The 70,797-nt window shown below is 46.5% G+C and overlaps 3 protein-coding genes and 1 long non-coding RNA gene across 7 annotated transcripts in view; 1 reads left to right on the top strand and 3 right to left on the bottom strand.

Annotated features, from left to right (window-relative positions):
* Positions 1-1,729, bottom strand: part of LOC125170870 (uncharacterized) — an 8,409-nt gene extending 6,680 nt beyond the window's left edge. For 2 of the 3 annotated variants that reach the window (XM_047867758.1, XM_047867760.1), the window contains exon 1: positions 1,506-1,729. The gene's annotated coding sequence lies outside the window, so the exon portion shown is untranslated. Of the gene's footprint in view, positions 1-1,460 lie in introns of all 3 variants that reach the window. The other variant, XM_047867759.1, reaches the window with a different exon arrangement.
* Positions 1,730-25,412: 23,683 nt separating this feature from the next.
* Positions 25,413-49,074, top strand: IL17RA (interleukin 17 receptor A). Of its 2 annotated transcripts, XM_047866100.1 has the most exons (13): positions 25,413-25,684; positions 35,860-35,884; positions 36,613-36,759; positions 37,725-37,837; positions 39,209-39,335; positions 40,919-40,966; positions 41,071-41,234; positions 41,941-42,024; positions 42,387-42,471; positions 43,288-43,299; positions 43,567-43,668; positions 45,625-45,663; positions 46,252-49,074. In XM_047866100.1, exons 1-13 carry the CDS (start codon positions 25,541-25,543, stop codon positions 47,748-47,750), a joined length of 2,589 nt encoding a protein of 862 aa, XP_047722056.1. In that variant the 5' UTR covers positions 25,413-25,540; the 3' UTR covers positions 47,751-49,074. The 2 variants fall into 2 exon arrangements, with proteins under 2 accessions (XP_047722056.1, XP_047722057.1); XM_047866101.1 differs by lacking the exons at positions 25,413-25,684; positions 35,860-35,884 and adding an exon at positions 35,929-36,084.
* A 179-nt stretch (positions 49,075-49,253) lies between these two features.
* On the bottom strand, positions 49,254-51,105 carry LOC125170027 (uncharacterized). The gene is made up of 3 exons (XR_007153870.1): positions 50,874-51,105; positions 50,470-50,587; positions 49,254-49,453 (listed from the first exon to the last, which is right to left on the bottom strand). It is a non-coding gene; the product is annotated as an uncharacterized LOC125170027 (long non-coding RNA).
* A 2,845-nt stretch (positions 51,106-53,950) lies between these two features.
* On the bottom strand, positions 53,951-60,869 carry TMEM121B (transmembrane protein 121B). The gene has a single exon (XM_047866102.1). It carries the CDS (start codon positions 58,692-58,694, stop codon positions 56,919-56,921), a length of 1,776 nt encoding a protein of 591 aa, XP_047722058.1. The 5' UTR covers positions 58,695-60,869; the 3' UTR covers positions 53,951-56,918.
* Between the last annotated feature and the right edge of the window lie 9,928 nt (positions 60,870-70,797).

The raw sequence follows: 70,797 nt of genomic DNA, 5'->3' as shown, positions 1-70,797 counted from the left end.
GCACTTGTACCCCAATGTTTATAGCAGCACTTTCAACAATAACCAAACTATGGAAAGAGCCTAAATGTCCACCAACTGATGAACGGATAAAGAAATTGTGGTTTATATATACAATGGAATACTACTTAGCAATGAGAAAGAATGAAATATGGCCTTTTGTAGCAACGTGGATGTAGGACTCATGTAGGAGCTCATGGATGTAGGACTACCCAGTAAGCCTGCCAAGAGCAGTGGTTGATCAAGGAGAAGAGCCAAAGGGGGTAGATGGGACAGTGGGAAAACAATGCACATACTGGGCATTTACTATGTGCTAGGAACTGGAGAGTGTTGTGTTAAGTGAAATAAGTCATACAGAGAAAGACAGACACCATATGTTTTCACTCTTATATGGATCCTGAGAAACTTAACAGAAGATCATGGGGGAGGGGAAGAGGAAAAAAAGTTACAGAGAGGGAAGGAGACTCTTAAATACTGACTCTTAAATACATAAAAGACTCTTAAATGCTGAGAACAAACTGAGGGTTGATGGGGAGTGGAAGGGAGGGGAAATTGGGTGATGGGCATTGAGGAGGGCACCTGTTGGGATGGGCACTGGGTGTTGTATGGAAACCAATTTGACAATAAATTTCATATTAAATAAATAAATAAATAAATAAATAAATAAAACGACTATTAACATGGATGTACAGATATGTTTGACTTTCCAATCACTTCTTGTGAGTATATAACAAGAAGCAGAATTGCTGGATAACATGGTAAATCTATGTTTAATTTTTTTGAGGGATCACCACAATGTTTTTCATAGCAGCTGTGCCATCTGCATTCCCACCGGCAATACATAAGTGTTCTAATTTCCCCATGTCCTTGCCAACACTTGTTGTTTTCTGGGGTTCTTTTTAAATGCTTTGCAATTTACTGAAAAATTGTCACAGCTAGTGCTTAAAAGTCTTCTTCAAAGGTGTCTGAGACTCAGCAATATTTCTAAATTACCCCCAAGAATCAGTTCACATCACTCAAATAGTCATACATAGGAATGAGAGGCAGGCTCCAGAGTGAGCTCATGGATGTAGGACTACCCAGTAAGCCTGCCAAGAGCAGTGGTTGATCAAGGAGAAGAGCCAAAGGGGGTAGATGGGACAGTGGGAAAACAATGCACATACTGGGCATTTACTATGTGCTAGGCACTCTGCCATAAATGGACATTGATGTATCATTTATTCTTTAGAACAACCTTATGAGATAAATATTCTCAATTTCTAGACAAGAAAACTGAGATTTAGAATGGCTAAGTAACTCCCCCATGATCATTATATAGCCAAGTACATGGAGGAGTCAGGATTAGAAACCAGAGTGTCTAACTTGGCAGCCTAAACTTTGGATTTCATCTGCTTTGCAAGCGCATGGTCCAAAGATAACAAGGAGGAAAGGAGGAAGGCCATGGTGGGTCTCCGAACCCTCACCTGCGAACTCTCATGGGAAATAAAACAGTTGGTGGTCAGACTCACAGATCTTTGCTTTCCTTCCTTCAGAGACAGTTTTGTGGCCAAATCCCAGTCACTCAAATTGAAGCATCAAATCTCTGGTAACATGTGTTGAGTGGTGACTAAAAGGGCAGGTTTTTACTGCAGTGGCTGGAGTGGATCCAGTCTGGACCATTTGTGTCCCTGCTTCTGCTGCCACAGCTCTGAAGCCCTGCTTTTTCTCTCCTCTCCTATGTAAAACCTGGTGGTCAACGGGAAACCTCTCCTTCCTCACCAACTGTTCCTCTCCTTAGAATCTCTCAGCTAGCTGCCCCATTGGCTATGCCACCTGCCTGTCTTCACAGCCTCTACAAATCATCACTCTCAGAAAAGCAGGTGTAGGAGAACCTTCAGATCAAGTATTCTATAGTGTAGAATGGAGGGTTTGTACAGGGTCAGGAGCCTGCTTGGAAGATTGAGCCAGGGCCCTGGTGATATCCAGGTCATGGTCTGTGCTTTTCCTTATCTACTCCTGGATTCAGATGCCTCAATAGTATGACTCTGAAACAGACTATCAGCAGATTCAACAAGGAGTAGCTAGTACCTTTCCCATTCTTCTCAAACCTCCAACCCCTTTCTGCTACACTCTCATCTCATTTAAACTGAAAAAACAGTGATTGCCAGCCAGGAAACTCCCTCATTTTCCAAATGAGTCCCAGATCCCATACCTGGACCTTCCCAAGGACCCCATCTCCTCAGTCAAAACTCTCTCCTGAATCCTCGATTTCTGCCTCGCTACAGAATTTTCCCACCAGCACTCTTGCCCTTGCCTAGCTTCCCTACACCCTACTCTTCCTCCTAGCCAAGTTCCTGGATAAAGCTGACCCTCTCCTATGTATACTGCCTCCACCTCCTCACCTCTAGTCCATCACCAGTTCCTCCTGTGTAGGGAAGTCAAGATCTCCATCCCCATCAGAAGTGTGATGGGCTTGCTTTAAGTCAAGCAATGAGAATGACTGTTTCACTGTTTTCTTTTTGCCTTGCCTGAAATCTCAGAGCTATATGTTCAATTATAGTAATTCTATTAGACTAGGTTCATGGTATATTTATTTTCCTTTCCTGATAATTTTAATTGTATGGTTTGATACTATAGGTCATATTATAGGTTACCACACATTCTTCAGAGCTAAAATTTATAAATAGACAAGAAAAGAAACACCTGGATTAATTTGCATTCAATTCAAAGAGCAATTTCATAGGAATTATGTGAATGATTAAAAATATGGAAAAAATAGTATGCAGTCATTTAGCTCCAAATCCTCTGTGCCTAACATGAAGTAGGTCTCAGTAAATGCTTGTTCAATGGGTGAATGAAAAATACAATGTGAAGAGAGAGAAAAACAGCACAATGTCACGTGCTCAATAAATACAACATTGTTTCACTAAGTATGCCTATCATACACTAACAGAAAAACGTATGGATAAGTGAAAACAGAGAAAGCATTGGAACGGTGGTGTTGTATATGGATTTCTTTCTGTTATATCTATGTTGATGTATGTTGTACAATGAATACAAACTGGAGTGGAGGTACTAGAATGCTGTACTACAATTATACATTCTAGTGTTTAATTTGGTAGAAGATGGGGCTTGGGTTATCTATTGCTTCAAATCAAGCCATTTCAAAACTTAGTGACTTAGAGCAGCAATGGCTTATTTACTTCTAATGATTCTGTGGGTTAAAAGTCTGGGCAATGCCTGGTTGGCTAGTTCTTCTGTTCCAGCTTGGATTAACGGGGGTGTCCATGAAGTTGCAGTCGAATGGCAGCTGGGCTGAGCTGGAAGGCCTAAGAAGTTTCACTCACATACCATATAGTCAGCTACCCAGCATGGCCTCTCTCATTGCACATGCTAGCTGCCTCATCACTCAGTATTTTATCTGCAGCTTCTTTACTACATGGCAGCTGGCTCTCACAGAGAGCAAAAGAGCAGAAACTACACTGCCTCTTGGAGGCCAGCCTCAAAAGCCACACAATGTCACTTCTGCATCTAGGCTCAAGGAGAGGGAAATAGACCTCTCTTCCTAATGGTCTCATTGCAGAAATCATGCAAGATGGGAGATAAAGTTATGATCATCTTTGAAGAACAGTCGGCCACTGGGTGCTTAAATAATGTTTCACTTCCAAAGTTGCAAAGAAACCTCTTTTAAGTACTCTGCCAAGTGGAATAGACCTTAAGGATAGTGATATATAAAACCCTGAGTGTTCATTTTATTTTGGGAAAGAGGAGGGAAGAGAGAATGAGTGGGGGAAGGGCAGAGAGAGAGGGAGAGAGACTCCCAAGCAGGCTTCATGCTGTCAGCACAGAGCCAACACAGGGCTCGACCTCACAACAGTGAGATCATGACCTGAGCCAAAATCAAGAGTCAGACATTTAACCAACTGAGCCAGCCAGGCACCCCAAGTGTTTATTTTAATCATCTCCATTGAAATGAACAAAAAAATGAGCAGCAGCAGTCTTGAGAGGGTGAGAGGATAACTTGAAGCACATCCAGAGACAATGAGCCTGACTACATAGGGACCCTTTATGAGGGCTACTAACCTAGTCTGCCCACTGGCTCCTGAATCTCAACCACAGATCCCTGCAGGGGTCCCTCCTGATTCATTCTCTCTCTCTCTCTCTCTCTCTCTCTCTCTCTCTATCTCTTTCTTTCTATCCAGCATTACCTAGAGGTTTTATTTTGTTCTTGTTGTTTGAAATTTTATAAAAACGATTTTAGTGTTTATTTTTTATTGCAGCAAAATACACAAACATGAAATTTATCATTTTAACCATTTTTAAGTGTACAGTTTAGTGACATTAAATATATTCCCCATGCTGTGCAACTATTACTACCATCCATCTCCAGAACTTTTCTTTCCTCCCAGACTAAAGCTCTGTACCCATTCAACACTAACTCCTCATTTCCCTCTCCCCTGAGTCCTCGGCAACTACCATTCTACTTTCTGTCTCTATGACTTTGACTACTCTAGGAACCTCAAATAAGAGGAGTCATACCATCCTTTTGTGTCATCCTTTTGTGACAGGCTTATTTTACTTAGTATAGTGTCCTCAAGTTTCCTCCATGTTGTAGTATGTGTCAGAATTTCTTTCTTTTTTAAAGCTAAATAATAGTCCATTGTATGGATATACCACATTTTGTTTATCCATTCATCCATCAATTAACTGGGGACGAATCAGTTAACTGTTTTCACCTTTTGGCTTTTGTGAATAATGCTGCTATGAACATGGGTATACAACTATCCAAAACAGTTTTTAAAAACATAATTGGTTAGGGGCGCCTGGGTGGCTCAGTCGGTTAAGCATCTGACTTCGGCTCAGGTCACGATCTCACAGTCCGTGAGTTCGAGCCCCATGTCGGGCTCTGGGCTGATGGCTCAGAGCCTGGAGCCTGCTTCCGATTCTGTGTCTCCTTCTCTCTCTGCCCCTCCCTCATTCATGCTCTGTCTCTCTCTGTCTCAAAAATAAATAAAAACGTTAAAAAAAAACATAATTGGTTAATTTGACTAGTATTTATTGAGTACCTACTATGTGCCAGTTGCTGTGCTAGATGCTGGGAACACAACAATAAATAAGACCCTCCCCAGAACTTACAGTTTGAAGGGGGAGATAGAGACAACCACAGATTTCAATATGGGGAGATAGCTGTTAGGACAAAAAGAATGTGAGCACATGGGCTAGGTACGCAGCCTAATCTCCCAACAAAGGCTTTCTGGGTTGTGTCACTTGGAACCTGAGATCTAAAAAATGAGTCTGGTATAAGGGTGTGGGGAACAGATGAGTGTGGGCAGGCAGAGCAGCTTGAGCAGTAACCCAGAGGCATCTAGGTCAGAGAATGAGAAAGTGGGGTTGAGAGACAATGAAGCTGGAGAGATGGGTAAGAGCCAGAAGATATAAGGAGGGCCCTTGAAAGCTTGGTATAAAGTTTGAGTTTATCCTAAAAATAATAGGAATCATCAAAACATTTCGAGTGGAGAGGTGATATGATCTAGTTTATACTTTAAGCTACCAGCCTGTCTAGGGTGTGAGAGTGGGTGGGACTGAATGGTGGCAAAAGAACAGAGGAAGCCACAGTGAGTATCTAATTCATCAGGAGTGGAGACCTGGACTAATAGGAGAGTGGGGAATGTAGATCAAGGACAGCTAGTGGCTGACCGAATGTAGGAAGTAAGGGAGAAGGTGTCATCATGAAAAAAAAAACACAGATAGTTATTAAATGAACCTTTAAAGCATAAAAAGAAGTGTAGCAAAGTATTGGTAATCTACTGTAGGGGTGTGGTCTTTACTTTTATTTCTTCTTCACCAAGGACCTGGGGGTATCTTTGGCTTAGTCTGCTCAGACCTTCTTGATTCAGCAGGCAGATTCACTGAACCTGCTTGACCTCTTCCATGACCCACATCAAAAGAACTGCCATTTTCAGAGCATAATCTATGTCTTGATACTCTGAAAACAGTCTGTTCTAGACTGAGTTGTGCCCCCTCCCTAATGTGTATGTTGACACTCTAATCCCCAATGTGACTGTTTTTGGAGATAGGGCCCATAAGAAGGTAATAAAAGTTAAATGAGGTCATAAGGATGAGATCTTAATCTGTTAGGACTGGTATCCTTATAAGAAGAGGAAGAGATATCAGATCTCTCTCTCTCTCTCTCTCTCTGCACCCTCACAGAAATGAAGCCATGTTATGACAGCAAGAAGACAGCCATGTACAAGCCCAGAAGAGAGGCCTCATCAGAAACGGACCCATCCAACACCTTGATCTTGGACTTGTGGCCCCAAAAACTGTGAGAAAATACATTTCTGTTGTTCAGGCCACCCAGTGGTATTAGATATGGCAACTCTGGTGGACAATATAGTCGTAAGAGGTAGGACTTACCATCCCATTCTATAGCGGAAGAAACTGAGGTTCAGAGAGGTTTTATTTTTTTTTTAACATTTATTCATTTTTGAGAGACACAGAGTGTGAGTGGGGTGGAGGGGCAGAGAGAGAGGGAGACACAGAATCTGAAGCAGGCTCCAGGCTCTGAGCTGGCAGCACAGCTAGGCGTCCTGAGGCTCAGAGAGTTCTACTTAGCTAAGACTCCACAGATAGTAAGCAGCTCATCTCAGCATCTGTGCAGGCTTCCTTATAGCAAGACTTTGTCTTTGCAGAGAGTTGTCTGAGCTACCCTGGAAGTACCAGGTCTTTACCAACTCTTTCTAAAATCCTAGCTGATGCTCTTCCTCACAGCATAGAATGATAGTACTCCAGGGCCTGCTCTGAAAAAGTACCCCAGACAGGCATGCCAGGCTCGGAGACACAGAGATCTGCTGCACTGCTCCACCCTCCTCGACAGTGAGGGGGATTTTAAGTCGGCTATAAACTTTTCAGCAGCTATAAACAGAACTACTTCTTGGCTATACATGATTTCACATGAAACTCCAGCACTTCACTACCTTCTGGAACTGCAGAGTTGCTAGCTGTAAAGAGCAGTTTTTTCCAATTTAATTATTTCTTTTTACCTTTGTGTAAGCTACTTAAGCTTTTTTTAAGTTTATTTATTTATTTTAAGAGAGACAATGAGCATGAGTGGGGGAGGGACAGAGAGAGTGGGAGAGAGAGAGAATCCCAAGCAGTCTCCGCACTGCCAGCTGTGGAGCCCATATGGGGCTCAAGCCCACAAGCAGTGAGATCATGACCTGATCTGAAACCAAGAGTCAGTTGCTTAACCAACTGAGCCACCTAGGTGCCCTACTACCTTCTTATAGTCTCCTTTATAGTATAGGTGGGGTGCCTGGGTGGTTCAGTTTGTTGAGCATCTCTCTTGATTTTGGCTCAGGTTATGATCACACATTTCTTGAGTTCGAGCCCCACATCAGGCTCTGCACTGACAGCATAGAGCCTGCTTGGGATTCCCTCTCTCCCTCTCTCTCCTTCTCCCTGGTTCGTGCATGCTCTCTCTCAATCTCTCTCTCTCTCTAAAATAAATAAATAAATAAACATTTAAAAAAAAAATAAAGTATAGGTAGACATAGGCCCTGCTGAAGCAATTTCTGAAGTCGTAGTTTGAACCAAATGAAATTGTTGATTTTATAGATCAAAAATGATGAAATATCAGCAATTTCATACATGCAGTTGGCCCTCATCTCTCCCCACTCTATCTGCTAACTTCTGGGTGCCCAGGATTCATGCTACTCTCTGACGCCTGGGTCCCTAACTTCTTCCTACCATCTACCCCAGTGGTAGCCCAGCTCTGGACAGAGACAGAACCTAGGAGAGAAGTCCACAAAGGAAAACAAATGGAATAGTCAGGGAGATAGAAGGAGAGACACAGAAACCAAGGGTGTAGAGAATTTAAGAGGCTCTGACCTGGCAGGTTCTTCTCTCCCTGAGGCTCTGACCATAGCATTTCTAGAATGTCTTTGTGAGGTTCAAGGAAGGCATGGGAGCCAGAACAACCTCAGCACCACTACCGCTGCCCTCATGAATGGCCTTTGCACAGCCTAGGTGCTGGTTTCATAATAAAAATGAAGCAAAAACAACCCTGTCACATCAAAGCCAGCCAGACTTGGCAGCTGGCAAATCTCATTTGGCAAATGTTGGCAGGATTTTGTCTGAAAGACCTTGTGGTTCAAGACAGGAATAAGAGAAGTTCAAGGTGAGCAAAAGGCTCTCGCATCCTGTTACCTTTTCAGGCCTTCCGCTGTGGGCTCTGTAGGGATGTCCCACTGTGGGCTGGATTAGACCCAGAGGTTTAGATGAGCTGAATTTTCAGGGGCAGGGAGAAGCTGTGGTTGAAGTCAGCCTTTCCCAGAGTGCTGCTTGCTGATTTGGAGCAGGAACTAATTGGAGGACTCTCAACATGGGTTCTGTCCACATTCTGAGTGGAGTTTTCCATGAATTGGCCAATGGTTAGCATCCCTGGCCTGAGTGAACTAAATGCAAGTAGCACTCTCTGGGCATTGAGACAACGTCCAAGCCCAGGGCTGGGAGCTGGAGCAGCTTACAGTGCTGATGATCTCCAAATTTAAAAAGGGTTTTCCCATTACTGAAAGCTTTCCCCCAAAGGTCAGGAGCAAGACAGGGATGTCCACTCTCACTACTGTTATTCAACATAGTATTGGAAGTCCTAGCCTCAGCAATCAGGCAACACAAAGGAATAGAAGGCATCCAGATCAGCAAAGAGGAAGTCAAACTTTCACTCTTCACAGACAACATGATACTGTATATGGAAAACCCAAAAGATTCCACCAAAAAACTGCTAGAATTGATTCATGAATTCAGCAAAGTTGCAGGATATAAAATCAACACACAGAAATCGGTTGCATTCCTATACACCAACAATGAAGCGACAGAAAGAGAAATCAAGATCCCATTTACAGTTGCACAAAAAACCATAAAATACCTAGGAATAAATCTAACCAAAGAGGTGAAAGAATCTATACAGTGAAAACTATAGAAAGCTTATGAAAGAAATTGAAGAAGACACACACACACACACACACACACACACACACACACAAACACACACAAAGAGGAAAAAGATTCCATGCTCCTGGATAGGAAGAACAAATATTGGTAAATGTCGATACTACCCAAAGCAATCTACATATTCAATGCAATCCCTATCAAAATAACACCAGCATTCTTCACAGAGCTAGAACAAATGATCCTAAAATTTGTATGGAACCAGAAAAGACCCCGAAAAGCCAAAGCAATCTTGAAAAAGAAAACCAACGCAGGAGGCATCACAATCCCAGACTTCGAGCTATACTACAAAGCTGTAACCGTCAAGACAGTATGGTACTGGCACAAGAGCAGACATTCAGATTAATGGAACAGAATAGAGAACCCAGAAATGGACCCACAAACGTATGGCCAACTAATCTTTGACAAAGCAGGAAAGAATATCCAATGGAATAAAGACAGTCTCTTCAGCAAGTGGTGCTGGGAAAACTGGACAGCGACATGCAGAAGAATGAACCTGGACCACTTTCTTACACCCTACACAAAAATAAACTCAAAATGGATGAAAGACCTCAATGTAAGTCAGGAAGCCATCAAAATCGTCGAGGAGAAAGCAGGCAAAAACCTCTTTGATCTTGGTCGCAGCAACTTCTTACTCAACACATCTCTGGAGGCAAAGGAAACAAAAGCCAAAATGAACTATTGGGACCTCATCAAAATAAAAAGCTTCTGTACAGTGAAGGAAACCATTAGCAAAACTAAAAGGCAACTGACAGAATGAGAGAAGATATTGGCAAATGACATATCAGATAGAGTTAGTATCCAAAATTTATAAAGAACTTATCAAACTCAACACCCAAAAAACAAATAATCCAGTGAAGAAATGGGCAAAAGACATGAATAGACACTTCTCCAAAGAAGACATCTAGATGGCCAACCGACACATGAAAAAATGCTCAACTGCACTCATCATCAGGGAAATACAAATCAAAACCACCATGAGATACCACCTTACACCTGTCAGAATGGCTAACATTAACAACTCACAACAACAGATGTTGGCGAGGATGCGGAGAAGGAGGATCTCTTTTGCATTGTTGGTGGGAATGCAAGCTGGTGCAGCCCCTCTGGAAAACAGTATGGAGGTTCCTCAAAAAACTAAAAATAGAACTACCCTATGACCCAGCAATTGCACTACTAGGCATTTATCCACGGGATACAGGTGTGCTGTTTCAAAGGGACACATGCACCCCCATGTTTATAGCAGCACTATCAACAATAGCCAAAGTATAGAAAGAGCCCAAATGTCCATCGATGGATGAATGGATAAAGAAGATGTGGTATATATATACAATGGAGTATCACTCAGCAATCAAAAAGAATGAAATCTTGCCATTTGCAATGACGTGGATGGAACTGGAGGGTATTATGCTAAGTGAAATTAGTCAGAGAAAGACAAAAATCATATGACTTTACTCATATGAGGACTTTAAGAAACAAAACAGATGAACGTAAGGGAAGGGAAACAAAAATAATATAAAAACAGGGAGGGGGGACAGAACAGAAGAGACTCATAAATATGGAGAACAAACTGAGGGTTGCTGGAGGGGTTGTAGGAGGGGAGATGGGTTAAATGGGTAAGGGGCACTAAGGAATCTACTCCTGAAATCATTGTTGCACTATATGCTAAGTAATTTGGATGTAAATTTTAAAAAAATAAAAAATAAAATTTTAAAAAAGGGGGTTTTCCCATAGAGCTGCCCAGCCCTCTCTCAACCCAGTCTTTAGCTGGACTTCACCTTCCTAGCTCTGACTGACCTGGTGCTGACAACTAGGGAAGGAGGGACAGGTGAGCTCGGAGGGGAGTTTGAAGGGAAATGCAAGGAATGGGGAGTCTTCACCCCAGCTCTAGGAAGGGGGACTGCACAGTAGTAAAACTGATGACAAGTAAGAGGAAACGGAGACAGTGGTTCAAACCCAGCACCTGCAGCCAAGGCAACAACTTTTTTTTTTTAATGAAAAAGAGAAAAGTGGGAAGAGGTCTGCATCTCCAGGACCCCCAGCACAGATTTGCAAAAGCACAAGGACTTGTCCTGCCAGGGGTAAGGGCCTAGCCCCAGGATGGCCAGGAGATGGGAAATACTAATAAAGTGGACTGAGAGTAAGGAAGCAATGGCCCATGGGCTCCAGGCACGGGTACTCAGGTATTCCAGGTGACCTCCATCATCTCAGAGACAGGTCTTTGATCAGAGTAAGGATGTCAGGACATGTCCTCATTCCCTCAGTCCAGAGGCCAGAGTGCATAACCTTGAGCAAAGTAAGGGTGACAGCCATAGAAGCAGACCATTTGGAAGAGACAGAGATGAACATTGTTGGAAGCTGAGGGAGCAGGTACCAGTTTGCACTCCTGATGCAGAGGCCCACCCCATATGTGGTAAGACAGCTGCCCTGGAAACCCTCAAATTGCCCCACCCATCAGAGGGGGTTAACACTCACCAAAACACCTCAGCAAAGACACAAAGGAACAGGGGATTTGTGACACTAGATCACATTAAGACTTTGTTTTGTTCTCTGTGGTATCTGTAGGGCCTAGAGGAGCAGAATAAGTAAGTGGTAAGTAATGACCCACTTTGGCCAAGAAAGGTGTTTAAGATGATGTATTTCACACTGCCCTAGTTCGAATTAAATAAAATCATGCCACAGATTGCCCCAGAAGTAAACCAGATCACCAAGACTCAGGACTGTGACAGGAATGTGTACAAAGGGAGGGCCCAGACAATAATAAGGCCAGTGGTCTCTGAAACAGCAACCAGGAGGAATTCATAACCCAGATATCTACAGAAATTCCAGGGCTATCACAACAAGGATTACAGAGTGCTCAGGAGCTCAGAAGGCCCAGGACTGGATCATCAAAGGGAATTCCTTATCTGATACAAGCTGTGGTGAAACCAGAGAGCAAAGCAATACCGCAGATTTAAGAGCAAGTCAGCACTCACCTGGTAAGGACACCCCCTCGAGCCACTGAAATACTCAGGTAGATCATCTCATCTGGAGGACTTCTAGTTTATAAGGAGACACTGGAGGCATGTCACCATGCTGCTCTAGGCAAGAGATCGTGATCCAGCATCAAGAGAGGAAGTGGTAACAGTGCCAGGATGCACCCAATGCTGTTCTACCCCCCAGAATGCACCCACCAGGCCAGGACCCAAATAGGTCTTCATCTGACTGGTGAACAATGTACAGGTCTTATTGATACATAGTACGTATGAGCCAAATGTACTAGAACTCTGTGATACACATGCAAACAATACACCATAACCAGGAGAGACCACTTTCATGTTTGAGTGGATACTGCTGCTGCAGCCATGGGGATCCTTGCCAACAGCCAAGGGTTGGCATGCAGGAAGACTGCAACTATTGCTCTGTTGAAGGAACTCATGTGCACTCATCAACTGCACCCTTAAGTGCAAGACTGACCCTCCTTCAGGACATAACCTGGACTTTCTCTCCATCAGATCATCTATAGGAGGCAATGGAAGTAAATAAAAGAGGACATGGACTCCCAGAGAAGCAAATACACACCATATGCCAAATCTAGGCCAGAAGGCACGTTTTATACCAAGGCAGGAACCTACGGGAGCCATCAACAGGAAAAGGGGAGCATACTCAATTCAACCTCTTACTCAGAATGGAGGGGTGGATGTGGGGATGGACATGGACATCACTCCAATAAGTAGTTCCTTTTTCATCTCAGCAGCAGTGACTATGGGAACTGTGAAGCTGGGCTCTGGTGCCCTAGGAGAATGGTGAACTCTGAGCAGACCATAAGCATCCATAATCTCAAAACCACCTTCCCTCTAGCAGGATTTGGACCAATCTGAACTCCAGCCGAACAGGGGAGCGTGGTAGGAGGAGATGTATGCAGACTATCTGGAGCAGGGGGCGGGGGAGGGGTGGACTGTCTCACAACTGCCAGCAGCCTATGGAACTGGAGGTCCTGAGAGCCCAGCCTGCCTGTGGCAGATACTGCCATCATGCTCTTTTTCAGCTGGACACATAGCTTCACTTAATAAGACTACAACCCCCATCCTCTCCTCCCTTCAAAAACATTCTGGTGAGTGGGATGTGAGCAGGTGAGGCATGTATCTTCTGGGTTGTACACTCCAATGGAAATGGCTCACCCTCTCCTCTCCCCTCCCCGCTTCTCACTAGCTGAAATGCCACCCCAGATGCAGACCAGGACCGTCCCCCAGGGGTGGTGGAATAAAAGGATAGAAGGATCCTGGCCCCCTGATGGCCTCATAAAGTAGAGTCTTCATACCTATTTGAACTTTTATATGCAACAGAAATACAGTGTCTAAGTCAAAATTCTTCTGAATGTCTTCTGCCCCCAACCAAATTAACATCCAAGTGATACCTGACCCAAGAATGGACAGAGTCAGGTAATCTCAGAGAACTGAGAGAACATAGAATGAGTGGCTAAGAAAGGTCAAGGACAATATGGGTTGAAAAAGAATGACACAATGGCTGCAAGGGGAGTAGTCTGTGACCCGGTTAGTCCCCACTACCAAATGTTGCCGACAGAACCAAATGCCAAGGAGGAGGGAGGAGGATCACACCTGCGCCTCTGCTGTTCCCAGTGATATTCTTGCTGCAACTGGGGATCCTGAGGGGAGACGTTGACTTCCACAGGTCGCTGGAGACCCACGAGAGGGTGAATTGGTGAGTCCCACTCCACAAAGGTAGAGGACAAACACTCAAAGAACTGCACAGAGGGTCAAGTCATGACCTCACACTTTGGGAGTTCAAGCCCTGCATCAGGTTCTGGACTGACAATGTAGAGCCTGCTTAGGATTCTCTCTCCCTCTCTCTCAGGCACCCCCCCCAAAATAAATAAATAAAAACATTTAATAAAAACTGATAGACCCAATTCGTGTGTACCCAAAAACCCCGCTGTGTGACCTTGGGTAAATTAATTAGCAATCTCTCCCAACTTGTTTGCTCGGCTATGCAGTGCCCGCCTCCCAGGGTGGCTTCAAGGATTAAATCAGCTGGGAAAGCTGTGCCCCGGCTTGGTGCTCAGTCTGCACCCAGCAACCTCTGGTTTACTCCCATCTGCTCTCACCTGGACTTCTGACTTCCTGAACCTGTCTGGAAAGCTGCTCTGTACAAACCCAGAACTACAGCCGAGGAGCAATGGGGCAGAGCATACAGGCACACAGCTACATGCAGGTAAAGGAAAGGCGTGGTTGCTGCCCTGAGTTCCACTCAACATGGCTCTACGGGTTACTCTGCTACCCCTTCAAGCCACCTCCGAAGTCCTTGCTTCTTTGTGATTTTAAGACCTCATAAACTGGGGCGCCTGGGTGTCTCAGTTGGTTAAGCCTCCGATTTCAGCTCAGGATCTCATGGTTCTTGAGTTCGAGCCCTACGTGGGGCTCTTTGCTGTGAGTGCAGAGCCTGCCTCAGATCCTCTGTCTCTGCCTCTCTCTGCCCCTCCCCCATAGTGTGTGTGTGTGTGTGTGTGGTGACCTCATGAACTAAGTGTGCCACAACCCCAGCACCCACATTCTTCTTGGGATCTTACTTCTGTCCCCACAACCTCACTGGGGCTGCATTCTCCAAGGTCACATAGAAACCCTTAAACTCTCAGTCCTGGGGCCTGAGTCTAGCACCCCATGCAGCGCTTAACTCATAGAGCTCAATAAATCTTTGTAATCTAAAATATTTCTCTTCCCTGGCAATCACCTCTTCAACGAGGTGATCAGACTTAGCATTGGTAAAAGGAGTAGTTATGCAGCCCTGGGACAACCCAATAGCATGAACTGTACACTTCCATTGGATGAATTGGGGGCACCTGAGTGGTTCAGTCATTAAGCATCTGATTTAGGCTCGGGTTATGATCTCATGGTCTGTGAATTCGAGCCCCACATCAGGTGAGCCTTGCTTCTCTCTCTTTCTCTCTCTGTCCCTCACTCACGTGCACCCTCTCTCTCTCACAAAAAAAATAAAAATAAAAAATAAATAAATAGGTGAATTGCATGATCTGTGAATACCTCAATAAAACTATTAAAAAATAAAATAAATAACAGTGGGAACAACCCGAGCTTATTTGGGTCTCCCAATGTGACAACATATGAAATACACAGCATCACCTGGGGGATAATCTTGCCAAAAAGATTTAACCTGAATCAAAGCAAGCCTTTAGACCTCACTTTCAGTTTACAGGAAACATAAGGGATAGAAAAAATCGTGCTAAGAGACACTATAAGAAAGTTGTCAGAAAAATATAAAAATGTGGAATATTCAATGTTATTTTTTAAAGTTTATTTATTTATTTTGAGAGAGAAAGCAAGCAAGCAGGGGAGGAGAAGACAGAAAGAGGGAGAACCCCAAGCAGGCTCTGAGCTGTCAGTGCAGAACCCAACTCAGGGCTTGATCCCACAAACGGTGATATGACCTGAGCCTAAATCAAGAGTCAAACACCTGACTGACTTAGCCACCCAGGCACCCCCTCAATGTCATTTTTAAAAGGTGAGGGACATGTTCTAGATCTAAAGAGACATAACAACCACATGCAATATGTGTAACTTGAATGAACCATGGTTTTAAAAATGCTATAGTTAGGGGCGCCTGGGTGGCTAAGTCGGTTGAGCGTCCGACTTTGGCTCAGGTCACGATCTCACGGTTCGTGAGTTCGAGCCCAGCGTCGGGCTCTGGGCTGATGGCTCAGAGCCTGGAGCCTGCTTCCGATTCTGTGTCTCCCTCTCTCTCTGACCCTCCCCCGTTCATGCTCTGTCTCTGTCTCAAAAATAAATAAATGTTAAAAAAAAATTAAAAATGCTATAGTTAAAGCATTTAGGGGCACAATTAGGGGAAATTTGACTATGATCTGATTATTAACAGGTTGGTGTTAATTTTCTTAGGTGTAATAAAGGCATTCTGTTAATGCAGTGAGCTGTCTTACTCTGCAGAGATGCTTGCTGAAATATTTGGGGGCCAAGCATCATGTCTACAACTTTCTAATGTTTCTGAAAAACACACATCCACATACACAGATATAGAAGTACATTAATAAAAATTCAATATATTAAAGAAAATAAATAGATAAAAATAAAAATAAAATCAGCTTTTCAATTCCTATGAAAAAGCCTGCTGGGACTTTGAGAAATATTCTGCAAATGTTTTTATAGTTTACTTTCTTTCAGTGACCACTAACCTCTAGCCATGTTATTGACAAGCACTTACACATAATTCTGTACCTCTCATTACATCTTTCTCTGTCTCTCAGAAATAGGAATCATTTCTAAGCCTCTGATTCTTTTGACTCATTTTGCACAATTTCTCCCCAAATCTCAATGTTCTTTTAAAATATAAATTTAGTAATTATCCCTATATGTAATGATCACGTACTCTGTCTCTATCCTAGGCTCTGCCACATACTGTGATTCCAGGCAAGTGATTTACTTTATCAGTTTACTTATTACTATGGGACAATATTAAACTAAATCAGTATTGAGGTTTAGTTGTGGTGCTGCTGGTGGTTTTATTTTGTTTTGTTAATACTAAAACTCTCTCAAGAATGTGAGGAAATTTATGAATTCTCTTTCCAGGGTAAGACATAAACACATAAACATTTTGCAAATTATTTCTGAGTGTTTATAAACTTCCTAGAACCTACCCATGGACTTCACCATAACAATCCCTGGACTGGATGCCTTTAAAAAAAAATTTTTTTTTTTTTTTGCAATAGTTCTTTCGGGCTCTAATTCTAACTTCTCTTAGAAATAGAAATGGAAAGAGGCGCCTGGGTGGCTCAGTTGGTTAAGCATCTGACTTGGCTCAGGTCATGATCTCACAGTTCGTGGGTTGGAGCCCCACATAGGGCTCTGTGCTAACAGCTCAGAGCCTGGAGCCTGCTTCAGATTCTGTATCCCTCTCTCTCTGCCCCTCTCCCGCTTACACTCTGTCTCTCCCCACCCCACCCCCTCTTTCTGGGGCGTTTTAATAAATTAAAAACATTTGGGGCGCCTGGGTGGCGCAGTCGGTTAAGCGTCCGACTTCAGCCAGGTCACGATCTCGCGGTCCGTGAGTTCGAGCCCCGCGTCAGGCTCTGGGCTGATGGCTCGGAGCCTGGAGCCTGTTTCCGAGTCTGTGTCACCCTCTCTCTCTGCCCCTCCCCCGTTCATGCTCTGTCTCTCTCTGTCCCAAAAATAAATAAAAAAAAAAAAATTAAAAACATTAAAAAAAATAGAAATGGAAAAGCAGCACTTTCTATTATTGCAAAGAAGCTGCCTCCAAGAACGGTGCTGACATCCCGTAGGATTCTGGGACCTTCCTTTGCCTAGAAGGTAAGTGGCAAGAAAGCCCAATACATCTGTTTGTTTGCCTCCCAGAATGCAAAGCTAATCATTGGTAGAATTTTATAGAACTTTCCCCTTAGATAATATTTCTCTATTTTTCAATCTGCTCCATAAAATGTGACCAATATGTTTAGCGACTTACAACTCGTACTTCTATTAAATTTAGTTGGAAATGTCGTATTGAATTTAAATAGACATGCTGTAAGTAAAATATTTTTATGTCAGAACAACAATTAAGGATTGGATAAAGTGGAAATTATATTGAAAACATCATTATGAACTCTTTACTTTTAAAAGTATAATAGTCCCCCCCCCCCACCTGCCTTATCCACGGGGATATATCCCAAGACCCCTAGTGGATGTCTGAAACCACAGATAAAACCAAACCCTATGTGTACTATTTTTTCCCTATACATACGTATGATAACTTAATTTATAAATTAGGCACAATAAGAGATTAACAACAATAAGTAATTTAAAAATGGAACAATTACAACAATATGCTGTAATAAAAGTTTTGTCAATGTGATGTCTCTCAAAATATCTGATTTATTGTACTCACGCTCTTCTTCTTGTGATGATATGAGATGACAAAATGCCTATGTGATGAGATGAAGTGAGGTGAATGGCACAGGTGTTGAGATAAAACATTAGGCTACTACTGACCTTGTGACCATACCTCAGAAGAAGGATTGTGTTTCCAGACCACAGTTGACCAGGGGTAACTAAAACCATGGGAAGCAAAACTGCAGATAAGGGGGGGGATGACTGTCTAACTGTTCTGTCATTAAAATGGTCCACAGCAGGGGCTCCTGGTGGCTCAATCAGTTAAGTGTCCAACTTTGGCTCAGGTCATGATCTCACAGTTTGTGGGTTTGAGTCTTGCATTGGGCTCTGTGCTGACATCTCAGAGCCTGGAGCCTGCTTCAGATTCTGTGTCTCCCTCTCTCTCTGCCCCTCCCCTGTTTATGGTCTGTCTCCCTCTCTCTCTCTCTCTCTCAAAAATGAATAATAATGTTTATTAAATGTTACATAATGTTATCTTAAAATATATATTTAAAAAAATGGTCCACAGCAAAATCACCCATTTCAGACATACATGGAACAATTCGAATGTACCCTTAGAACACTGAATGGGGTTTCTAACACACCACTGAAATAACCAAAGCTTGGTGAAAAGTAGCTAATTCCACCTTTGTTGACTAAAATACCTTATTCCTTGAAAGTGAGATACTTCAGACCATCTGGGATGGCACTGAGGAGACAAGAGCAAGTTTTAAGGATTTTTCCCTGGCTGAGATATTATAATTTGAATAAAAAGAAAAAATCATTATATTTCATTGGAACAAATCTGAGAAAAGCATCAGCCTATAATGGTATTCCAGAAGGAGAAAAACATAAAATATCCTAAGAAGAAAATTTCAACTCATGAAAAGGATGGTTATGTAGGATATATTAATGATGATCATGTTATTCTCTTTCTTATCACCTTGGTATTAATATTAATTGTATTACACTGGCATCGTTTATTATGTTAAGAAATTATTAAATACATTTTATTTTTTATTTGTTTAAAGATCAAGCTTTACAGTTAGAAGGGTAATTGGCCCATTGACCATTGGGAAGATATCTACAAATGACTTTAAAAAAAATTTTTAATGTTTGTTTTTGAGAGAAAGAAAGTGAGCAGGGGAGGGACAGAGAGAGAGGGAGACACAGGATCCAAAGCAGGCTCCAGGCTCCAACCTACCAGCACAGAGCCTGATGTGGGGCTTGAACTCATGAACCATGAGACCATGACCTGAGCTGAAGTCAGGTCAAATGCTCAACCAGCTGAGTCACCCAGGTGCCCATACAGATGACTTTAAAATGAGAGTTGAGGGGCACCTGGGTGGCTCAGTCGGTTAAGCACCCGACTTCGGCTTGGGTCAAGATCTCACAGTTAGAACCCCGAGTCAGGCTCTGTGCTGACAGCTGGGAGCCTGGAGCCTACTTCGGATTCTGTCTCTCTCTCTCTGCCCTTCTCTCTCTCTCTCTCTCTCTCTCTCTCTCTCAAAAATAAATAAATGTTAAAAAAATTTTTTTAATGAGAGTTGAGGGGAGCCTGGGTGCCTCAGGATTAGCTCAGGTCATGATCTCACAGTTTGTGGGTTCAAGCCATCATTGGGCTCCATGCTGACAGCTCAGAGCTTGGAGCCTGCTCCGGATTCTGTGTCTCCTCTCCCTCTGCCCCTCCCTGGCTCATGCTCTGTCTCTGTCTCTCTCTCTTAAAAATAAATAAACATTTAAAAAAAATTTGTAATGAGAGTTGATAAAAGAAAGGGAAATATTTGAAGGGTATGGAATCCAATCAAACAGGAAAAAAGGAATTAGTTACAATCTGGATTCAGGGTTCATTACCTCCTCAACTCAAATCAGGAGCACAAAAGTTATGAAAGATATTCTATTATAGAGCAGATGGATGGTCCAGGTTTCATGGAAAAAAGTTTGGCCTGAAAAGGTCTATTATAAATAAGAAGAATTTCAGTTTATATATCAGTTTGCTTTTGCTGCTTTGAAACATCCCAAACTTAGTTACTTAAATTCTCTCTTATTATTTCTCTTCATTCTGTGGGTCAACTGAACAGCTTTTCTGGTCAGCTGGTACTGAATGGTCAGGCTGAATGGTCCATGTCAGGTGGTTGGAAGGCTGTTGGTTTGTTGGTCTCTGTTCCACATGGTCTCTCATCCTCCAATAGATTAGCCCAGGCTTCCTCATATGGGAGTTTAAGGATTCCAAATACACAGAGAGAGAAAGCCCCAGTGTTTCACATATGCTATCATCCCATTGGTCCAAGCAATTCCAATGACCAAGCACAGAGTAAGTATGAGAGAGGATTACTCAACAAGGTATGAACAAATCAGGATATGAACTATTACTGCAATAACCTTCTGTAGTTTGTTAACAATTAGATTTGCAGGTGTTACTTAAACACTTAGGAATATTTTGTTTGTTAAATTTATAAGTCTACTTGCTTAGCATTAGAAATATTTGCGAGAAGCAGACACATAAAATTTGTGATATGGTTTGAAATGTCTAAGAAAATATAATTAATCAAGTTTTGAGTAGTGTTAAATATTTAAAGACAATTTAATTTTAAATTTATGAGTTAACTGTACATGAATCAAAGAACAAGTAAAAGTGTTCTTATTTTAAATAAATATTACTAGATTAATAAGTGGACTAGCAAGATTTGTAAGTTGAATTTAAAAGCTTGAGAAAAACTAGGACTTAAATTTCATAAGTAAGTGAATGATAATTAAAACACCAATATTATAAATAATTTTTCCACATACAAAAACCTCTCTCAGGCTTTAGTAAGCCTTAGTGGACACATTTATCCAATAGTTTATTCAAAATATATTTGTTGATCATCTGCTATGAGACAGATGCTTTCTAAACACAGTGTAAAGTGACTCCCAGACCTTCTTTGGTTGAGATTATACATAGTAGAGAATACAGGGAGATAATAGACAAATACTGATCAGAGACTATTTCCTTACCTCCCGACTCTATCCCATCTTCCTCATGGCAAAAACCACTCTGTTCTCTCTCTCATCATCCAAGAGTAGGAGCAGTGCCTTCTTCTCTTTTTCCACAGCCAAAGACACCACCAAGTTTCAGTTCCTGCCTAACTCCAGTTCCTGATATCAGCCTACTAATCCTTTTATAATCGATAAATCCACAAATGCTTCCTGACTATCTACTATTTCCTCAGGATGAGGCAGAGAAGAAGGGAAGAAAACAGTAAGAGCCCAGAGAACATGCAATACACAAAGCAGTACAATGGTGCACTCAGTAAGTATTTATTCAACACGGCACACCAAGCAGAGCACTGAAGGGTGAGAGGAACACAGTGGTGGGGAAGCCAGGATCCCCACCTGTAAGGAAGGATCAGTCCTGTAGGCAAGATTCTGTTAAAAAGACACCCACTTTTTTACATTTTATAATCTTTCAAATTGCAATTCATCTTATGATGGTGATGCTTTCCTCTGGATGAAATACAGTAAGTGTAGCACAGAGCAGCTTCATACCTGAGAGCTGTGTAAGAGCCTATGGCAATTTGAATAGTGGTCCAAGTCCAGCTGCAACATTAAAATCACCTGGGAAACCCTAAAAGAAAGAAAGGAAAAAAAAGCTAATGCCTGGATTCCATCCCAGATCAGCTAAATCAATATGGAGAGGGCAGGGCTGGGCACTGGTAGTTTTTAAAGCACCAGAATGTTGAGTTCAAACTAGAATACACATTCCCAAGGGGCATGGATGCTTCAGGTCAAGGGTCAGCAAACTAAAGTCTATGGCCCAAATTTGGCGGGCTGCCTACTTTTTACGACCTCAGGAGCTAAGATGGGTTTTACATTTTTAAATAATGGGGGAAATATCAAAAGAGGAATAGTATTTGGGTAATGTAAAAATTATATGAAATTCAAATATAAGTGTCTGTAAATAAAGTTTTACTGGAACACAGCCATACTCCTTGGTTTACATACTATCTATAGCAGCTTTTGTTGTTGTTGTTTTTAATATAATTTATTGTCAAGTTAGCTAACATATAGAGTATACAGTGTGCTCTTGGCTTAAGGAGTAGATTCCTGTGGTTCATTACTTACATACAACACCCAGTGCTCATCCCAACAAGTGCTCTCTGCAATGCCCATCTCCCATTTTCCCCTCTCCCCCACCCCCTGTCATCAACCTTCAGTTTGTTCTCTGTATTTAAGAGTCTCCTATGGTTTGTCTCCCTCTCTGTTTATAACTGTTTTTTTTCCTTCCTTGCCCCCATGGTCTTCTGTTAACTTTCTCAAATTCTGCATATGAGTGAAAACATATGATACCTGTCTTTCTCTAACTTATTTCACTTATCATGATACCCTGCAGTTCCATCCACGCTGTTGCAAATGGCAAGATTCCATGCTTTTTCATCACTAAGTAGTAGTCCATTGTATATATACAATGTGTGTGTGTGTGTGTGTGTGTGTGTGTGTATACTACATCTTCTTTATCCATTCATCAGTTGATGGACATTTGGGTTCTTTCCATAATTTGGTATAGCGGTTTTTGTGCCACAAGGGCAGAGTTAAATAGCTGGGATAGAGGGCATATGGCAAAATATAAAATATTTACTAACTGGCCCTTTACAGAAAAGGTTTGCTGATCCCAGTTTGAAGAAAATGGGTTTCTAGAACCTCAGCATCTCTCTCTCCTCTTCTAAAAACTTACCTGCCTGGGAAGATGCCAGCCATCAAGGGCCCAGGTATGGGAGGCATCTTCTCCTTCCCCACCTCTTTTTCACATTTGCCCTTCTCCCACTTTGAAAAGAAAAGTAGACCTCTCACCAGCCCTGGGGGGTGTAAAAATCTCACCCGGCACTAAACAAAAGAATCTCCCTGAATACTGGTGTCTAATAGGATTCTAATGACATCTTGTTGTCAAGTCTTGCCAAGTATTGCATTACCAAAACTGAAGGAGGACCCAGTCAAGTTATCAGCTGCCAAACCATCGAAAATATTTGGTGACAGATAGCTATATGATTTGGGGCATGTAACTCAGAAGGGGTTCAAAGAATTGAGTAACATGGTTATGACAAACCTAGTATCATAATTATTTATGTAAACAAAGTTTTCGAGGCTTATATGCAAAATATTTAAAATGCTGAACACAGTCTCATTCTGTGAATAAGCAGTATTTGTCCTCAGATACATGAGGAAAAAAATTACTCGTCTCATAAGAGAATTTCAAATGTTTGTTATTCTGTTTAATAATTACTATCAAAACTTGTGTCACTTTTACATCATTTTGATCAATTAAGTACTAATAATTATGAAATGAGGGCCTCAATTTCTTACTGGCTGTTGACTGGAGGCCTTTCTCAGTTCCTTGACATGTGGACCTCTCCACAGGGCAGCTCACAGCAACCCAGAAAGAGGCCAAACAACCAGAACCCATGGTCTTTTTGTGGCCTAATATTGTGACATCCCATCATGTTTGTCTTATTCTATTCCTATTCTGTTGTTGGAATCAAGGCATTAGTCTCAGCCCATATTCAAGGGGAGGGAGATATAAAAGGATGTGGATACCAGGAGGTGGGATCGTGGGAGCCATCTCAGAAGCTGCCTGCTACAAATGTCAAATTAACTATATCCTCTACATCTGATTAATTACAGGATTAAAAATTTTAAGTGTCTTTTTTTTTTTTAACGTTTATTTATTTTTGAGAAAGTGCAAGCAGGGGAGGGTCAGAGAGGTGGAGACAGAGGCTCCAAAGCCGGTTCCACGCTGACAGCAGTGAGCCAATGTGGGGCTTGAACTCACAAACTGTGAGACCATGACCTAAGCCAAAGTCAGACTCTCAACTGACTGAGCCACCCAGGCACCCCTTAAGTATCGTCTTAAAAAATGGGGGAGAGCGGGTCACCTGGGTGGCTCAGTCGGTTAAGCATCTGACTTGGGAACAGGACTTCCGCTCAGGTCATGATCTCACTGTTCTTGAGTTCGAGCCCTGCATCAGTCTCTATGCTGACCAGATCAGAGCCTAGAGCCAGCTTCAGATTCTGTGTCTCTCCCCATCCCTCCCCCCAACCTCCGCTCCCCGCCCCTCCCCCGCTCTCAGGCGCGCTCGCGCTCTCAAACATAAACATTTAGAAAAATGGGTGAGAGGATGCAGAATTTTCCAAGATTCTTTCAGAAATGAACAAGTAAAGGGGCGCCTGGTTAAGCATCCAGGGCTCTTGGTTTCAGCTCAGATCACGTTCTCCCAGTTGCTGAAATCAAGCCCCAGGACAGCTTGGAGCATTCAGCCTGCTTGGGATTCTCTCTCTCCATCCCTCCCCCACTCATGCTCACACTCTCTCTCTCTCTCTCAAAATAAATAATCATTAAAAAGAAAAAAACGGGTAAAGATGTTCGGAGAGCAGGATGCTTGAGGCCTAATTGAGCAGCAGTCTGTTGGGGGTGTGGGGCTAACAGAGATAATCGCCAGGGGTCCTCAGCAGCAGAAAAGGATGGCGGCTGCTTCAGACAATGAAAAAATCCACCGACCCAGACTTGGGAGCTCCAGTCCGTGGGTAGGAAACACACGGAAAAGCTAAGTGCGTCTAGATTCCGTGGGCTTCAAAGGCCAGGCCAGGCCAGGCGTTTAGAGTTGACCAGGAGAGAAATGCGGGGGAGGTGGGTGTAGGGGAAACGCAGGAAGGGGATACGAAATGCAGTTTAAGAAAGGCAAATGTGCCGGGAGCGGGTAGGGTGAAATCCGGGAGGCAGAGGCTGGAAGCCACGAGCCGGGTCGGGCAGTGGCAGGAGTCAGGAGAAGGGAGACGCGGCCCAACTTGGATAATCTGGGGAGTCCGGACAGGAAAGCATGCAGTCAGCGCTCCTCCAGAGGACGAGTCATCAGGAGGGAGACTAAGGAGCTGTGGTCGCGATGGCCGTCCTCCAACGGACGTGGGGTAAGTCTCGGGAAATACGGAAGTCTTCGGCGCTGTGAGCACGCAGAATGGTCCGAAACCGGGTGCCTGCCCCCCAAGAATTCAATCTCCCAGAGTCGACGCCAACTGTGTGGGAAATGACTGCTCCTACTTCCTCCCCCGGAATCCAACTGAGAAATGGGTCGGAGCCGGCAGCAGCAGCCCTTGACTGAGAAAAAGAAAGTCAGAACAGAGCCAGACAACTGAGCTGCCAGGGGTGGGAATAGAGGGGAAGGGAGTAAGAAATCGATCGGACTCCTTTGGAGTCTCGAGCTGGGGCCTGACGTCCAGGAACCGAGAAGAAAACGCAGAGAAGACTAACCAGGGGCGCGGGCAACGCGGGAAAGAGCTAAAGCCGGGCGCCACGGCAGGCGGGTAAGCGCGGAGATGAAATTTGCGAGTTGGCGGGAGCCGAGAGCTAGGAGAGGCGGTGGGCGGGGCGGCGGGAAGCCGGCGCGCAGGAGTCGAGCCCAGGCCCCGGGAGCGCGGGGAGGAGCGCGCACCTGGGCGCACGACCGAAGGAGGACCCAACGCAGCGCTGGTCGGGCCAGAGCCCCGCCCCTCGGCGGCCCGCCCCCTGGGCGGCTGGAAGCCGGAAGCAGGCGAAGTCGAGCCGACTCGGAGCTTCTCGGCGGAAGGGAAAGCCCAGGGCCGGTCCCTCGCAGCGCCCCAGCCGCCGGGTCGCGAGCTCTCCGCGACAGTGCGGGGCCATGGGGACTCCGCGCCGCGGGCCACCAGTCGTCCCGGGGCCCCTGCTGGGACGGCTACTGCTGTCCCTGCTCCTGAGCGGGCTGGCCCCGGTTCGCGCCTCCCCGCGGCTCCTGGACTACCCGGCACCGGTCTGCTCCCAGCAGGTGAGACCCCGACGCGCCCCGAGGTTACTGGGACGTGGGTGAGGGACAGAGGCGGTGGTAGCGGACGAGGTGCCCCAGGCCGGGCCGGCGGGAAGTCTAGGCTGGGGGTCTCGGAGCGGGCGCGCTCCGGAGGACACTCGGATTGGTGGGAGTTGAGGGGTGAAACCGAGAAGAGGGAGTTTGCGGGAGAGAAGTTCGCGCGGTGCGTGTTGCACAACCCGACCCGGCGTCCCGTGTGGGAGGCGGGAGCGCCGCCGCCGCCGCCGCCGGGGCCCCACGGTTCGGGGAAGGAGAGGGAGGCGCGGGGCCTGGCCGGAGAGGCTGGGCAAGGCCGGTTAGAAAGGGAGGCGGGGGGAGCCCTTCGGAGGAGTGGGGACTGGACCCGAGCGGCCTCCAAGCCGTGCGCCCTACAAATCCCCGCGGTGCCGGAGCGGGCCAGGACCCGAGGTCAGGAGACCGTCCGGACCTCGGGAGCTTCCCTCAAAGAAGCCCCGCCAGCCCCCCGGCAACCTGATTAGGGGGAGGCTCTGAGGAGCTTGGGGGCCCCAACGGATCTCGGCTCCGCTATCCCCAGGAGGGACCCAGCGGTCCTAGAGCCCTGTGCTCGAGGCCGGACAGCCTGCGGGGGCCGAGGGGACGGAGCGGTGGGACGGGGACAGTTGTGCGGAATGCAGCTGGCTGGCTCCGGGCAGCTGGGCAACACCTCCCCAGGGCGAGAAGCCCTAAGGACTGGGGAGAGGATTAAGACATCGCCCTTCCAGCTCCTCCACCACCGCCGCCGCCACCCTCATCCAGTTCGGACCCGTCAAGTAGTACCCCCAATGTGCCCTCGGAAAGTGACACACCCACCTGTCGGGTAGTGGCCTTCTGTGGAGGACCATCTTAAGGGGAAAAAAACAAACAGCAGATCACCTTGCTCACCTCCACAGCTTCTCCCCTCAGAAATGTCTCTTTCCTCCACTTTCTCTCTGGTTTCCTCAGCTCCCTCCCCTCCACCACCTCTGACCCAGTATCTGAGTCAGAGGATGTGAAACAACCAAAGATATGTCTCCTTATCTAATGTCATGGAGGATTTGCCAAAAGAGAGTGGAGAGGGAGTGACGATTTAGAAGAATTTTTTTTTATATGAATAATGTTGGGAAATGTCCTTGTGAGTCCCGCTTTTAGGCAAAGTAGGGGACATGTGCTCAGCAGATCCTTCCCACAGACTTGGTATAGAACTGTTGTACCTAGAGAATTCGTGTTCATTTTCTGATGGCCGTTTGCCAGGTGTCTGCAAAATACAAGATACTGTTGCTCTGAACTGAAACTATGAGGAAACACCCCTGGGACCCTAATGTGCAGGGACTCAAATCGTTTAGGATGGGGAAGAGGCTTGAAGGTGCTAACTATGGTGCAAGGCAGCCTGTAGCAAGGGCTCCTTGTGCAACCAGGAGTGTACAGAATTCCAGAGGAAGGAAAAACTTTCCGGCTGGGATGTTCTTCAGGGCAGATAAGACATTAGGGCAGCCCTGAGGGGTAGTGGGAGCTGTCCAGGTGGTAGACAGAGGCTGAGCCCAGGCCCTTGGGTGAGCAGGATAAACTGTGTGATTGCACAAGAGAATGTGGCAGGAAAGTGAGAGAAGAAGCTAGAAAGGGAGGTAGGGACTCCATCATGGCCTGGTATAAGAGCTAGACTAAGTGTTTGATTTTAATCACTCAGTGGGAAGCTATTGAAAGTCAGGAACAGGGGTGCCTGGGTGGCGCAGTCGGTTAAGCGTCCGACTTCAGCCAGGTCACGATCTCGTGGTCCGTGAGTTCGAGCCCCGCGTCGGGCTCTGGGCTGATGGCTCAGAGCCTCGAGCCTGCTTCCGATTCTGTGTCTCCCTCTCTCTCTGCCCCTCCCCCATTCATGCTCTGTCTCTCTCTGTCCCAAAAATAAATAAACGTTGAAAAAAAAAAATTTAAAAAAAAAAAAAAAAAAAAGAAAGTCAGGAACAGGGCTGGAGACAGATACTGACCGGCCAAATTTGTTTGCCATCTCCTCTGTTCTGCCTTCCCTCCATCTTGCCTCTACATAGACACTTGGCTCACAGACCGCTCATCTCCATGAACAAACAGCTTCCCTGCTTCATCGACTAGTCTCTTTAAAAAGAAAGAAACAACACCCTTCAGATTTCTCTGCCTCCACTGGTGTTTGTGGATACAACGCAATATAGTGAGGGTAGGGGACACCACAAAAACTTGGCTTCAGAGCACCTAAATTTACATCCTGATTTCACTTTTAGAATCTCTGCAAGCTTAGGCAACGTAGGTGACCTGCACCTGGGTTTCTTCACTTCCATAATGAAAGACCTGGATGAACCATCACAAAGTGTGTACCACTTTCCAGAGTACAAATGTCTATCCAAAGCCTGGTTGGAGTTCTCGCTCAGTGACTCTCTCCCAAGACAGAGTAGAGCCTTCTACATACCTGTTCTGTGCTGCAAGCACAGGACTTGGGGCTTGATAAGTATTTGTGGAATTAAAGTTGAATGAATGAATGAATGAATGAATGAATGGTTAGCTCTGCGGGAAAAGCAAGGGTAAACTGACACCAAGCATAGCACTATTTCTGGCTTCCTGGGTTTAGCACCTCAAAACCCAGATGACTCTGAGTTCCCCACAAAAATCAATACTGGAGAAACCATAAGTAATTGCATTTCCCTGGGCAGCCTACTGGTTGGCCCTTCCCCCTGCCTGGGCTTTCTCACAGGTTTGCCATGACTGCTAGCCAAGAGGAAAGCCCTCAAGAAAAGACAGTGACTTGGATTTGGTCAGTATGAGTGTTAACACACGATTTTAGAGACAGGATGTATGTTGTATTACAAATTCTTTTTTTTTTTTCTTTTTTTTCTTTTTTTTCCTGAGCACTTTGTGGTTTTGACTTGTGGTAGAAAAACTGTTAGATTTAACCCTTATCTTCTGGTTGCCAGGCCACTCCTGGCGTAACAAGTTGTGTTCTGTGGATGTTTTTTACATGGTATAAGCATTCCAGCAGTCAGGGTCACTGCTGGCAGTGGAACCAGCACAGTTAACAGGTTCCTTGACCATCATACCCAGCTCCTCGCTTTGACTGCTCACGGCGAGACTTCCATCTCGGTACTGTGATATCACATAGCAGCCAGCAGCCAAAAGCACATGGCAGTACCGTGCAGGGAAGAGGACACACCAGGTCAGAAGATATGGTCTCTGGGTCAAGCTTCCCTGCTCACCCACTCTGTAGCCCTGGGTCCACTCCACTGCTGTGGACCAATGTTCTTGCCTATAAAAGATCCTCCCCTCACAGGGTCATGTGATAATACGTGAGTGAGTGAGTGAGTGAGTGAGTGAGTGAGTGAGTGAGTGAAAGCAACAGACTACATGCGCTGTGGCTTTGGAAGGTACAAGGGCACTAACATTCACCTGTAGCTTTGTGGCAGGCACCCTGCCTGGGGCTAACATGCTAGCTTCATTCCACACTCACAATAACCTGCCAGGCTGCGTGATTACATGCTAGTGGCCAAAGGTCACACAGCTAGTGAGTGCTGTACTGAGAATCAGAGCAGTATGTGGCTTCAGAGCCCGCTTTTCTTTGCCAGGCACTTGGTAATGTTCATTACATGCACACAGTTAAACATAGTGAAATAAATTTCTTCCTTTTAATCTTTACCACTATGGATAGAGAATACTGGCTTACCTGTTGTAGGTGTCCCTTTTTTTTTTTCAATGTAGACAGTATAGCAGTGATTAAGAGCATGGATTCTGGGGGTGCCTGGGTAGCTCAGTCAGTTAAATGTCTGACTCTTGGTTCCTGCTCAGGTCGTGATTTCACAGTTTCGTGGGTTCAAGCCCGGCATCAGGCTCCGTGCTGAGTGTGGAGACTGCTTGGGATTCTCTGTCTCCCTCTTTCTGCCCCTCCCCCACTCGTGCTGTCTCAGTCTCTCTCAAAATAAATAAACTTTAAAAAAAATGAGCAAGGATTCTGGAGCAAAACTACATGGGTTTGAGTGTTAGCTCTATGGGATCTTGGGCCACTTAGCTGACCTCTCTGTGCCTCGGTTTTTTCATCAGTAAAAATGGGACTGAGCCTGGGTGGCTCAGTTGGTTAAGCAGTTAAGCATCCAACTTTTGGTTTCCGCTCAGGTCATGATCTTATAGTTTGTGAGTTCAAGCCCTTCATCAGGCTCTGTGCTGACAGCTTGGGATTCTCTGTCTGCCTCTCTCTCTCTCAAAAATAAATAAATAAACATTTTTTTAAATGGGATAATGGGGGGCGCCTGGGTGGCTTGGTCGGTTAAGCGTCCGACTTCGGCTCAGGTCATGATCTCGCGGTCTGTGAGTTCGAGCCCCGCGTCAGGCTCTGTGCTGACAGCTCAGAGCCTGGAGCCTGTTTCAGATTCTGTGTCTCCCTCTCTCTCTGCCCCTCCCCTGTTCATGCTCTGTCTCTCTCTGTCTCAAAAATAAATAAACGTTAAAAAAATTTTTTAAAAAATGGGATAATGTTACTTACTTCATAGGACTATTATAAAGATTAAATGAAATATGTGTATAAAGTGCTTAGCATGATGCCTGGCACAAAAGAAGAACTCAGTAAATGTTAGCTGCTACTAGTGCCATCTTCCTCACCAACATTCTTTCTCAGATTTCTGCAGGAGGGCTAACATAATGCCATTCACAAGCAAGTAGCTCACAAATAATATTCTGATCCAACTATCTTTTTTAAAGTGGACATTTGAAGTAAAGAAATTTGGGATGATTTGTTGGAGGAGAATACAACAAGATCTGTCTCAGTAGCATTCAGAGAAGAGCCTGAATGCATTTTTTACATCATTTAAGACATCACACTAAAGGAAATTCTACATGGAAATTAAAAGGAAAAAGTCTGCTATTCCTTCCGCTAAACAAATTAATGTTTTCATCCGTTTATCTCACTGTTTAATCCCTTCTTTTCTTTGGAGTAATGTCCTGAATAAAAGTCTGTCTTTTAATTAATTCTTATCAAGGTAATATGTAGTAATCCTATGCTTGATTTGGCAGCATGTATAATATCATGGTGATCCTTTTAAAATTATACTAAGACCTTTAAAACCAAAAACATCAGATCTCTGTCCCAGCCCTCAGCACTTCCTAAAACTGTTTTCCAGAGATGATCACATATACTTCTTTTAGTTTTTTGTTTTGTTTTGTTTTGTTTTTATTTTAGAGAGAGAGTGCATGTATGCACTTGTGGGAGCACACAAGCACAGGCAGGGAAGGGGCAGAGGGAGAGAGAGAGAAAATCTTAAGCAAACTCCATGCTAGCACAGAACCTTATGTGGGGCTTGATCCCAGGGTCATGAGATCATGACCCAAGTCGAAATGAAGAGTTGGATGTTCAGCTGACTGAGCCCCCCAGGTACCCCTAGTGTTTTTTTTCCTCTGGCATTTGCCTCCACATTTCTAAATGTACTTACACTGTTTTTTCTTGACTTGTCAATTTTAGATATTACCTATTGACTCATAACATAAAAATTTAAATTTCTTATACTTCTGCTCCCACTGCTTCTCCCAGTATCCCCATTGTAGTTACATCACAATCTCAATGAAATCCATGGGGTTTATACCAAGTAAGTAATATTCACTGCTGAGGCAAATAGGTGCCCTTTGATTATATTTATTTTCTGGTGTAATTTCTTTTCCTCTGTGAGATGATATTTCTTTTAATTCTTTATCTTCCATAATTTTCCATATAACTAGTTTTTTCTATCAGATTTGTCATACACTGTTTTCCCCAAACATCAGATATCCCATCAATTTCATTTCCTCATCCCCCAAAGAACTCCCTCCTGGAACCCCACATTCTCCAGCTTGGACCTGGACTTGCACCACGGCACAACTATCATACTAGATAATCTGTCCTGTTTACAGTTCCCATGTCCTGGACCCTTTGATTTCCTTCTCAGAGCTTAACTACCTTATTTTGCTGGAACATATCCTCCTGCATTTTCCTAAGAAAATGCATAAGGATATGAGGGAAATATATACACATACATGCCCTCACACTTTTTTGATTAATTTGGCTGGGTATAAAAATCATGGATTAAAGATCATTTTCCCTTAGAATTCTGAAGGCATTGATTTGTTGCCTTCTGGCAAACAGTACAGATGCTAAGAAAGCCAATGCCTTCCTGACTGTATGGTACCTATTTTTTCCCCCTCTGTAAACACTTAGGATCTTCTTTTTTATTCCTGCTATTCCAAAAGTTTCATGAAGTGGGGCCTTGGTCTGGGCCTTTTTTTCAGGCCATTCAATGAATGTTTTTAATTTGGAAATATGTATCCTTTAGTTCTGGAGTGGATTTTTCTGCTTTTTAATTTTTTCCCCTCTGTTTCCAGTATAACAGTCTTTGGGAAATCCAGTTAATCATACTTTGATTTCCTGAATTGATTCCTAAATATTCACATATTTTCTCTGATTTCTGATTGTGCTTATTCTACTTTCAGAGAAATTTCCTGAATTTTGTAGCCCAACTCTTCTATGGAGTTTTTTATTTCCAAGGTTCATTTTTATTCCCAGCTTGCTCATTTTACCACAGTATCCTGTCCTTGTCCTCTCTTATCTCTTTGAAAGTATTATAATTTTGTTAGTTTTAATTTTATTCTGTTCCTACCATTGTCTTATTCCCTTCAAGAGTATTTTTTTTAATTTGTATGTTTTGATCTATTTCTCATGCAGGAAACCCTTCTTAAGTATCTGATACTCTTTGGCTGTCTGAGAATATTTTAAGAATGAGGTCCTAATCATGATGAGCACTGAGTAACGTATGGAAGTGTTGAGTCATGATATTGTACATCTGAAACTAATATAACACTGTATGTTAACTATACTGGAATTAAAATGAAAAACTTAATTAAAAAATTTTTTTTAAAGAATGAGGTCCTAAAAAGCTGATTACATACTCTGTATAGATAGGGCTTATTGGTCATCAGACTTTAATATAGTGGGTCAAGCTAATGATGAACTTACCCTGTCTATCAGTGGACTCTTTAATGTCAGCATCTGGAGGTCCTTTCCCAGGGGTTGGCTGCCAGCATTCTGAAATCAGAGCAGGGAAAAAGAGGCTGAAGTTCCCAACATTCTCTATGTAGACCTTCACTTTACCACACCCCCTTCAGTTCCTTTGTTTATACTACCTCCCCAGATACCTGATACCTTTAAGACCTGGTTCTTTAAAAGATTCTGATGAGCCATTGGCTTCTTTCTTGTCTCATTCCCTTCTGCAGCAAGGAACTCAGATGCAAGTTCCTCCACTTGGCCTGAGCCAGTCGTCTACTCCTCCTTCCTCTTTGGCTTTTAAAAATGTATTCACCTCTTTTGTCCACTGGTGTTTCCTCCTTGTCCTTGAAAATTTTTTAAATTTTCCCTTTCCTAGAATTTTCATATGGGGAAGGGGAAAAGATATATGTACATGATCAACATGCCACAACTTCTAATGGAATTTATTTTTCTATATTTCTATTTTCTATATTTCACTTATATGCACATTTTTTTCTTCTGTTTAAATCTTTTCCCCTTTATCTTCCCTCTCTCCATCTCTTCTGCTTCCATCCCTTTACAGTAGCCAGTGTGTTAACAGCCTGCTATATATCTGTCCACATATTTTCATATGCTCATACAATCATATTCAAACACATGTAAATATATGGGAAGGGTTTTTTCATCACTTGTTTCTATAGAAAATTGGGTCATATGATAAAAAGTTCTTTGCAACTTATTCTTCTCACTCATCAACACATCTTAGCCATCACTCCAGGTCAGTCGATTTCTATGTAACTAATTCTCTTTAGTATTTACATAATATTCCATAGTGGAGAGCAGTCTATCCAACCATTTGTCTTGATGGATAGTGAGATTTAAACTAGATCTCACATTATTCAGCCATTCCCTATTGATGGGCATTCAATACCACAGAACAAAAGGATAAGTTACCCAATTTTTAAAGATAGCACAAAGATAATTCTAAAACTTGATAAATTAGGGGCACCTGGGTGGCTCAGTCAGTTAAGCATCTGACTCTTGATTTCAGCTATGCCCTGGTCCTAGGAGTTTCCGGTGGACGGAGAAATGAGCTTGTGCTTGGGAGGTAATCTCCTCACCAGCCAGGAAACAGAGTGACACTAGAGTGAGCAGACAGCTAGTAGATTTTGTTGAATATGTGGGGAGAGCCTAGCAGGGGTTTGATGGCCCTGGGTAATGATAACTCATCACCAGGAGCTGGACAGGCTACAGAAAATCTGGACACCATGGGCTCATGAACTGGTGTCCCAGATGCCCAGGTATGGATGAAATGGTGTGCTTGAAGTCAATCCTGGAGCATGCTCAAGTATATCATCCCTGTATCCACTTTATGAGTGAACCCTGGTGGCACAGCATCTTACCCCTCCCATCTTTAGCCCTGTCTCTCTGCTTTTTTTTTTTTTTTTTTAAGTTTATTTATTTTGAGAGGGAGAGATAGTGCATGTGCCAGCACAAGCAGGGGCCGGGTAGGGGGAGGTGGGCAGAGAGAGAGAGAGAGAGAGAATCCCAGGCAGGCCCTGCATAGAGCCTGATGCAGCGCTCAGACTCAGGAACCCATGAGATCCTGACCTGAGCCAAAATCAAGAGTCCAACGCTTAACTGACTGAGCCACCTAGGTGCTCTCTGCTCCCTTTACAGAAAAAGGTGGGTGCTGACCCCAACACCATATTTACACACATATACCAAATTTCGGTGTTGTCCCGAAAATCAAAAATCGTATTTCTGATCTGCTTCGACATCCAACTTTCTGTCCCACAAGCCATGATTGGTCCATTTTGCCAGTTTAGATAACTAGAAACAACTGCTCCTGAGTTCTTCCTTTGCTCCACTGCCAAATCTGAATACATGGAGATCACCGTAATAATAATAGCTTCCATTTTTTGAGTGCTTACTATATGCCAAGCTCCAAGGAAGGGCAGCCAGTAATTAAAGAGCAACTATTATGTGCCCAACACTGGACAAATATTGTCTCATTTAGCAGGCAATGACATAGTTCGCTGGGCACTACAGCCAACAAAATTCCTCATAACGATTTTCTTAGGGCTTCTAGTAAGCTGCCTGTTTAACAGTCCAGGAGCACTGTATTACTTTATTTAATTGCATCATTAATACACAAATACATTTCTGCTGTTTGAAATTTTTTGTAATAGAGATATATTAGAAGTGGAAAGTAAGGGGCTTCCTTAAACCTACACCACCATCACCACCAGCCCACCCCCTGCCCCATGATCTTTATATTTGTGTCATTTGATTTTCAACAATGCTGTGAAGTTAGTGTTATGGGTATTCTGATTTTATTGAAGAAATCAAGGCCTGGCAATGTTTGATATCTTGCCTAAAGTCACTTAGCTGGTAAGTGGTGGGAAGGTGGCTGAGCTCCAGGGATGTGTGTGTGTCTTCCAAAGTAGAGTCAGCTGGCCAAACTCAAGCCCAGTAATCACATCTCCTATTGTTTGTAATTGGGGCTTCTAAATTCGGCTCTCCAGAGCTCCTCTGGGTTAGAGAGTTAACACAGATTGCCAAGTGGGAAGCGACATAAGGTAATATCTGTACTTAGGTCTTCTGATCTATAAAACAGGGCAGAGGGCAATACTTAATCATATGTGTATGAGGGTTAGTGAAATAATATATCTAAGTCACCCAGAACAGGATCTGGCACCTAAAGGAGCTTGTAGAGACTTGGTGAATTTTCCATAACTGATTCTGTAACGAGGGATATAGTTTCTGTTCCCTCCTCTTACAGCACTGTTATCCAGATGGGAGACGGGAAGTTGCTGGGTATTTAGAGGCCTCTTCAGCAGGGTGCCCCAAGAGAACCCTCTCAGTGTCTTTTAAAATTGGGAAGTTCCTGGCTGTTACCAGTTACTCAGAAAATGCCCTTTCTGTTTTGCCAGCCACTGTACCCACTGCCATCCTGTTTCTCCTATCCAAGGATAGGAGTGCAGGATAAGAGAAGTGTGAGGAGAATATGGTTCCCTGCCCCAGGAGCGGCCTGAAGTGGGAGTGGGTGGCTGTGTACATTTTATCCTTGAGAAGGAGCCAAGGGAAGCATGGGGAGCCTGGCTGGTGAACTACCATTCTTTCACAGCTGTAATTACCTCCTTCTTTTTTTCCACAGGGGCTAAACTGCGTAGTCAAGAATAGTAAGTCATCTGTTTTTGTTAGTCTTGTCATTGCCTTGTTAATAAAATGCTAACCCCATGCTGATCTCCGACAAGAGTGCTGCCAGTCCACTTTGTTTTGGGATAAGGGATACAGCCCTCAGCAGGAAGTGCCCTTGGGAATCCAGGATGTGTGTACCTGTGCTTCCTGTCAAGAATATCCATTATGCAAAAGTCCAAAAGTGAGAATCAGAATTGTCATTTGGGTTTTGAAAATATTATCTGGGGTGCTGCCCTGGTGTATCTATAATACGATTTGATTTGCCAGAGCTTGTCACTGTCAGGTGAGAGACATCTGTGGTGTTGGTCCTGTTTTGTGTTTTATTTCAAGAAGGAGGCACATACTTCAAGTGTCTGTGCCAATTAGAGACCCCTGGCATATAAAATGAATCAACTTTTATCACTACCCCATCCTTCCTGTACTCCCATTTCACTGCTTTATCTCAAAACCAAGTTTCATGCTTTGTCTTCTCTCTTAACATGCCCTTTAGGCTTCAGAGATTTGCGGCGCCCCAGACAAGCTGGAAAGGGGTGGGGGCAGTGTGGTGAAGCCAAGAACCCAGCTAAGGGTCGCAGGCCCCTGAGCGTTTAAGATCTAGCTCTTTGGAGCCACTGCTGGCGCATCTTGCCTGCATGCCTCATTCTTTTGCAGTTTCTTCAGGTTCTTGCAGAACATGGAGGTCTCTAATTTTTGCTTTTTCTGGCTCCAGGTACCTGCCTGGATGACAGCTGGATCCACCTTCGAAATCTGACCCCTTCATCCCCAAAGGATGTCCAGGTCCACCTGGACTTTGTCCAGACCCAGCATGGAGACCTACTGCCTGTAGCTGGCATCAGATGGACCCTGCAGACAGATGGTGAGTGGGCATGTCAGATTCTGCCTGGGAGATTCTACCTACCTCCAGGTGAATCCACAGACTAGACCATACGGCTCTCCCACCAGACTCAGAATTGGGTTCCCAGTCCTATGCTCAGACATGAGGGCCCAGATTTCATGCTGAAAGGCTCTATCATTTCATGCAATACATGAATACTTCTTCAGCATTTTAGATATTAACCAATGATGGTATCTTCTCAACCCACCATCCTTCCTTCAGCCTAAAATCCTTATCACCCTGGAAAAGGAAGTCAAATGGTTAATTCTCTGACTGCAATACCAAATATTTATTGGAAAATGGTAACACATTTGCCAGCCTGCTTTTCCTCTTAATTTAGGGGCTGGCTTTTTTTTTTTTTTTTTTTTTTTGTAATCTCTGCTATACCCAACATGGGGCTCAAACTCACAACCCCAACCAAGATCAATAGTCACATGCTCTTCTGACTGAGCCAGCCAGCTGCTCCTAGGAGTTGGCATTTTTTAAAACAACACCCTTCCCCCAAAAAACCTTCTCCAGGGATAGAGAGTTGTATGACAGAACAAGAGCCAGCCCCACATTTGTGACCAGGGCCTGGGGGAGGTTATCCTCTTTATAAGTCTCCAGCCTCTGGTGCCTGCCCCAGCCTATCCAAGGATTGGGACAGCCATGTGTGACACCCGTGCCATGTTGCCAACATCCCAGCCACAAATTTGCACAGCCTTTGCCTCTAGCCCAGTATAAAGTTTCATTTGTCCTTGCCCAGCTGGGAGGTAAGTGTCAGCAAGGCAGGAGGCTAACTCAGGCCCAAGAGCGAGCAAAAAGTAACAGGAAGTGGAGGGTTAGGTACAATGTGCAGATTTTCTTTTAAGAGTGAGTAAGCATAACAGATGGGGAAGCACCACACCCCGCGGTTTGTGTTTGTTGATCTACATCTGTTTGTCTCCTCTCCTCCCTCTGGCCTGCAGCCAGCATCCTCTACCTGGAGGGTGCAGAGTTGTCTGTCCTGCAGCTGAACACCAATGAACGTTTGTGTGTCAAGTTTGAGTTTCTGACCAGACTGAAGCATCATCATAAGCGGGTAAGTGTCTGGCTCCAGAGTGGATTGTGTTCCTCTGGTGACAGTGAGGAACAGAACATGTTTCTGAAGACTTCCTAGACATACCCACCTGGCTTTTGCTTCCAACTGTAACTAGATGTTCATTGTAAAAAGAGTTGAATGGGAAGGACTTCCACGGCCCCACCTCCTGCTCTCTTTCTTTGTAACCAGATTAACCTGGGGCCTGCCTCCAGGAAGAAACAGCTTTGCCCAGCCTAGAGAACCACTGTGGCTGGGGCACAAGCCAGTGAGTTCTGCAGCGGTTTCTGTTTATTTGGCTGCTCACTGCCCGATGGTAAAATGTTCATTCTCATTTAGTTTGCTTAAAGTATGGTCCTTGGCAGCATCCGCATGACCTGGGAACCAGTCAGAAATGCAGAATCTAGGGCCCCACTCCAGTCTTCCAGAATCAAACTATAAGGGCGGGGCCCAGCAATCGGTGTTGAACAAGCCTGCCCAGTGATTCTGGTGTAAGCTCCAGTGTGCAAACTGCTGGTTGAAATCTGCAAAAGTACCTGTTTGCAGATCCCCCACAACTACAAGCAGCCAAGACAGATCCCTTCTCCTGTATGTAATTAGGACCCTCAAACTTGACTGCCAGGTGGATGGTGAGGACCACGTGCCTAGATCAAGTTAGAAGCAAACCGCCCCACCACCACCAACCTCTGTCCACCACCAGGATAGTTAGAATGAGAGGTGGAACCAATGCACATCATCTGCACCATCCAGAAAAAAAATATCTGCACACCTTCTGTTACCTGTACAACAAAGATGCCTACAGATGCAGACTCAGTGGGGATCTGTAACCCTCCCTCTGCACTTTCCTGCTCCAGAACATTCTCAAGAGATCCCTGGTTTTCCCTTAAGGAGGAAGAGTCATTTAACAAATGGTGTTTAGCTGCCTCTTGGGTTCTTTGTTTTTTTGTTTTTTCACATATTGAATGATTCCATTCATATGAAAAGCCCAAAATAGGCAAAGGCATAGAACTGCCTCTTGTGTGCTAAATCTCCCAATAGCCCCAAGTCCTCTGGCTCAGCTCCCTGGCTCCCTTACGCTGTAGTTCTGGAGTTTGAGAGGGCTCACGATGGAGGAGGACTATTTTGGCTTTCCCCAGATTCTCTGGCATATGACACTACAGTCTACTGATGAGGGGCCAGACTTTTTTAAAATAGGCAGCAAAGACCAGAAGAAACAAAGAACAAAGAAATGCCTCCCTCTGATTTGGGATCTTGCTTTGGTGGTTGTTTTCTTCTCCCATTTCACTGATCTTTTGAGGGCGGGTGGGCTTGGAGTTCTCTCGGTGAGAAGTGTGTATGTGACCTTTCCAATCTCCCCTTCCTCCCTCTTTTCAGTGGCATTTTACCTTCAGCCACTTTGTGGTAGAACCTGGCCAGGAGTATGAGGTGACTGTTCACCACCTGCCCAAACCCATCCCTGATGGTGACCCAAACCACCAGTCCAGGAACTTTCCCGTACCTGGTAAGAGCGCCCTCCCAAGCCATTCCTTTCACCACTCAGCTCTTGGAGAAGAAACCAGCAGGTGGCTCAGACATCAGCCTCCCTGCTCAGCTGGACTGTGACTGCCATTACAGCATGTGATACCTACGGAATAAACAGATGCCACAGTTGGGGAGCTCCTGCCCAACTCCCCAACTCCCTCCCCCTGAAGGGTCAGAAGGACAAGCCACTCTTGAGAGAGTTTTAACTCCTGCTTCTAGTCTGGTTCCAGCTCTTGTCACCTTGCTCTGCACCTTTTTCTTTTTCATTCCCCACTTGTCCCCACCTGATTCTTCACTTTTTACCCCACATCCTACCTGCATTTATCCACCACCATCCCATGTGTGATACCGTCTCCTCTTCCCCCACTAATCCATCCTGCCTAAGAAGACTGCTGGGTTTATCTTCTAAACCTTTAATGTGTATGCACCATCTATTTCTCTGTCCTCCCCAGAATCTCAGCCACAACCTACAACATTTCTCATTGTTCAAAGCCAACTACATATGGAAACCCAGCCCCCTTGAGGACAGGGTCTGGGGCTTGCTCAGGGTCTGCACAATCTCCAGAACCACACAGTGCCTTGCATATAGTAGGTCATCAGGAAGTGCTTGTTAAGGATGATGACAGTCTTCTCCATTCCTAGAGCACTCCACATGGGCACATGCACACACACACATACACACACACGATCTGCTTACCCTGCTTTATTTTTCTTCATGTTACCCATCACTCCCTGACATACTATCACCCTATATTTGTGATGTTACATTATGCTGTTTGTTTTCATTGGTCTTTTCTACTGGAATGTGCTCTCCAGAGGGCAGGGACTCTATCTTATTCACCACTGTCTAAAACAGTGCCTGGCACAGATTGGGTGCTCAGTAAGTGCTTGTCAAATGTGTGAATCCCCCCAGTCCCCTCACTTGTTCCTGCAGTAGACTCAGTGACTGTCAGTCTACAGAGATTCATACCTATCACATGTCTTCTTAAACCAAAGTGAAAATGATACAGTCAATGCCATTGGGGAAGGGAGGTTAGGAAGATGTTTCTGAAGCAGTGGTCCTCAAGGCAATCCCTGGGCCAGTGGCATCATCAAATTACCTGGGAGCTTGTTAGAAGTACAAATTTTCAGGACCCACCCCAGACCTGACTAAATCAGAAACTACCCATGATGATGCACAGGAAAGTTCGAGAAACACTGCTGTGGAGGAACAAAATGTTTCTGCCCCTGTCAAGAGTCAGAGGCAACCCACAGAGAAAGCTGGAGGTGGGAGGAGGATCCGGAGTGGGCTGAGATTCTTGGGTCACTCAGAGCAAGCTCAGGAGGAGTACAGTTGAGTCTGGAAGGTTCCCTGAGAGAGGAAGGAGGAGACAACCAGGTCAGCCCCCAGTTCTGTGGGACCTCTGGCTAATGGCAGCAGTGCTGTCTGGGAACTGGCTTTGAAGGGCCCATCTTTGAAGCCTCCCCAGAAGGAAACAGGTTGTATCCCTGGTGTCGGGTGTCTGGAAGAGCAAACTTTCTAAGGCAGAGGCTTAGTTGTTTCACCTTTTTCTGGGTTGATAGGCTGCGAAGACCCCAGGATGAAGATGATCACACCATGCGTGGGCTCAGGTAACCACACCTGGCGGTCTTGCTGGGGGAGCTTTGCCCAGGAGCATACACATACACACACATGCCCTCCCCTCACTCCCAGCCTGTGTCTGCGCCCTGACCAGGCAGCCTGTGGGACCCCAACATCACCGTGGAGACCCTGGAGGCCCGCCAGCTGTGGGTGAGCTTCACCTTGTGGAATGAATCTACCCATTACCAGATCCTGCTGACAAGTTTTCCACACACGGAGAACCACAGCTGCTTCCAGCACACACTGATGGTGCCCGAGGTAATGTTGCCACTGTCCTGACCCCTCCAGTGTAGTACCATGCTGCCTCCCTCAGCCTCAAGTCTCCCTCCACTGTCAGGACAGAACCTTTGCCAGAAGCCCAGCGCTCAGTACCATGCTTAGTCAACCCCAATCCTGCGCATCTGTTTTTTTTCTTTCCTTCTGATACGTGGTTGACGTAGAATCAGTTCTGTGGTTGATCTTTCCTTTGTCTCTTATAGTTGATTCTGCAGTTGATAGAAATGTCATTGATCTCTGCCCTGCTCACCTCCCCGGTCCTTTTAGTTCTTCCTTCCCCACAGTGTCCTCTGTTCTTTTTGTTGTTGTTGTTGTTGTTTTCCACCTATTCCAAAAAGGATCTGAATATTTTTAAATGTGGGTATTAAGACAAAGGGGAAATAAAGATGAGAAAGTAAGATGGAACCAGGGTGCAGTTACTACTGAAAATGTGTGTCAGGCCGTTGGTTATGAACACAGATTGTCCCCACGATGCCAGCAGCCAAAGCAAAGAGAAATTCCAGTTACTAGATGTGTTCACGAATTAACAATGAACCAGTTGCCCTAGGGAAACATAGCCTTTCCTGGAACAGAAACCCAAGAAGCATTTGTGTGTGTGGCCTTCCTATGGGGCACAGTGGACAGCGATGCCAGCGTTCTCAGCAGCCACCTGCAGCACTTTCTCACCCGTCCTCTCCTCTCCCTACAGCCTGCGTACCAGGACTCCCGCCAGCGGTCCAATGTCACGCTCACCCTGTCAGATTCTAATTGGTGCTGCCGCCACCGAGTACAGGTGAGTGAGTGTAGTGTGCACAGGTGTGGGAGCACATGCACAGGTAGCACTCCTAGAAGGGCAGACTAGGAAAGGAGGGCAGCTCAGGGACTCGTGCTCTCTCTGAGGACCTGGCACCGTGCCCCACTGGGCCTCCCTGCCTGGTGAGACATCATGTCCACCTTCCCCAGCCCTTTCTCCCAGATTCACCTGGCCGGGCTTCTTTGGCCCCTGTAGCTGATGGGCGATCTGTCCGACAGCACAGGGAGGTCCTGGAGCAACCAGCCAGGTGTGTGTCCTCAAATAGCCTGCTGGCGAGAAAGCATCAGTAGAGGACCCCAAGTCTCCCCAGCATCTCAGGATCCCTCTCTCTGCTCTCACAGATCCAGCCCTTCTTCAGTAGCTGTCTAAACGACTGCCTCAGACACTCCATAACTGTACCCTGCCCGGAAATTCCAGATCCTCCAGGTAGGAAGTTTATGGCTGCTCTGGGGCATTTTAGGGGGTGAGTGTGAATGAAGTCAACACCTTGAGCTGAACCCTGACCTGGTTCTAAGGGTGGGGGCGGAGTTTAATTTTACTTAGAGTTACTCAGGCCTGCAACGTGGGGCTCTAAAGACACTCCTGGGTTGGACTCCTGACTGCCTTTCATTAGCTATGTAGCCGTGGGCAAAATACTTAACCTTTCTGATCTTCAACTTTTGAGACTGAAAAAAACAGGAATTGTTACTGTCAGAGAGTTACAGTTATGGACCATGTACTGAATGAAGTGTTTTACCATGTCCACTTTCAGTCCTCACAAATTGTGACTCTTCATACTGTGAAGCAGAAGGTCCTTTCCGCAGGCTCATAGATGAGGAAATAGAGGCACAGAGATGTTCAGTAACTTGTCCAAGATCACACACAAAGGAAGTGGCGGAGCTTCGGCTTCTGGCCCGAGGGCCAGAAGCTCGGCAGCCTGTTCCCTCCCCCTGCACCGCTGCCAACTTCCCACTCATAAGCCACCCACCCCCTAGCATGTGGCTACAGCCAAATGCAGACCAGAAAGCAGCAGACATTGCATTGGCCTGGAGGAGAACCTAGCCTCCCGGTTGAGAGTTGGGTCATCTCTTAATAGACCGACAACTTGGGTGTTCCATGTGGATGTTTTCACTCAGTTTACTGGGCATTTGGAGTGCTAGTGCAGGGCCGAGGTCACTGCCAGGCCCTCAGTGGGGGCAGTGATGGTTCTTGTGGTCACTGCTAATAACTAAGAATACTGTTTTCCCTTTGTTCTCACTGCAGTCTCAATCGCAGGTAAGCCCCACTCTCCTTCCCGTAGCGCTGTAGGAGTCCGCAGGGGCCATTCCCAGGGGCCACGTGAGACGTCCCTGACTGAGCCTTGGATGGAGCCAGGCAGACAAGGCTGAACCAAGAGGCCAGCCCAGGGGTGGAGATCATCACCGTGTCATGGTGCAGGCCAGAGTGGACAGCCCAGGGGCTGGGCCTGGGGGCTGGGGGAGCTCAGGGCTGGCATAGCAGACCCCCTCTGCTACATCACTCATGCTGTTCTGCTTACCACAGACTATATACCCCTGTGGGTGTACGGGTTCATCACGGGCATCTCCATCCTGCTGGTGGGTTCCGTCATCCTGCTGATCATCTGCATGACCTGGAGGCTACCCAGTAAGGGGCAGGGGCTGTGGGGGTGGGTCATGGGGTTTTCCCCTCTGTTCCTCTCTTTATTCCTATGTCCCCTTCTTTCTGCTGCAGTCTCTGTAAGGCTGTACTAGGAGGGCACCCTTCAACCCCAGCCTGAAGAACAGAACTTGCCTCTTTTAGGCCACACCAAGCTCAGTTGTCAAGAACTCAGCCTGCAGGAAGGCTGCCCTGGGCTCAAATACCAGCTCCACCACTTACTACCTGGGCAAATTACTTAATTCTCTGAGCCTCAGTTTCCTCTTTTATAAAGTGGAATTTATAAAGATACCCACATCGTAAAACAAATATAAGGATGACATGAAATAATGTTTATATATGAATTCTTAGCATAGAGCCTGGCACATATTTGCTCAACATATGTTAGCTATAATTATATTTATTGCTACTAAAATTAATACCATTAAAACAAACTGGATGGAAGGAGCTAGGGTAGAATTTCCCTGCATCAGACATGATCAGCCAGGCAGGTGGGAGAACCTGAATGACTCCATCCTGCAGCCCCCAGACTTGTACATCCTAGGTCAGGGAGAATGGTGAAGGGGCAGCATGGTGTGAAAAGAAGGCTCTGGGTAGACCCAGAACGTACAGGTGTGGGTCCCAGCTCTGCCTCCCTGCTTTGCAGGCATAGGCAAATTGCTTAACAAACCCTAGATTTGATCTTCTGTTCTGTAAAATGGGATAACACCTCCCCCTCAGGGGTGTGTGAGGATTGAATGATCTGGCCAAGTTCTGAGCAGGAGAGAACAAGGGCCTTTAGCCTAGGGGCTCAGCCTTTCCCTGCCACCCCACCCCCCACCCCCTCCACATTGGGCCCGGGCCCTTCCTTCAGTAGTCTGGGAGCTGTTTCCACACATTCAAATCTCGTCAGGAGTAGGTTTTATTAATTATTATTTATTGTGTGATGGGAAGAACGCCAGACCAGGCACTGGAAGACCCAGTGAGAGAGCTGTTCTCCACAGGATTGTTGGGAGGGTCAAATAAGTTAACATCTCTGCGAACACTTTATAAACTGTAAAGCTCCCTACAGACACCAGAGAGGCTTTTGCTTCATTTCTGTTGTTGCACTTCTGACCTTTTACTGAAGTGCCCCACGCCACACTGACACGAAAGGACACATGAAGAAGAAGACATGAAGGAAAGTTCACTCATTTGACTATCTTCTGGTAGTTCTGGGAAAGGGCCCAAAAGGTGGGGATTGAAATGAAGGTTCTGCATGTCTTCCTTGGGCATCGGGGGTTCCGTTCACCCTGCCATGTCACTGGGGAGCCGACTCCTGCACCACAGCTTCCCTCTTTGTAGCTCAGGGGGAACAGTTGCTTAAGAATGTTGTTTCTCTTCCTCACCTCAAAAATAGTAGGAGGAAATGTTGTAAACCGGCCTGGTGGGGGCTACTTCTGGAGATATGTTGTAAGCCGCTGGCAAGGACACTTCTGAGGAAGAGGCTTTCCCTGCAGTGGGGTGTTTCTCAGAAGCAGCCCAGCTGTGGAGAGGAGAGGAACCAGGGCTACAATGAGGGACGTGGGTGGAACTCCCAGTCACCGCTCTGAGGGTCCCTGCTGGGTCAGTGCTGCCAAGTGCTTGTGACCCCTGCTGACTATGTTCAGTGTGCCAGACGCTTCACATATACAGTCTCATTTAATCTGTGCCACACAGACCCATTTTACAGAGGAAGAAACTGAGTTTCTGAGGCATGGGTAACTTTCCCAGATCTCACAGCTGTTCGTGGCTGACCTGGGATTCACACCTGAGTGACTCCACACAGCACGGGGTCCTGCAAAGGCCCTGAAGCATCTAATAACTGCCCTCCCTTATCATTTGCTCTGTGTCAGGGGTGTGACAGCATGCCATCAGGTGCCCTTGTGAATTGGTCCCTATTTCTCTTCCAAAAGAGCTGCTCCAGTGTATTTTTGTTTCTTTCAGGGTCTCGTGAAAAATACGGGAATGACACCAAATGTACAGGTCAGTATTTCCTGGTGTGGGTGGCCTCTGTTTGGTGTGTTTTGCTGTCAAAGGCTTGATGGAGGGTTCTCTTGAGAGACATGGGTGGGTTGCCTTCTGCATTTTAACTCCTGAGCTCCTTCAGGAGACCTCCCCGTAAGAGGACCTGCTTCCTAGTACCACCACACAGAGGGGACCTCAAATAGCAAAGCTAAGATAACATTTTTTAAATCACTTGGACAAAGAAGGAAGGGAAGGGACCATCTTTTATAAAAAGAGGTCCTACCTATAACAGATATTTGTATTCCATTGACAGGCCTTTCTTTTTAAAGTATCGGCTAAAGGCCTGATAGGAATCTTGAGAAAGAAATTCACTGTCCCAGAAGGGGTCAAATTGTGATTCTTTTCAGGCAGCCAAAATGGGCGAAATAGCAACATTGGCTTATTCAGAGACCTCAGTTGCATTACTTCGGCTAGGGAGCCAATCTCTTCCTGGTCTAGGGTACTCCTGACCTGACCCATTAGGAGTTCTGCCCCTGGCCTGTGGTTTGAGGATCATTGCAGATGCACACCTGAACCTGTGGGCCTGGTTTTCCTTGTTTCCCTCAGATGTCCTGCCCAAGAGCAGCCTGACGCCCCCACCCCTGAAGCCCAGGAAGGTCTGGATCGTCTACTCAGCTGACCACCCCCTCTACGTGGATGTGGTCCTAAAGTTCGCCCAGTTCCTGCTCACCGTCTGTGGCACCGAAGTGGCCCTCGACCTGCTGCAGGAGCAGGTCATCTCAGAGGTGGGGATCATGACCTGGGTGGGCCGCCAGAAGCAGGAAATGGTAGAGACCAACTCCAAGATCATCATCCTGTGCTCCCGAGGCACCCGCGCCAAGTGGCAGGCCATCCTCGGCTGGGAGGAGCCTGCTGTCCAGCTTCGGTGTGACTGCTGGAAGCCCGGGGGTGACCTCTTCACAGCGGCCATGAACATGATCCTGCCAGACTTTAAGAAGCCAGCCTGCTTCGGCACCTACATTGTCTGCTACTTCCGTGACATCAGCAGTGAGAGTGATATTCCTGACCTCTTCAACATCACTCCCAGGTACCCACTCATGGACAAATTTGAGGAAGTTTACTTCCGAATCCAGGACCTGGAGATGTTTGAACCCGGCCGGATGCACCGCGTTGGGGAGCTCACGGGTGAGAACTACCTGCGGAGCCCCAGTGGCTGGCTGCTGAAGGAGGCCGTGGAGAGGTTCCGGGAGTGGCAGGCTCAGTGCCCTGACTGGTTCGAGCGCGAGAACCTTTGCTCTGCAGAGGACCAGGACCTCCCATCCCTGGATGAAGAGGTGTTTGAAGAGCCGCTGCTGCCACCGGGAGGAGGGATCATCAAGCAAAAGCCCCTGGTGCAGGAACCTGCCTCCGAGGGCTGCCTGGTGCTCGATCTGCGCGTCTGTGAGGAAGGAAGGGTAATGTCCCGGCTGGAACCTCAAGTTCAGCCCCAGGGAGAGCTGGCAGCCCTGACGCTCCAGAAAGAGGTGCTCCCTGTGGAGGAGGCGCCTCCAACTCAGGCAGTACAGCCTGTCCCTCAAGCCACCGGGAGCAGCACAGCCAGCCGCTTGGCCGTGGTAGAGGGAGATGAGGCCTGGCCACTGTTAGAGGGCCACGGCCCTCGGCGGAACAGCATCCTCTTCCCCATGGACTCAGAGGACCCGCCCCTCTGCAGCACGCCTAGGGCATCGCCCAGCCACCTCCCGGAAGACGTGAGGGAACAGCTCGAAGGCTTGATGTTCTCACTCTTCCAACAGAGTCTGGGCTGCCAGGACCAGGAGGGCTGGGAGAGCGCCGCAGCAGCCCTCAAAGACCTGTACGCTCCCTGTGAGGATGGGCAGCGACAGTCAGTGCAGTCCGACCAGGGCTACATCTCCAGGAGCTCCCCGCAGCCCCCTGAAGGACTCCTGGAAATGGAGGAGGAGGGAGAAAAGCAGGACCTAGGGAGGTCGGCCAAGCAGCTCTCGCCTGAGGACCTAGAGAGCCTGAGAAGCCTCCAGCGGCAACTTTTCTTCCAAGAGCTTCAGAAGAACTCTGGCTGGGACGGTGTGGAGCCCGAGATGCCATAGGGCCTCCTTAGACCCCGAGTGTTGGGAGAAGGGTGCGTGTATGTACACAAGTGTGCACATGAGTGTCTGTATGTATACATATGTCCGTGTGTGAAATGTTTGCCTTTGAAGTGTTAACCTCTTGATCCCTGGGCATCCCCCTTAATTTTCTTTCTCTGACCCTCTGGTCATGATGTCTCTTCCCCACAAGAATCCACAGCCCATTCCCAGGAGCTAGTGACAAAGTGTCCTTGAGTCTCCACCATTCATTCATTCGTTAATTCTTTCATTCATTCAGCATTTATCTTGCACCTCTTATGTGCCAGGCATCTGAGATACAAAGGTAAATTGCAGGAGATACTGGCCCCGGCCACGGAGGGGCTTAATATCTAGTGAGAGCAACAGATTAGCAAACAGGATGGTCATGAGCGAAGTAAGGCCATTGTAGAGGTCTGCCCAGGGCTGTGAAAATACAAAGAAGGGAAACCTGGGCCAAGACACTGTGGTTGCAGAAGGCAGCAGGTGGGGTGAGGGCTGGAGCAGTAAGAGAAGTGGTGGAGAGGCAGCTAGAGCCCCAGTTGGAGAAGGCATGTGGGCCAGGCTGGGGTTTGGGACATCAGCCCTGTGGCCTGGGATTCCTTTGATATGGGAAGCTGCTGCTCTGCAGAGAAGGAGGCTGAGGACCAGACATACCTGAAAGCCACCTCAGCTCAGTTTTGAGAAGAGACAGGATGGAAATGTGTGGTATGAAACCTAACAGCATTCAACGGGGAGAAAAGTCTGAAATCCTGAGCCCCTGTTTTGGCACTCAAAGACAGGGTCTTTAGGGACTGCGTGAGCGGGCCCCTGGGCAGCAGCCCCCCATCCGCACACCTCTTGCCCCCCATGAGCACAGGAAGCACCAGAGCTGGGCGCCCAAGACTGAGTATGAGATACGGACCTCACATCAGGGTGGGCAGAGAGGGGCAGGGCAGGAGTTAGAGGGCTGGCAGAAGCAGGCCTCTTTGAGGAGAGAGGAAAGTGTACCACTCTGTCTTTAAAAGTCTGAGTTGGTTCAAAGAGGAGAGATGCTAAGGCCCAGTGTTTGAAGAAGTGTTTCCTGAAAGTGCCTCCTTTGGAGAAACTGAAGGCTTTGTCCCTCTGGGGTCCTGGCAAGCACACTGGGATGCCATCTGCCTCTGGAATGGAGTCACAGCTTCAAGCTTCAGTGAAGGGGTGAGGATTCTGGCACGTAATGGGAAACCAAGTATCACAGGTTACCTGTGTGTATGCCACACCCATGCATATGTGTGCACAAAAGGAAGATTATCAATAAAAGAATGAATAAATGTGTTAACTCTGGTTAGAATTCTGGGTAGTTACTTTGAGTTCCATGTTACTATGGGTCAAGAGTTCCTAACTGTAGAGTCCTTTCCAGTGGTGCGATTTCACCTCATAGTGGCAGCGGCATCAGGCCTAAGTCCCAGACAGAGTGTGGCCCGTACACAGCCTGACAGCAGGACCAGGTAAGGTGTCTGTGCACCTCCAGAATACTTACATTGACACCTAATCCCCAGTGTGACGGTTGTGGAGGGACAGGTGATGAGGTCACGTGGATGGAGCCCCAGACTTCCTCCCTTCTGCCACGTGAGGGCACAGCAAGATGGTTTGTGAACCAGGAAGCATGCTCTCACCAGACACCCAATCTGCCAGCTCCTTGATCTTGGACTTGCCAGCCTCTAGAACTGTGAGAAATAAATTTCTGCATTTATAAGCAGCCCAGCCTATGGTGTTCTGTTAAAGCAGCCCTAACAGACTAAGAGAGAAGGGAGAAAAGGAACTGAGTTCTCCCAGCTGCCAGCCTCTCAGGCTCCATCTCTCCTCCAATAAGCTGGGTCCAGATGCCTACCAGCCTGTGGTGTTTCCCCAGCTTCTAGAAAGCATTAAATGTGCAGAGTGTGGAATACCACCGTGGGCTCTTCCTTGCTGGAGCCAGGGCTCTCTGTGGTGGCAGAATGGCCCTAGCCAGTGTAGTGCTGGTGCCCAGAAGACATTCCCGTTTGAATTGCGTTCCCCACAAACCTTGAATTCTAGCTTTGCTGGCCTCTGAGGCTAAAATGTCCTCAATTAGCATTGTTCACTAAGTCCTGTTTATCTCCAGGGCTGCTACTTTTCTTCCTAACAGCTTTGTTGAGATACGATGCACATACCATACCATTCACAGCTGCCCCCATGCAGTTCAATGGCTTTTAAGAGTTCAGACTTCAGCAACCATCAGCATAATCAAGTTTAGAACATTTTTCTTACCCCCAAAAGAAATCGAAATCTAGCAGTCCTTAATCCTCACCCCAACCTCCCTAAATTCCTCATCCCTCTATAGATTTCTCCATTTTGGACATAACATGTAAGTGGAATCATGAAGTCCCCAGGCTTCACCCTTTCTTTAATGTTCTTCCCTGGCTCCTCCCCTGTTCCCTGCCCTACCCTAAAGCCCCAGTCTCATACTGGTCTTTCCAGCATAAATGCTGGAAATTCTGTCAACCTGTGCTGTCTGCTGTCAGCCAAATGCCAAGAGCTTCAAGAGCATGTATAAATAAAGCCATGCCTTTCTTTTCATACTATTCTGAAACATGGCTAATAAAATCCTACTTCACCCAGAAACACCATTCCAAGAACAGATGTCCTCCAAGCTGTGACTTTCCTACCACTCAGGCCCTCTCCTAAATAGAGTGAAGTGGCTCAAGTGGGTGAGAGGACCCACAGTCAATATACGACCGAAGCCTGCAGTGGAGTAGCTGTGACTGGTGTCCGGCCCAAGTCTGCATGCTTGCACCAAGCCAGCTTCCAACTTCCAAGTGGACTTGCCTGCTGTTTTGTTCCTAGTTTAAAAAAAAAAAAAAAAAAGAGGCAGTAGGGATCATTAAATGGTGATGTAGACATTGTTCAATACAGTGCTTTCCAACTCAGCTTCCAAAACCAGTTTTTCTTTTCTGCTTAGGAAGGACCTCAGAGGTGTCCAGGCTTTCAGGGAGTTGTTAGTCACTTAAACATCCATTCAGCAGTTTGAGCTGGGATCTCTGCATGGCAGGCTATGATGAATTTTACTGATTTTCTGCTTATCTTTGAATATTAAATAAGGCATAAGGGAGAGGAAGATGTACTTACAATGCAGTGGAAAGTTTTAATCCTGTGTCCTTTAGCTTTGCAGTTGGTGCGCTCCCGTCCCAAATACACAAGGGCAGTGCCAGGTGCCATTCTGCTCCAGCGTTTCCTGAAAAGACCTGTCAGTTAAGGGCCACAAGACACAGGCTGCTTCAGGCTGTGCAAGAAAGTAAGGGCCCAAGTATGCGTGAGCTTAGATTAAAGCAGAGCTGGTATTCCAGCTCCAGCTGTGGGTCTCAAGCCAGGGATCTGGAAAGAGATTTTTTTTTTTTAAGTTATTTACGGAGAACAGGGGAAGGGCAGAGAGAGGGAGAGAGAATTTTTTTTTGGGGGGGGGGGTGGTGCAAGTGAGTGAGGGACAGAGAGAGAGAGAAGCAGGGCTCACCTGAAGCAGGGCTCGTGCTCACCCGATGCAGGACTCGAACTCCTGAACCATAAGATCATGACCTGAGCACAAATCAGATGCTTAACTCACTGAGCCACCCAGGCGCCCGAGAGATTCTTTAAAAAGAGGCAACCCAAGGGCTGGTTAGCCCAAGGTTAACCAAAATCTGGAACCCTGGCTCTGCTGCTTGCCAGCCATGTGGCTTACCAAGTAATCCTCCTTAGGTCTCAGGCTGCAGGATGTGCAGCAGGGGCTCCTACCTCATAGAGGTCTTGTGAGGAGTGGCTGGAACGTGCATGTGAATCACTTGGGTGTGTCCTGCACACAGCACTCAGTAGTACATGATAGTACTCAGTACATGGTAGTACTCAGTATGTGGTAGTACTTAGTACACAGGAGAAATCAGTACATGGCAGTACTCAGTACATGGTAGCCATCACACCATCCAGGTGTTGCTACCCCTACCCACTGCTGCTCTTGTGAGGAGTCCAGAGACTCCCTTAGGTCTCATCGCCTCTTAGCAAGGAGCACTCTGACCTGATTTGGGTCAGAGCAGTTTAGGAACCTCACTGTTTAGCTTCTCTTCTGTTGCTATGGCTTTCTCACTATAGTGTTTGCTTTTTCAGATTACAAAAGTAATATCCAATATTCTTTATTATGAGAGAATATAAAATAAAGCAACTGCCCCCAGCCCGTGGGTACAGGCTGCGAAGTTGGGGTGCCCACTCATGGCCTCCCACATCACTCCTAAATGGCTTCAAGGTCCATCTTCTTTTGGTCTCCCCTCCAGCTCTCCATGCCCTGCTGCCTCCCCCAGATCTTGGCACTCAGTCCACATTCACATCCTGTCCATTTAAGTTGGTTAAGACAGGTGAGCCAGCCTTGTCTGTTAGAGGAACATGGAGTCCCCTCTCTCGTGACTTGAAGGATACCAAGAGTTCTTGTTCAACATGCCCCCACTCCCGACACCCCAGTTCCTAGATTCCTTTCCTCAGAAGAGTAGTCCCTTAGGCTGTTTACTGGATTCTTCCTTTCTGATTAGAGAGGAAGAAGATAGATACAATAGTGACCTGAGAAGAGGAGAGAGAGCAGAAAGGAATGAGGCACAGGTGGCTGGCCCCCTACTTTTGCCTGCACCCTGACATGGGTGTCCCACTAGTGGACTTTTGCTCAATGCCTCTCTCTTGGGACTCACACAGAATATGAAAACCAGCCCCTGCTTTTTAGCCAGACCATTCTGAAGCTTTAATAAGGGAAAGTTGAGCTTAATTGACAGCTAAGTCTGTAGGCTGCCTGGGGTAGTGAATATCTGGAAAGCAGACAGACCCAGGTTCAAATTTGGATTCCCTTCTCTCTCTCTTTTTTTTTTTTTAATGTTTATTTGAGAGAGAGAGAGCACAAGCAGGGGAGGGGCAAGAGAGAGACACACAGAATGTGAAGCAGGCTCCAGGCTCTGAGCAGTCAGCCCAGAGCCTGATGCAGGGCTCGAACCCACAAACCGAGAGATCATGACCTGAGCTGAAGTCAGACGCTTAACTGACTGAGCCACCCAGGGGCCCCTGATCTGGATTCCCTTCCTGACTCTAGTGTGGTATTCAGCAAGCTACTTTATCTTTCTGGGCCTCAGGAAAATAGAGATAAGGCTCCCTTGGAGATGGCTGTGAGGATGAAATGGGCTGCTGTGCAAGGGCCTGACTCAAGGCGAGCACAGGGCATGTTCCCAGGTTCTTCCAGAGGGCCGGAACTTCAGGGTCAGACTCAACCCCTCAGGCAAGGCCTGAGACCTCAGCCCTGCCCACTCTGAATATACTGCCCATTCTTATGCCATTTCTCATTTTCACAAAGATGTTTTCATATATGTTCCAGTTGACCAAATGGGTAAGAGCTAGCTTGCTTAACTATGAGAAATGTGTAAATATTTACAACATGCTTAGTCAAATTAATCATCTTATTTTACATCTAGATTTAGGAACAAATGAAAACATGATCTTATGTTTTTGTCATTATTTTATATGTAAATTTTGTCCCCCATTATGATTATAAATATCTTGAGGAAAAGGACCATTTTTGCATATGCCACCTCATTTAATTATTACCACAGCTTTGTGAGATAATATTGCTCCTGTTGATGAAAACCTTCTGGGAGGTGAGGTAAGTGCCCACAGCCTCAGCTAGTAGAACAGAGAGCAAGCCGAGGGCCAGGCCGTTCCCATGCTCTGATTTTGCCTCTTTCACCCTCTGGGTCCAACCACTGTGTAGCCTTTGGAATGGCCAGAAGCATCATAGGGCAACAACACAGAGTGGCTATATCTATGCTAAAAAAAAATCTATTATTTTTGTGCAGACTCAATGTTCTTAGACTTCACAGTCCCCTTTGTGTTTGTTTGTTTGTTTGTTTGTTTTTTAAAGGCCTTATTCTCATTCATACATAATTCATGCCTTTGGCTGAGGGAAGAGTAATAGAGGAGGACAGAGTACTTAAACATAAGTTTCTCAATCTTTCTTTTGGCAAGTTATTCTTAGAAATGGGAGTGAAAGCCCCAAATGGCTGGGGAAATCTCTCTCAGGCCAAGCGCCCACCTGAGTTAGCTCTGCCTACAGAAAGCCTGGCTAGACACCCCCCAGGTCAAGGCCAAAACCACACTGCCTCTCTGAACAGCATGCAAACCACCCAGAAGGAAATAGCCAAGGTGTACCCACGATGTTAACATAAGCCTATAAAATGACAAATGTCACAGTGACATTTAAGAATTTAGTAAGGAAACCAGGACAGGAAAGATCTTAAACAAACCACACAGGAAGCTTATCACAAGTCTCAAGGCTTTTTTTTTTTTTATTTTCAGAACAGAGGCTGGTTTTATTTTTAAAAAGAGAAAGGGGAAAAAACGTGATAAATGCTAGTGAGCTGCCGCTTCCCTTCTTCCAGGCTCTACCAGCCAGCTCTCCTCCACAAAGACACATAGAACCAGAACCAGGGCACATTATAGCAGAACAGCCTTTACAGAGGGTCTAGTCCAACCCCCTTTTAAAACAGATATGGAGTCAGAGGCTCAGATCAAGAGCATGCCTTACTTGCACAAATGTTAGAGGCAGTCTGAATTCTGAACCCAGAGTACTTTTCTGTGAACTATACTGCCAGCACAAGCCTCAGGAGACAGTGCACCTTATCTTTATTTAGACCCACGGGAAACATCTCCAGTTTGACCCCCCCACTAAAGATGCCCCTAGAAAGCAAGAAAAATGAAACTTTAGGGGTTTTTTCTTGTTGAGCGTGGGGCAAGGAAAGAAAGTAAAAGGACTCAAGAAAGAAACACCAGAAGGAAGGGGTTGACCCCTGAGCACAAAGTGCTTGCACCAGATGTTTGAAAGAGAATGTCCGGGGGGGGGGGGGGGGGGGGGGCAGCAGACAGAGCCTGAGCAGGCCTGGCCTCTGCCAGAATTGGCCCAGGTGCCATAAATCTCTTGTCATATCTCGGGAAGTGGTAGCTCATTGGAACCTATCACAGCCTCCCACAGAAAACTCAACAGCACTCAGATTTTACAGTCATTCAGCGGGAGACCACCATCCAAACAGGAGAGAGGGGTGGGGCAGGGGCCAGCCAGGGGCTGGCCATGGCTCAGACACAGAGCCCTTTCACAGTCACTGAGATTAGGTAGCAGAGAGAGCAAAGCTGGAGAGAGGATATGGGGACCCAGGGAGCAGCCATGGGGGCCCACCCAGGGTCTGGGCCCAGAACTTCAAGCACAGGGAATTTAAAGGGAGAGGATTGGGGTAAGAGGGGGTAGGGGGAGAAGGCAGAAAAAAAAAGATTCGTTGTAAAATCCAACTAGCTAATATTGGACCTGGTAGGGTGAGGGGCTGGGAACACAGATAATACATTGAGTGTAAACATTTTTCCTCCATCGTCCCCCACTGTGACAGTAGGGGAGGTTCAGAACTCTCTGCTCAAGCCATCAGCCTCTCTGTCTCTCTCTCTGTCTACATGGACAGATGTCTTCTGTCAACAAACTTCCAAGAAGTTGAGAGAGAAGGGCCCCAAGTGAAAAACTGAGGCTCAGAAAGCAAGTGACATGTCACTCAAAGCTAGTGAGTGACAGAGTCAAAACTATAGTCCGTGACTTCTAGTCTTTTGTCCAGGGTTCATTAAACCACACAAGACTTCTCAAGCATAAGAAGTTGGGGAGGGGAAAACAAAAATTCTTATAGCACCACCCCATCTTATTTTGGGGTGGAAGAAAATGAGTATTTCCTGGCCTTGCTGCCAGCTGCCCTCCTGCACTCTTACCTCCCCTAAAAACACTTATCCTGCCTCAAAGATTCCAAGAGTGAGGTCCCACGTAGAGAGTATAAGTGGGCAACCCCTGGGTGTCCCTCATCATCAACCTCAGCGAGAATACTAGGGAGGAAGGCAGGGCGGAGGTAAGATTTGCCCAGCCTTCTCCGTAGAAATTCTCTTAACCAGAGCCGAGGACGAAGGTCATCACCACATTTTCTGATACACACCAGGCTTCCTAGAGGAAGGACAGATGGGGAATTGGATTTCCTTGAGCCGAGGAAGAGGGAGCCCCAACTTCACATCTATCCAGGAACCCCACCAAAGCTTTTGTTCTGAGCCAAGATCTGACTCAGTCAGCAACAAACCTCAGGAAGGATAAGAGTTCCAGGTGCAAAGGGAAGGAGACAGGGAGAGCAAGCCAATGGCTGATACTCCACAGACCCTGTAATAAGACTGGCACCAAACCCCAGCTGGATCCAGTGGCCATATTGAATGCAACTTCTGAGTATTTTGCCTTTATTTTTTGCAAGCAGCATCAGCACATGATGCTACAAAAGTTGAAAGCACGGAGGTAGAAATGCTCACTCACCCAAGAAAGGGTGTGGTTTGGTCCTTAGAGTAGGGACCCTCTCCTCCCCAAGCTGAGAAGAGAGGAGTAGAATTGAGGAAGGTCCTGGGTGAGCTTCTCCCTCGGAGGAGAGCAACTGGGCAACTCCCAGGAGCCCAGCTCTTTCTGGGAATTCAGGGCCACAAATTCAGGTAGCAATGAGGAGAGTGGTCATATGTGTGGTGGGGAGGGCAGGGCCTCCCAGATCTACTGATTGCAAGGGGTCACAGTGTGGACACAAGAAAACAACACTATACACACAGAGACAAACACAGACTTTGCATCTACTATCTGGGGGAAAAAAATCCAATAGACACATCAGGGGAACAGTGGATTCCGGGTCAGTTTCAAGGCATGGGACAGTGACCACTAACCACAGCCTATAAGAAGCTGGCACTTCCAAGCAAGAGGGAAGGCTTAAGGCCCAGCACCCCCTGCCTGGGCACCACCTTTACTCCATGCTCCCCCACAATGGACAGGAATTAGGATGGCAGTGGGAAAAGCAAGAAGCAGAGGTATCCAGCCCCCTGGAGGCTAGATTAGAGTAGGATATGGAGAAGGGAGAATCGAGTAAGTGGACCTTCCTCCTTCATCATTAGCGGCTGGTCTCCCTCCAAGCAGTCTTGACTCACAGGGTGCAGAAGGACACACTGGCCCTTAGCCCTACTGACAGTTACCTTTTCCAAATGGAGCCTGATCAAATCTGGGTGAGAGAAGGTCAGAGAATAAGGGGCTGGGGTCTCTCAAGCCCAAAGTAAGCCCCTCTCCTTTATCCCTCCTCAATTCTGGGAGGCCACTGCCAGGGTATTGACATAGCCATGGGCTCCTCCCTCATTCTCCGAGATGCAGTGGCCCAGCTGAGAGACTCCCTGAGGTGGTGGTGGTGGTGGCGGCGGCGGTGGGGCAGAGGGTGGAGCGCCATAGCCCCCTCTCCCCCGACTGGGGGAGGCCCGACTCCCCCGGTCCCAACAGCCCTCTAGGGCTTCCAGGCCACGGCAGCCTAGGAAGAAGAGATTCTTGAGCATGAAGATGGAGAGGGGCTGCTGGTAGCTCACCACCAGGAGGCAGCGCAGCGCCAACAAGGGCACGTCCACCAGGCAGCCACCCAGCAGTCGCAGAAGGCGGCTACAGCTGCCCGGCCCTGAAGCCTGGCCCCAGGACGAAGCTGCCGCTGCGGCGTTGAGCTCGTAAAGCCAGAGCACCGGCGAGGAGAGGGTGAGGAAGTAGATGGCGATGAGCAGGTAGCGCAGGTGCGCGGGTAGCGGCACGCGGCCTTCCAGCATCAGCTCCACCAAGGTGAAGCTGTCGAGCAGGTCCAGACACGTGCCCAGGAAGCAGCCGGCGGCTCGGTGCTGCTGGGGCTGCAAGAGTAGGGGTCCCGCCGAGCCAGGGGGGGCGCCAGCCTCGCTGATGGCCCGCACCAGGCTGTAGAGCAAGGGCACGGACAGCGCCATGGTGATGCGGAAGCCCGTGGTGCCGAAGGGCGCGCGCAGCTCTATGAGGTCCAGGATGGACGTGCCCAGGATGAGCACCACCTTGGGCGTGAAGGCGATGGAGTAGATGAGCCAGGCCAGGTAGGCAAAGGCGAACTCGCCCGCTGACCCGACAGCCCCCGGGCCGCCCCCCGGGCCACCGGCGCCCCCGCGGCCGCTGCGCGCCTTGGCCCCTGCCGCAGCCCCGGCGGAGGCTGCGGAGGAGGCGGGCAGGTGCAGGGGCGGCGCGGCGTGGTGGTGGTGCTGGTGGTGGTTGTGCGCGCCGCTCGCCATGCCGCCCCGACGGCCCCGGCTGTTCTTGGCGAAGAAAATGGCCCAGCCCACCACCACCACCAGGTCAGTGGCGATCCAGGAGCACCAGTACAGGTCGGTGACGGCGATGAGGTACAGGTCCAGCAGACCGCCCTGCGCCAGCAGCAGCACCACGGACAGCGCCTGGTAGCCCCAGCGGCACCCCGGGCTGGGGGCGCAGCCGCGGCGTCGACTCCTACGGCCCGACCGGGTCGGGCGACCGCAGCAGCAGCAACACGAGCAGCAGGAGGTGCCGCTGCCTGTCCCGGTGCCGCCCGCGCCCCCAGCCGAGCGGCCCCCGGGGCCCCCGACGGCCCCGGCCGCCGCGCCCCCGCCAAAGTCCGCGGCTGTCATGCTGCAGGAGGAGGTGGGCGTGGAGGTGGAGGAGGAGGTGGCGGCCGAGGAGGAGAAGGCGGCGGGCGCGGGGTCGGCGGCTGGGGCGCCCCCCTGAGCCGGGGGTCCCGGGAGCCCGGCGGCGGTGGCTGGCACCAGCGGCTTGCTGATGCTGATGCTCTCGTCGTCGTCCTCTCTCTCGGCGCCGGTGCTGCTGCTGGGGGAACGGGAGCCGCCGCCGCCGCCGCCCCCGCCGCGTCTGCCGCCGCCTCCCCCCCGGCTGGTGCTGGTGCTGGTGCTGCTGTCGCCCGAGCCTCTCCGGTCGCGGAAGGAACCCCCCCGGAGGAAAAGGGGCTGCAGCCGGGCGGCGGCGGGGGGCGGCGGGAAGGAGCCGGACGAGGACGAGACCGAGCGGGGGTTGCCGAGCGCTGGGTGCATTGTCCTCCAAGGGGCTCTGGGGGGCTGCCCAGCTGCTCCCTCCCCGCCAACCCTGGGCTGGCTAGGCGGCCGAGGGGAGCCGGGGCCAGCCGCCGCCTCCTCCGGAGCGGCTGGGACTCGTACCCGGGTCGGGCAGCAGCGAGATCCGGACTGGAGCCACCGGACTGGGCGAGCCAAGCCCCGGGTGGCTGGGAGCGGGGAAGGCGAGGAGCTGAACCCTCCGCGGTGACAACGGGCGCGGCGGGGGCGGGGGCGGGGGCGGGGAGCGAGCCGAGCCCGAGAGAAAAGGGAGGCTGGTGGCGGGGAAACCAGGACTGGATTCAAGGGGGAGAGGAGGAGGAGAGACCAGAGAAGGAGAAAGCCTGGCTCGCTGGATCAGCAGGAAGAAAAGGGGGAAGGGGTTGCTGAGACACAAGAGTTGGGGTGGGGAGCGCTGTGGTGGGCCTAGAGGGGGAGGAGGGAGGGGCTGGGAATCGGGAAGGGGCGGGGTGGGGGGGGTCGGTGGTGGCGCTGGGAGGACTAACCCGAGCATAGGATTCCTAGGAAAGTCGTTCAGAGATCCCACTAGCTGAACTGCTGAAGCGTTAGCAACTGGATGCCCTTGGTCTCAGTGCAGACCATGCGCCTGAGCACCAGACACAGACGACAGGTTCAGGCCTCTCCTCCTGGTCAGCACACTTTTGCAGGCAGAAAGGCAGCTCTGGCCCCTTGGCTCTGTCCAGTGCCCGCTGGCTGGGGCATCCTGCCTCTCCTTCAGGCACTTAAAAACTAATGAAGGCGTCAGGCTATACAATTTAAAAGGACCAGCCCAGTCATGTATTTCCACATATTCATGTGCCCCCGCACTGAGTTCAGTGATGGACCCTCAGAGAGGTTCCAATTTCCAGTGAATGGATCAGTTCTTTGAATATAACTGCTGGGGGAGAGAGGGTAGGTAAAGGAATTACTTATGTGGCCCCAGCCAAGTGGGGCTTTTGGTATTCTCAGAGGTCTTTAAAGTGGTAATTGCAACTAATAAAGATGTACATAGCAGAGAGTAAAATAAAGGCATCTTTAGAGGTATGGGTACCTTGATAAAAAACAAAAGCTCAAAGACAGTGATGGGGAATGTTAACAACCAGCCACTGTGGACAGAAGTCACAGTGGGCCTGCAGCTACCAGTTCAGAGCTCTTTCTGACTCAGCCTCTAGGATTTATTCCATGACTGGGGCTAGATATCCACCAGCAACTCAGAAAGGCAGCAGGTAGAGCTCTGGCTTTACAGATTTAGGGTAGAAGAAATGACTAGAGCATTTGGGGCTCAAAAAAAAAATCCGAGGCTCATGTATAATGCAAACATCCTGGCAAGGCAGGAAGCTTGTCGGCCCCTTCCTCCTTCCCCACATACTTCAGGCTCCAAGTTCCCTGCCTTGATTTCATTGCCATTGGGGCTCCCTTCCTAGATGACACCCTGCAGTGCCAGGGAGGAGGAAACAGTAAAGCCCAGGCCTTGCCCCTAAATCTGCCTCTTGAATAAGGGTCAGTTTGAGCCAAACTTGTTTTCTCCAGTCTGTACAACTAAGCCATGGTAAATGTGGGATTTAGAACCACAGCCTTCACTTTTCCATCTGCCTCTGTCACACACAGCCTTTCAAAAGTTCTATGTCCAATCATCATGCCAGACAGAACGTGAGCTCTGGGGTCGGTGGCCTCAGCTCTGCCACTTAGCTTGGTTATTTCCCCTCTCTGCGCCTCATGTTATCCAACTGTAAAAAGGGACCAACATCTACCTTAACAGGCTGTTATATTAAGAGAGGTCATGAATTCAAAGGTTTTAGCCTAGTGCCTGGCACAGAGTATGTACTCAGTTAAAGGCAGCTGGTGTATCCTAATTCCTCTTAGCTCTTGTCTTAACGTCTCAAGGAACATTTACTCATGGTACAGGCCACTAATGATGGTTTTCTGGGCTGGATTCCTGAGGCCACATCCAGAGTTCTGTCCCCCACAGCTTTGCACTTTGGGAAGTGCCAGGGAGCAAAGCCACTCTCATTAGGACAGTGGTTCTTGGAGCTGGTCTTCACAGACTTCAGTGTGAGAGATTCCGCTATGGCAGCTGGTGCCAAGGCCCCTCCACATGGGGAAGATACAGCGGATGCAGCCTGCACTCAGGTGTGAGCATCACAGCAGACCCAGCAGGCATCAGGATTGAGACAGTCCAGGTTAAGAAGCAGACTGGGGAGCAGCCAAGTGCTAATGGGAGTGATTATAGCCAATCTCCCAGCTCTCCCCCAGGGAAAACACCAGCCAACAACTAACCTGAAAGCTGACCCAAGCCTTCTGCTCAAGTTAATGAAGAGAAGGTGAAGGAACAAAAGCAGCTGATGAAGGCAAAGAACTGGGCTTCTGAGGGAACACTCAGAGATCTGCTCCCACTCCCCACACCTGCCGGCTACCGACCCACTCACCACTCACAGTACTCCCCTCCTGCTCTCACCTGGCAGGCCCAGCCCCTCCTCCCACAGGTGCCTCCAGGACAGGTTCCCTCCCCAGCCACTTGAATTGTAACAGCCCTTTGAAGTTATCCTTTGTATTTCTGGGAAATATACTGTCAATCAGATTAACTTTCTTGTTTTGGTTTTTTTTTAAGTTTATTTATTTTTGAGCGACAGAGAGGACACAGGGGAGGGGCACAGAGTGAGAGACAGAGAGAGAGAGAGAGAGAGAGAGAGAGAGAGAGAGAGAGAGAATCCCAAGCAGGCTCCACACTGTCAGTGCAGACCCCAAAGCGGGGCTTGATACCACAAATTGTGGGTTGAAATCAAGAGTCTGACACATAACAACTCAGCCACCCAGGTGCCCCAGATTAGATTAACTTTCTATACAAGATCTTTTAGCCCAATTTTTTCAGATCTGAGGCCCTGAATAAAAGACCACATATAATAAGGATAAGAAATCCGAGTACATGAAAGAATAAGTTGGTGGCCTAGGTATTGGAAGGATCTCCTCTTTGCACTGGGTTTTTTCTAATCTTCTGTGTACACACACACACACACACACACACACACACACACAGCCTTTGCTTCAGCCTGGAAAGGGCTTGACAAAGACATGACAAGAAGAAGGAAGACAAAAAGACTTCCTCATATATAAAGTGAGAGCAAATATCCTACAAGGATGTAGCAAAGGGAAGATACAGATGCCAAGGACCTCATAAGCCCCGAGGATCTATGCTAGATATCTTACATACCAAACTGAGAGACAGAGAGGTAAAACAACTTACTCCAAGTCACACAGCAGTTAAGGGCAGAGTTAGGGTTAGATCTAGACTTCTCTTAGCCCAGTGCTCTCACTGTGTACCACTCTCCAGGATGGCAGCACTCATGGGCATCCTGGGGGACAGGGACAAACTAAGCAGGTTTCAAACCAAAATATACTTACCTAAGAACCTGCTAAACACTAGGTACTGGGTAAGGTTCATTTGGGGACCTAATATTCTTGTCCTCCTGGAATAGCAGTAGACAGACTAGGAGTAAGGGAAAGATATCCCTGCCAGCTCAGCAGCATAGGAAGGTTCAGTGAGGCAGGGCCAGCCCCTCCAAATACTGAACCAAGACCCCACTCATTCCCGATCCATTCTCAGTTCACTATCACTGCCCTCTCTCACCTTCATAGCGAGAATAAAGAACAGGTCCAAAGAGAACTGTCAGAGGGGTGTGTGGAACCTCACAGGTACTTGTGAAAAGACACAAGCAGGGATCTCTGGTTCTCAACTACACAGTCACCATACTGACTATCAGAAAATGAAAGGGAAGCTAGCAGGGAACTGGGACTGAGACAGGATGAGTCTGTGAAGCTGCATGCGGCTTATTAGGAACTTGGAGCCTCAAAACTGCTTTTAGAGCTCTCTGAAGATGGACACTCCTCCTGCCCCAGTTCAGAGCTCCTCCAATACCTGGAGCAAGGCTGTGCCTTGAGCTGTCCCACAGATGTCACACAGACATGCCATTACCCTCTTGGGGAAAGGAGGCAACTCCATGTATCAGTCCCCGGGCTAGGTGTCGGGATTCTAGACACTAAAACAAGGCAAGTCCTTTCCTAGGAACCCACACTGGGAGGGAGACACAATAAAATATTATGAATGTTATGACCAAATGTTATATAGGGTCCAGAAGAGGTATGAAATAGGAGTCAGTAAAGCATTCAAGGAGGATGGGGTATGAAAGCTGTTGTAAAACATGAGCAGATGGTGGTTAGCAGATAGCAGACAGGGCTGGATAGGGAGAGCATCCCAGGTGGAAGGAGCAAGATCAACAAAGTACCAAAGGTATGAAATAGCAGGACACTTTTAAGGAATTACAAGTATGGGACACTGCTTGAATATGAGGTGCAAGAAGATGCAATACAAGATAAGGCTGAGGAAACAGGTAGGACCTCATATGCCAGCCCATATGCAGAATGGACTGCATTCTGAGAGAACAGGGAACTCTTTTTTTTTTTTTTTTTAGGATGTGATTTATTTCTTTATTTTTTATTTTTAGAGAGAAAGAGGGCAGGGAGAGGGGCAAAGGGATTGAGACAGAGAGAGAGAAAGAGAGAGAGAGAGAATCCCAAGAAGGCTCCATGCTCAGCACGGAGTTGGACATGGAGCTCCATCCCACAACCCCGAAATCAAGAGTCGGACCCTCAACCAACACTCAACCCAGGCACCCTCAGAATAGGGAACTCTTGAGAGCAGAGATGTAACAAGAACAGATCTGCATTTTGGAAAAGTTATTTTGCAGTAAAGATGATGGATTTGGAGGGGAGAGAAAGTGAAAGCAGAGACTATGTTCTACTTCTGGCAATACTGTGAACTAAGTAACATAAAACCTCTCCAGCTAGCAAAAAAATACAAGATAAAAGTGAATGTCCTTTTAAATGCCCGGTTAAGAGAGTAAGATAAATTCTTGGGGCCATAAATAAAGAGGAAACTAAAAACCAAAATGATAAGTGAAGTAAATGATGCTTTGATTGTCTTCACATATGTAGTCTCTTAGATAAGCAATGTTATCTAATATGGTAGGGACTAGCCACAAACAGCAATCTAGGTTTAAATTCATTTCAATTGCCATTAATTGAAATAAATTAAAACCTAAAATTCAATTCTTCAGTCTCACCAGCAACGTTTCAAGTGCTCAAAAGCCCCATGTGACTAGTGGCTACCATATGGGACAGCAGATACAAAACAATTCCATCACTGTGGCACGTTCTATTGGACCACACAGATGGGAACTTGGATTTAATAGCCAAACAGACAGGAGACCTGGCATTCAACCCCAATGAGGCAAGAAGGCAAAGCTGAGCTTCCTACATAAAACCAGAACCCTCAAAGAAAGGATGGACTAGAAAAACAAATCTACCACCCAAATGGGGAGACTACATCGAAATTAATGAGGATTGGCCTCAGCTAGAAGTACAAGGAAAACCCCCCCTTGGGAATTCATTACCATGAGCCTACACCACATATAGATTTAGAATTTCAATGATCTTATGCTAAAAATTAACATACATATTGGTTATAGGCTGGGCCACCTGGGTGGCTCAGTCAGTTAAAGTGTCTGACTTCAGCTCAGATCATGATTTCAAGGTTCATGAGTTTGAGCCCCTAATCAGGCTCCTGGCTAACATTGCAGAGCCTGCTTGGGATTCTCTCTCTCCCTCTCTCTGCCCCTCCCCTGTACTCTCTCTGTCTCTCTGAAAATAAATATACTTTATTTAAATATATATATATTGGGGCACCTGGGTGGCTCAGTCAGTTAAGCGTCCGACTTCAGCTCAGGTCATGATCTCTCAGTCTTTGAGTTCGAGCCCCATGTCAGACTCTGTGCTGACTGACAGCTCTAGAGTCTGGAGCCTGCTTTGGATCCTATGTCTCCCTCTCTCTCTGCCCCACCCCTGCTCATGCTCTGTCTCTCTTCATCTTTCAAAACTGAATAAGTGTTAAAAAAATTAAAATATATATATATTGGTTGTAGGCTGACAATGAACATAGATACCTACCGAAAGCAAATATAGAACAGTTCTGAAGAGACACACCTTCAACACAGGCCTTACAGAAGTCCCATAGATAAAACACCAGCAAAAGTGAGCTCACAATCCCAAATTACAAAACACATAAGGAAATAATCCATCATGAATGAAAGCCAGCAGATGAAATATACAGCAAGATTAGACCCTCCCCCCCACCACCAAGAACTTCAGATGATGGCTATAATACCAATAAGTTTACAATGATTAAAAACATTTTTAAAAAGAATGCTATGAAAAAGAATAGTATAGAAAAAGAAAAGAACAAGGCAGGGAGAATTACATCCAAGAATAGCAGTGTGTGGATCTCTGTGAATTTGCTCCCCAGTGAAACAGCCATAACTGCTAGCAACTATAAAAAACAACCATTTAAACAAACTGAGGGTTGGGGCGCCTGGGTGGCCCAGTTGGTTGAGCACTGACTTGGCTCAGGTCATGATCTCATAGTTTGTGAGTTCGAGCCCCGCATCAGGCTCTGTGCTGACAGCTCAGAGCCTGGAGCCTGTTTCAGATTCTGTGTCTCTCTCTCGCTGCTCCTCCCCTGCTCGTGCTCTGTCTCTCTGTCTCTCTCTCTCAAAAATAAATAAACATTAAACAAACTGAGGGTTGATGGAGGGAGGTAAAAACCAACAAACCAAACCAACCAGACAAATGGTTCAAAATTTCTGAAAATAGTCTTAGGGCATCCAGCAAATAGAAAAACATTTATTCAATAAAGTACACTAAATCTCTGTAAGAACAGCAAGAGTCTGTGGCATTTAAGCCACAACCTGCTCCCTCCCTCCCCTAGCTGAGTGTGACAGAAACTACTTCATGTGAATACTGCCAAGAAAAAGGGGCTTCCCATCTCCTAGGCTAGGATAATGGTTTCTCCCTAGGAAGGGCTTTCTAATACAGCCCCTTTCCCCCAGCTTCCTGTGTAGAAATTCTATTCCAAAAAAGCACAGCTGAGAGATCTGAGGTTCCCTACCTCCAACCAGTCCCTTCCTGAAGAGTAAAAGTTCTAACCTAGGTGTAGCAGGCTAAAAGTACTGAACCAAATCACCCTGTCCCAGCTCACTTGTGGGGTAGAGGTTCCAGGCAGGGAGAGGCAAGCTGAGAAGACAAGGAGCTATTACCCCCTCCTCTCATCCCCTTCCAGTTCATTGGAAAGGTGTATCACTCCAAGAGAAGTGTGTTATTTCTGTGTGAGCACTGGCACAAAGTTTCTGCCTTAGATAGAGAGACAAAGAGCTCTGTAGCTCAGCCTAAGGAGCCTGATTTTATTTGGAACAGAGTGTGAGGAAGTTCAAGTCTAAAGGCACTGTTGAAGACAATGGAAATCTTGGTGGTAAGTAATTTAGAGGAGGCTTAGGTAGTTCCATGATGGAACAAGTGAAACAGTAAACCAGTTAGAAGTTTAACAGAGAAAACCAGGGAAAGAGCTAAAACCTGGGGACAGAGCAAGCCTCAAAAACTGGTCTCAAGAACTACCCCTGCAAAGGGGTCCAAATTTATTGGATCAGATGTGGAGCAATTTATGCCCCAGGACATTGTGAAAAATAACAGAACAATCAGCTATCAATTAGTGAAGATTAGAGCTGAGTGTGAAACCAACAGAGGCAGACCAGCCAGAAGCTTAACAGGGAGATCAGGAAAAAAGACAGCCAATGAGAACCCAGCTAAAACTGGAACCGTCCCAGGAGGGAAGGGAGACTGAGTTCATGTCCATTGCTACATCTTCCAAAAAGTGATATCAGAGGCTTTGCACTACAAGCAAAACAGACTTCACTGAATTTTTCCACCCATGTCACTAAACAACAACAACAAAACAAACATCAATGACAAAAAGTCCTAAGGTGGGGGTGAGGGGTCATGATCAGTTCCCAGAGTTACTATATTACCTTAAATGTCCAGTTTTCAACAAAACATTATGAAACATTTTAAGATGGGGTGCCTGAGTGGCTAGGTCCATTGAGCATCTGACTCTTGGTTTCGGTTCAGATCATGATCTCATGGTTTGTGAGTTTGAGCCCCGCATTGGGCTCTCTGCTGTCAACGTGGCGCCTGCTTTGGATCTCTTTCTGCTCCTACCCTGTTCTCTATTTCTCTCTCAAAAATAAAATACACTTAAGGGCACCTGGGTGGTTTAGTTGGTTAAGCATCTGCCTTCAGCTCAGGTCATGACTTCACAGTTAGTGAGTTCTAGCCCCACATAGGGCTGACAGCGTGGAGCCTGCTTGGGAATCTCTCACTCCCCTCTCTTTCTGCCCCTACCCTGCTTGTGCTCTCTCTCTCAAAATAAATAAATAAACTAAAAAAAATTTTTTTAATAAATAAATAAAATACACTTAAAAAAAAAAAAAAGAAACATATAAAGAAATAGGAAAGTATGATCCACACAGAGGGAAAGAAAGCCAGACAACAGAAACTGCCATTGAGGTGTCTAGACATTGGATTTAGGAAACAAATAGTTCAAAACAGCTATTATAAATATGTTCAAAGAACTAAAGGAAACCATGCTTAAAGCATTATAGGAAAGTATGATGATAATGTCTCATCAAATACAGAATATGAAGAGATAGAAATAATAATAATAATAATAATACCACCAAATGGAAACTTTGGAGTTGAAAATTGCAAAAACTAAAATGAAAAATTCATCAGAGGGACTCAACAGTACAGTTGAGCTGGCATAAAAAAAGAATCAATGGAGATTAAATACTCTGAAGAACAGAGAGAAAAAAATGAAGAAAAAAATAAACAGAACCTCAGAGAGATAATCATATCACCATTAATCATATCAACATACACATAATGAGAATACCTGAAGGAGAGGATAGAAAGAAAAAAGCAGAAAAAATATTCAAAGAATTAATTTCTTGAACACTTCCCAATTTGATGAAAAATATTAATCTACACATCCAAGAAGCTCAACAAACTCCAAGTAGGATAAACACAGAGATCCATACACATCATAGTCAAAATGTTAAAAGCAAAAGACAAAAAGAAAATCTTGAAAACATCAAGAAAAAAACTACATCATATACAAGGGAATCCCATAAGATTAACAGTTCACTTCTCATCAGAAAGAGTAAAGGCCAAAGCCAATGGGATGACAAATTCAAAGTGATGAAAGAAAAAGTGAAACAAGATTCTTATATCCAGCCAAACTATCTTTCAAAAATGAAGATGAAATTGGGGCACCTGGGTTCAGGTGGTTCAGTTGGTTAAGTGTCTGACTTCAACTCAGGTCATGATTTCACGGTTCATGGGTTTGAGCCCCGCATCGGGCTCTGGGCTGACAGCCCAGAGCCTGGAGCCTGTTTCAGATTCTGCCTCCCTCTTTCTCTGGCCCTCCCCCACTCGCGCTCTGTCTCCCTCTGTCTCAAAAATAAATAAACATTAAAAAAAAAAATGAAGATGAAATAAAGGCATTTGTAGACAAACAGAATCTGAGAAACCTGTTGCTAGCAGTACTACCTTATTTTAAAATGCTATTCTGAAGGACCTTCTTCAGACTGAAAACATTAATTCAAATCCATATGCAACAAAACAGTGTGCCAGTAAAGGTCATTATGTATGCAATTATAAAAAATGTAATTGTGTATTTCTATTCCTTTCTTCTAAATTATGTGTAAAGCAATTGCAGCAAAGGTCCTTATGTAGGTAATTATAAAAGAATGCAATTGCACATTTCTTCTTTCATCCAACTCATTTAAAAAGCAATTGCATCTTTTTATCAAATAGTACTGGAACAACTGGACAAAAAATGCACACACACACACACACACACACACACACACACACACAAAGAATCTAGACATAGATCTTACACCCTTCACAAAAATTAATTCAAAATGGATCACAGGCCGGGGCACCTGGGTGGCTCAGTCAGTCAAGTGTCTGATTCTTGATTTTGGCTCAGGTCATGTTCTCACAGTTTTGTGAGTTTTAGCCCCGCATGGGGCTCAAAGCTGATGGTGAGGAGCCTGCCTGAGATTCTCCCTCTCTTTACCCATGCCCCACTCACACTCTGTTTCTCTCAACATAAATAAATAAACTTTAGGGGAGCCTGGGTGGTGCAGTCGGTTAAGCGTCCGACTTCAGCCAGGTCATGATCTCGCGGTCCGTGAGTTCGAGCCCCGCGTCAGGCTCTGGGCTGATGGCTTGGAGCCTGGAGCCTGTTTCCAATTCTGTGTCTCCCTCTCTCTCTGCCCCTCCCCCGTTCATGCTCTGTCTCTCTCTGTCCCAAAAATAAATAAAAACGTTGAAAAAAAAAATTTTTTTTTTAAATAAATAAATAAATAAATAAACTTTAAAAAAAAACAGGTCACATGGGGCACCTGGGTGGCTCAGTCGGTTAGACGGCTAACTTCAGCTCAGGTCATGATCTCGCGGTCCTTGAGTTCAAGCCCCGCGTCGGGCTCTGTGCTGACAGCTCGGAGCCTGGAGCCTGTTTCGGATTCTGTGCCTCCCTGTCTCTGACCCTCCCCCATTCATGCTCTGTCTCTCTCTGTCTCAAAAATAAACGTTAAAAAAAAATTAAAAAAAAAAATAGATCACAAACCCAAATGTAAAACACAAAACCATAAAACTCCTAGAAGATGACACAGGAGAAACTCCAGATGACCCTGGGTTTGGTAATGACTTTTTAGATACAAACACCAAAGTCACAGTCCTTGAAAGAAAGAATTGATGTCACCCTTCATTAAAATTTGTGGCACCTGAGGGCTCAGTTGGTTGAGCATCTGACTCTTGATTTGGGCTCAGGTCATGATCCCAGGGTTATGGGATCAAGCCCCATGATGGGCTCCGTGCTGAGCATAGAGCCTGCTTAAGGTTCTCTGTCTCTCTTTCTGCCCTTCTCCCCAGCTCACGTGCTCTCTCTCTCTCTAATTAAAAAAAAAATTTTTTAATTCTGCTCTGCAAAAGACACTGTTGAGAGAATGAAAAGTCGAGCCACAGGCTGGAAGAAAATATTTGCAAAAGACATATCTGATAAAGGACTGTTATCCAAAATATACCCAGAACTCTTAAAATTCAACATTAAGACAAACAGAATTTTTCAACTGTAAAAACATGGGCCAAAGACCTTAACAGACATTTTGCCAAAGAAGATATACAGAGAGCAAATAAACATATGAAAATATGCTAAACATCATATGCCATCAGGGAAATGCACATTAAAACAGCAATGAGATACGACTACACATCTAGTAGAATGGCCAATATCTAGAACACTGACAACACCAGGTGCTAGTGAGAATGAGAAGCACAGGAACCCCTTTGTTCAATGCTGGTAGAAATGCAAAATGACACGGCCACTTTGGAACATGCTCTGGCATTTCTATAAAACTAAACATATTTTTGGGGGCGCCTGGGTGGCTCAGTCAGTTGAGCATCCGACTTCGGCTCAGGTCATGATCTCGCAGTTTGTGAATTTGAGCCCATGTCGGGCTCCGTGCTGATAGCTCAGAGACTGGAGCCTGCTTTGGATTCTGTGTCTCCCTCGCTCTCTGCCCCTCCCCCACTCATGCTTTGTCTGTCTCTGTCTCTCAACAATAAATAAATGTTAAAAAATTTTTTAACTAAACATATTTTTATCATATGACCCAGCAATTGCACTCCTTGGTATTTCCCCAAGGAGTTTAAACCTTATATCCACACAAAAACCTGCACGTGAATGTTTATAGCAGTTTTGTTCCTAATTGCCAAAACAGAAGGAACCAAGAAGTCTTTCAGTAGGTAAGTAGATAAAAAAACTGTACATACAAACAATGAAATATTATTCAGTGCTAAAAAGAAGTGAGCTATCCAGCCATGAAAAGACACAGAGAAACCTTCAAAGCCTAATACTAAGTTGGAAAAAAAAAAAAAAAAAGCCAATCTCAAAAACCTACATACTTGTATGATTCCAACTATATGACACTCTGGAAAGGCAAAACTATAGAGAATATAAAAAGATCAGTGGTTGCCAGCAGTTAGGAGAGAGGGAGGGATAGGTGGAGCACAAAGGGATTTTTAGGGCAGTGAAAATCCTCTGCATGATACTATGATGGGTGTATATCATTATACA

This window comes from Prionailurus viverrinus, chromosome B4 (genome assembly GCF_022837055.1).
Source record: "Prionailurus viverrinus isolate Anna chromosome B4, UM_Priviv_1.0, whole genome shotgun sequence".
In the NCBI taxonomy this organism is placed as follows: Eukaryota; Metazoa; Chordata; class Mammalia; order Carnivora; family Felidae; genus Prionailurus; species Prionailurus viverrinus.
This window is presented reverse-complemented; position numbering and strand designations above follow the sequence as displayed.

Coding starts and splice junctions, on each gene's coding strand:
- IL17RA (XM_047866100.1), top strand. CDS start 25,541: ATGGGGACTCCGCGCCGCGGGCCACCAGTCGTCCCGGGGCCCCTGCTG. Junction 25,685..35,859: donor CACCGGTCTGCTCCCAGCAG/GTGAGACCCCGA, acceptor TTTTTTCCACAG/GGGCTAAACTGCGTAGTCAA. Junction 42,025..42,386: donor GCTGCCGCCACCGAGTACAG/GTGAGTGAGTGT, acceptor CTGCTCTCACAG/ATCCAGCCCTTCTTCAGTAG.
- TMEM121B (XM_047866102.1), bottom strand. CDS start 58,694: ATGCACCCAGCGCTCGGCAACCCCCGCTCGGTCTCGTCCTCGTCCGGC.